This window comes from Coregonus lavaretus, assembly GCF_964263955.1.
Source record: "Coregonus lavaretus genome assembly, chromosome: 12".
Taxonomy (NCBI): Eukaryota; Metazoa; Chordata; class Actinopteri; order Salmoniformes; family Salmonidae; genus Coregonus; species Coregonus lavaretus.
Genome location: NC_139999.1, coordinates 28,204,318 through 28,276,406, shown reverse-complemented (window position 1 = coordinate 28,276,406; position 72,089 = coordinate 28,204,318). Strand labels below are relative to the sequence as shown.

Sequence of the window (72,089 nt, the reverse complement as noted above, 5' to 3'; positions counted from 1 at the left end):
CCCTCGCCAATTCGTTGATATATATGTTGAAGAGTGTGGGGCTTAAACTGCATCCCTGTCTCACCCCACGGCCCTGTGGAAAGAAATGTGTTTGTTTTTTGCCAATTTTAACCGCACACTTGTTGTTTGTGTACATGGATTTTTATAATGTCGTATGTTTTTCCCCCAACCCCACTTTCCATCAATTTTAAGCAGACCCTCATGCCAAATTGAGTCAAAAGCTTTTTTGAAATCAACAAAGTATGAGAAGACTTTGCCTTTGTTTTGGTTTGTTTGTTTGTCAATTAGGTTGTGCAGGGTGAATACGTGGTCGGTCGTACGGTAATTTGGTAAAAAGCCAATTTGACATTTGCTCAGTACATTGTTTTCACTGAGGAAATGAACTAGTCTGCTGTTAATGATAATGCAGAGGATTTTCCCAAGGTTGCTGTTGACACATATCCCACGGTAGTTATTGGGGTCAAATTTGTCTCCACTTTTGTGGATTGGGGTGATCAGTCCTTGGTTCCAAATATTGGGGAAGATGCCAGAGCTAAGGATGATGTTAAAGCGTTTAAGTATAGCCAATTGGAATTTGTGGTCTGTATATTTTATCATTTCATTGAGGATACCATCAACACCACTTGCCTTTTTGGGTTGGAGGGTTTGTATTTTGTCCTGTAGTTCATTCAATGTAATTGGAGAATCCAGTGGGTTCTGGTAGTCTTTAATAGTTGATTCTAAGATTTGCATTTGATGATGTATATTTTTTTGCTTTGTTCTTTGTTATAGGGCCAAAAAGATTGGAGAAGTGGTTTACCCATACATCTCCGTTTTGGATAGATAGCTCTTCGTGTTGTTGTTTGTTTAGTGTTTTCCAATTTTCCCAGAAGTGGATAGAGTCTATGGATTCTTCAAATACATTGAGCTGATTTCTGACATGCTGTTCCTTCTTTTCCGTAGTGTATTTCTGTATTGTTTTAGTGATTCACCATAGTGAAGGCGTAGGCTCAGGTTTTCTGGGTCTCTATGTTTTTGGTTGGATAGGTTTCTCAATTTCTTTCTTAGTTTTTTGAAAGTTTTAACATCTTGAAGAAAAATCTGGCCTTAATGGCCATGTACTAATATAATCGCCACCTGGCACAGCCAGAAGCGGAATGGCCACCCTTCAGAGCCTGCTTCCTGTCTAGGTTTCTTCCTAGGTTCCTGCCTTTCGTGGAGTTTTTCCTAGCCACCATGCTTCTACATCTACATTGCGTACTGTTTGGGGTTTTAGGCTGTGTTTCTGTATTAAGCACTTTGTGACATCTGCTGATGTAAAAATAGCTTTATAAATATATTTGATTGATTGATTGATGACTAAATCGTTATATTTAGGAAGTCAGTGTGCTACAATGGTTTCATAGTAGCCTACCGTGTCGCTCTTCCGCTACTTTGTAATAAGAATTTAGATGATGACGTAATCCTTTGGGAATTTAACTCCACCTCCATCCAGTGAGAGTGAACAGACTAATCTGATTGGCTCAATGACCACTCAGAAGACGTCTTGTCCAATCAGATTCGAAAACGATGAGTAAGACGTTTAATACTGATACAAAGGAAGTCTCGCGGGATTTAACGTACGGAAGCTCACTTACGTCAGTCCCATGATGGCTGAAGATCCTGGAGGAACATTTTTCAATTTCTCTACCACCTTTTTCTTTTTCTCTTTACCTCTGCTTGTCATAGAGACATGGCAGGATACACAGCCTCGATAAGCGGCCACAGACCCTTATTACCGTCATGCCCAAGAAAGGGAACCGAAAACGGCTGAAATTTCGGGCCGGGGACGTCTGCTCGGAGTCAGGTACTGTAGTTAGCTAGCTTGCTAAAGCTAACTTGTTGACCGGACCGGCTAACAGGCCGCCGTACGTTATCATTGCAGTGGTGCGCAGAGTGGGTGGGTCCTCGAGGACGAAAGTCAAACCACCCTATTACCATCATTAATAGTAAATCAATTGCTTGTGAATATTCAGGAGGATTGCAATGTTAGCCATAAAAATAGGACGTTCAGATATAAATATTTAGGCCTATTTTTGGTGGATGTCAGTCAGACATACCCACCAGTTGAGCGTAAAAAAGTTGGTCTTCAAATTAAATGCTAGGTTGGGCGTAGCTACGTCCGACTTTGGGATCAGAATTTACACCTGTTGCACCAACCAAAAATAAAACTAGTCGTAGCTAAATCCGGTGTAAACAATGCGCGTTCATGACAATTTTATGTTTTATAATAATGGTTACTAGGCAGTGCTCCTATGCGTGCACGTTTTCTTAACCATAACTGGATGGATCAATCAATAATTACTGTTGGAATGAATATCACTGAATGACTAAAATATTGGAATAAAGTAGGCGAATGCCATTGAAGGCATTTCTCATATTGTTCCTTACTGAAGCTCCCAAAGTCATCCAACCGTTTTTAAATACTTTAAATCAATAGCCGTGTGTGGTGAACTATAATTTCAGCACTTTATGATTGGGACAGCGTTATCGCGCTGGATTGAGACAAGTGTGGGTAAATCATTCAATGTCAGATTTTTGTTTTCACGTAATCTCCGTTTGGATATTTGGTTGCAATTAGGCTGGGAAAATGTTAGCCAAATTGAGGTGAGTGTTCATGATGATTATCGTAAGTCTAGTTTTCTCGTCTAACAGTGTTATTATAACATTTTGCTAACATGTTAGCCTACTCTAGCATAGTATAAAAGGCGGATTATTTTGCTCTTCACTCGTAAAAGCCCTTGACTTGTCTGATAATCAATCAATGTGATTTTGTTTCACTGAATCTCGGTCTGTATATTTGGTTATTTGATCTCTGTCTGGGCAAATAATAGCGGACTAAACTCAAATTCCATGGTGAAGGATGTCCGCTAGGCAAATAAATGGAGGTGGCAGCTCATCTATTAGTTTGCTAATATCTGATGAGACACATTTAGAAAAGCCTTGGAGGTTGTGAAATATGAACACGAGACTCACATCCTTTTGAAAATATAGATTGCTATTATTTTCTGTGCATATCATGAAAGAAGATCGTCCCAATTGCACCGTACTCCTGCGCCCTACTAGGCGTAGTTCATAGAAGGGCTTACGCCCAGGGGGTGCAACAGGTATAATTTTTAGGTCTGGCATAGAGCACATTTTATGTCGGACGTAGAGTTACAAACAACTGGTGCAACCAGCCCCACTACTAGGGCACATCTCAGTAGTGTAGCTAGACTTATTCTCCTCCTTGTCTTCCTTCCTCTGCAGTGTCCTGAAAAAGGTGCAAGGCTTTGTTCCAGCCGGTTTGAGGGCATTAAATCTGTGATGCATTGTGGGTAAAGTAGTTAATTATGATGTAAAGTGTTTTGTTGATCAGTCAGTAGGCAGTCGCCTACAATGTCAAACAAGCCCAAAGCCAAAAGTGTCTGACAATGCTTTCACCTAACCAGGGCTTTCAGGTCAGTGCAGAAAAAGGAAAAGAGATGAGGGGAGCAAGAAGTTGTAAATTAGGACTATTGAGATGCACCTCATGCCACTCTTTGCTATTGTGAGTGATTGGTAAAACGTATCTTCTCCCCTCTCTTGCAGTGACGGTTGCTGATTTCGCCAATGCCGACCCAGCCGTTGTGAAGTCAGGGAGGGTAAAAAAGGCTGTTGCCAATGCAATTGAGAAAGAAGGTAAGAGCATCATTCAAAAAGTTCAGATTTGTTCTACGCACAGTATTGCACTTACTAACTTCCCACTGTTTGTCCTGCAGTGAAGTTGTTGTGTGGACTTGAGGGGTCGCAGGGTTCCGTACAGGAGGTGTTCTCGTCAGCATCCACCCTCACCGGAGACACCCTAGAGAGTAGCGACGACCTCGACCCCGGGGAAGATGGAGAGAACGAGGCCAAACAGGCCCGCAAGAAGAAAAACAAGAGGAGGAAAGGTACACTTCACCGCCTCTAGTCATGCATTGGAAGAGAGTTGAGGGCTGCGTTTCATTCCAGAGGGTTGCTCCCTTTCCCCTGTACTCGTTCATGCTCCTTCACAGATGTTATACAGTGCAACTGGGTAGGTATTAGCAATAGGCTGTAAACTAGGCCATCTTTGCTTTCACCTATCCAGTCGTCTCAGATCCGTAAGGGGAAGTGAACAGGGACAGATAGGAGTGAACAACAATAATAATAATAACAACTTTCCTGAATATAACAGCCCATCGTTTGATTGACTGTATCTGTTTTTCCAGAGTGTAGTGAGTGCAGTGATGGGGAGGACTACACAGTGGATATCTGGCTGGTGCTGGCTTCCTATATCCGTCCAGAGGATGTGTGTACATTTGCTCTGATCTGCAGAAACGCCTGGACCGTCACCTGCACTGCTGCCTTCTGGACCAGACTATATAGGAGGTAGGGTTAGACCCTCTCATTCCCACAACCTATATTCTAGGTGGGCTCTTGATAAGACTTGAATCCTGGAAAATCAGATTCACATTGCCCTTGAAAGTTGGCACCTGAAGGAGAGGTACCCTAGTTTTCTTATTTACATATGTTGTTTCCCGGCCTCTCCCCCTCTCTCTCAATTTCACCTCCCTTCCTCCTCCTCTCTCTCTCTCACTCCCCCATAGACACTACAGTGTGGATGCTCACCTGCCATTCCGTTTGCAGCCAGACTCAATAGCCAGGAAACGTTGTCTACGGGCTCGCGTGATTCGCTCCCTCTTCCACCTGTATGAGCCATTCAGCTCACGTGTCTCCCTGAACCCTGCCCTCCCGGAGTCCACGCCCACCATGCTACTCAACTCCAAGGTAAAGAACCAAAATGGCGCCAAGCAGGGAAACAGGCTAGCGATTGTGCCAAAGAACTGTATGGTTTGAGATTCTGGTCTTCTAATTTGGATCACTATATCTGTGCAATAACTCATTAATCCTGGTCCATCAAATTCTGGCATTAATGTCCACTTGACACTTGGGCAATCCAATGCTAAGAAATGTTTTACCCATTTTCTCCTCTGCAGTGTCTGCTGTTCTGGGTCAGTAAGGTTGTGGGCACTCGACCTGATCCCATGTGGGAGTTCAACTTCAAGTTTGTGAAGCCGGTATGTATTCATGCCGAACTGTCTGAAGGACACTAGTGAAGCATGTTTACTTTGAATTTAAAGTAAAACATTTAATTGTAATCAGGGGTACCGTAGTTTATATAAGTTTGTCCCTCTCCGCTAGGTGGTGAGGTGTAAGGGTGGCAGTGCCACCCGGGATCTGCTGTTGCCCCGTCAGTATGAGGAGGTCCATGCTAACCCAGATTCAGGCTGCTACCTGCTGCAGGTCACCACCCTGAACTTCATCTTCACCTCTGTCGTCATGGGGATGACCCTCGCCCTGGTCTGTATACTAGTCTTTCTGGCTTTCACACTGAATTGACTCTTTGTTGTCTCCATCCATGAAGTTGCATTGTTAAAGGCCCAGTGCAGTCAAAATTCAGTTTTTCCTATGTTTTGTATCATATTGTACAACAGCTGATGAAATGAAGACTGTAAAAGGGTGAACAAATGTGATCAGTGTTATTTCCTGATAGTTGCTGGTTGAAAATACAATTTACACACCTAATCAGCAGGTTTTGCATGGGTGGAGTTTTGGCTTGCCTGGTGACATCACCAGGCGGTATAAGTTAATAGACCAAGAACAGAGAGTTTCAGGTTACATATCCCTTCCTTTAGGCCCCTCCAGTTAGGTCCCTCACTCGAATTCTTGCTTGAGAAATAGTTATTTGCTAAAAGCGATTTTTGTTTCTTTTTGACCATTTGAATGAAAAGCGACTACAGTCAGATACTCTATTGTTACCCAGAAATGATTTGATATTGAGATAAAAGAACAGCTGCATTGGGCCTTTTTTAAATCATATTATGTGGTTGTAACTCGTAGAGTGGGCCTCTTTTAGGATAGGGGAACCTGTGTCTCCGGTCTGTCTAACCCACTCTGTCTGTCTCTGTTCCCTTCCCAGTTCAACATCAACGTGAGCACAGACATGCGTCACCACCGAGTGCGCCTGGTTTTCCAGGACTCTCCCCCCCAGCGGGGGAGGAGTAGGGGGGAGCAGGGGGGGACACAGGTGGTGCTGGACCCTGTACACAGCGTGAGACTCATGGACTGGTGGCATCCACAGTACCCTTCCTCCCCCTATATCTAAAACCCACCTCTCCTCACGTGTAGAACCCTCTTATTATCCCACATGCTCCACACATTACACCCCTTTACTCTTAAAACCCTTATTGTACCCATCTGCCTGTACACCTAGAACGCCCAATACCCCCTTACACCAAAAACCATCCACATTACCCTGTCTCCCTGGACAGCCAGAACCTTGCTTGATCTCAACCTTCTACAGCCCTGACACCAAAAACCACCTACCTCCTCAGTACCCTAGCTCTCCATAGACAAACCCTCGATACCTTCCAATCCCCCCACATTGCCTATCTTCGGATCACCCTACAAATTTATGTTGAACAGATGCAGAGACAATGTCATTTCTTTTAATATTTCCTCCTTTCTGTAACTGCTAAATCTTAGTTTAAGGCCATTTTTAAATGGGAGACCTTTGATTTTACATTTTGATTTGACTTTAATTCTAGGGTCCAAAATTATGATTTGCTGCTTGTGTAATTGTATTTTATTTGATACCTCTAATCATTGCTTTTTAAAAAACCCTACTCCTGATTCGTCCCCTGTGTATCCTCCTCAGGAAGGAAGGGGAGATCTGAAAGCTTGTAATGGGAGCAGCATTTTATATGCTGCTTATGTCTGTGTTAGAATGTTTCTGATTGGGTTTATGAACACAAGGCCAGTCTTCTATGTAAACAATGATCAGTAGAAGCATGCCAATCATGCTTAATTTCTAACGAGGGGTGGCATTTGAAGAATCAACATGTAATACCCACAGGAGACTGTATGGCAGCTCTGTTTCAGTTCTACTGTTCACTCATCGTCCAATCAAAATGCAGTTAAGAACATTTAGTGTTTGATTTTAGTTTGAATTTAGAAGTTCATTATCGTGTGTGTAGTGGAAAGCAAAGCTTTTTTTGATGATCAGACTTGAAATTGCTTTATTATGAATGAATGTATAGCTGGTTGACCTTGTGAGGGACATATGTATGTTTGACTGTGAGAGCCAACCATAATATCAGTCCCCATGTAAAGCCTGTGGATGCTGTCTGTATGTGATGTGATTGTTTGGTCAACCTCCTGTACTGAAATACAACTGGAAAGAACCCCCTCCATATATATATATTTTTGTAAGATTTTGTTTTTACAGATTGAATTAGACAATAGACATCAACTTAACATTTCCACAGACATAGATCCACAAAACTAGACATGGCATTGGCAAAGACTGAATATAACCTCCTACATGCTGTGTTGTATTTATCAATACAAATGGTGTTTCCTACTATCATAAGTTTGGCATATGGTGATACCTACTTAAAATGTAGATGTTTTCAATTTGAATATGTAAATGTGGATATACAGTACCTAGTCCTGTCATGTGTTTCCTTGATAATAGTGACCTCTTGTGGTAACATGGAAAATGTAAAAACTTTGAAGCACACTGAGAAAGGTTGCTTGTACATTGATTTATTTGATAGATTTTTGGGTAAAACTATTTGTACAGTTTAAACCATAAAAGTACAAAGAAATCCCAGAAGAACACACATGAAATCGCAATGTTGATATTAGATTGTTGAATTACAGAAAATGACACCTGATGCGGCATCCACAAAGACGGTAGGGCGAGACCCGCTAGGGCAGGGTTCCCCAACTGGTGGCCCGTTTTTATTTGGAGCCCTAAGTTTTATGAGAGGGAAAGAAATAAGCATTTATTTAATTTTTTTGACATAGAAGACTAAAAACACCAGAAAATCAGCTTAAATTGATTTTAATTTTGGAAATCTGTTCCAAAGTATTCCCACACATAATGGAGATCTACACTCAGTGGCCAGTTTATTAGGTACACCACCCCATTCACGAAAATGCTTTGCTCCTACAGACAATGAGTCACGTGGCTGTGGCTTGCCATATGTATAAAGCAGGCAGACATCGAGCACAGTACAACAGTGGTGTGCAGAACGGCATCTCGGAATGCACAACTTGTCGGTCCTTGTCACAGATGGGCTATTGCAGCAGACGACCACACCAGGTTCCACGCCTATCAGTTAAAAACAAGAAGTGGCTCCAGTGGGAACGTGATCACCAAAACTGGACAATTGAGGCGTGGAAAAACATTGCCTGCTCCGATGAATCCCAGTTCCTGTTGCGTCATGCTGATGGCAGAGTCAGGATTTGGCATAAGCAGCATGATGTCAACGGTACAGGCTAGTGGCCGTGGTGTAATGGTGTGGGGAATGTTTTCCTGGCACATGTTAGGTCCCTTGATACCAATTGAGCAATGTTTGTTTGACACACCTTGTAGAATCCATAACCTGAAGAATTCAGGCTGTTTTGGAGGCAAACGGGGGAGTCCAACCCTGTACTAGATGGGTGTACATAATAAACTGGCCAGTGAGTATGTGATTGAATACAATTGTAAGCAAGGTTTAAAGTGATTATGTTTTAGTCAAATAATATATCTGTTTGGGCTTATTGTGGTCAAGTTGCAGTCTACAAATTATTTGTAATTATGTTCAGGCCCCCTGACCATGCTCTAGAAAAAAATCGTCCTGCGGCTTAATTTAGTTGATGATCCCTGCCCTAGGGCCTAGGCTACCTGATTCAGGATGATATTGGCCTTGCATCTACGCTGAAACAGAGCCATTCAGTTTTAATACCATACTATAATTGCAACACACAAGCACGCATTAGTGGGAGGGAAGGTGTGCACTATTGTACACCTATGCTTCATTTGAAAAATGGTCAGGCAGTCAGGAATGAGTGACTGTTAAAGGCAATCCTGGCGCTACCATGTGCTGCATGCACTGACAGGCATAACGTCACTCCCCCGAAAATACCCCTGTCCAACAGAACTACATCCCCAAGAATTCCCCTCGCGCTCTGCCATTGGTGGCCGGAGTTGTCACAAGTGCACACAGGTGACCAGGGACGCTCCAAACATCACAGCCAGCGGAACGAAAACAATCAGCAGCTGGAGAGCCACGGGAGAGTAGCAGCCATTCTACTGAAATTATAACAACACACAAAGACGCCCCCCCCCCCCCCCCCCGGTAGTATGTGTGTGAAAGTCCCAGTGGTTCCGCCGAAAGTATCGGAGTGCACTGGTGGAAGAGCCACCTAGTTTCCCGAACCTGACTCCAACTTCGTATCGTCTGACCTTCATAGCGGGTAAGTGATATTCCACGGCTGAACTTCTGCTGCGCACTCACACCGCACCGCAAATCCACCTCAAATGGGCCAACTCTGGAAAACTCACTGGGTTGCATGTATTGTGCGCCATAGTTCATTTTCACTTTGAAAATAGATTTCATGGTCATCTTGAAACAATGAAAGTAATTTAGCTCGAGCGCTCATTGACACTGCTAGATAAAATGGCATGGGTTTTTATAAATAGGACCTATAGTTTTAGTGCATTTAAAACACATTTAATATAACATCATTTGCCTAAAACAGTAGGCTAGGCAACTACATTTATTTGTTGATTTAAAGTTGGTAGTCTAGTCAGCCTATTCAATTGTAAAGTTATTGGTATTTTTCTTAAAATATTGACAGCTACAAACATGGTATGATCAATGTTTATGCTATATTTTAGTGCACTTTCTCCTGAAATGTCAAATTCAATATCCTACACAGATGCCTTTGCCATTTATGACCAACCTCTGGTTTCCGTTCAGAGACACTCTATCCAGAGCTATGCTGCTGCTATGTACAAACCGTGTTTGTGATACTCATCTTATGTAACGAGAACTTTGCTGGAAAGCCTCGCGCAGGGGACCAAACAGAGCCGAGCGCAGTCAAGTCCCCGAGCAATGGTCGCTCCTTCGCGCGAGCTTGCCGCTTTACTTACAAACAGGGTGTATTTGCGCCAACGTGTTTGTTGTATGTATGTATGTGTGTGTGTGTGCGTGCATGTAGGCCATCATGAAGTAGGTTATGTGTGTTTCTGTACAGCAGGAGGATAGTTTTACATGGGTTAAGTTGCGCGATGTGAATATTGGTCACTGGGCTGTATGGTGTTTGCTTTAACTCGAACAACCTACGCGAGTGCCAAAGGCCTCTCATATCGAGTGATGTCACATTATGGGTGGTGGTGGTGGTCTTACAATACTTGACTGCTGCACCCAATGTAATTTGTTTGGTTTTACCTGTTGAATATTTAGGCAAGAGATGCAGTGCTTTAGCAGTCCCCTCTCTCTCTCTTTCTCTCTCAGGGTGGAGTGGTTTCTCTCTCCTCATCCCCTCTTTTTTTCCTACTCCTTATTTTTCCCTCAGTGGGGAGCGATATTGCTCCAACACTCACCACGCTGTAGTCCATACTAGGTCTGTATGCAATATATGTAATACCATGCATTGTAATACCACATTGTAATATGTAATAACACACAATGAGACCCAGAGGACTATTGCCTGACCCACCACTGGTACATTTGATCATTCAGGCCATTTAAGACAATAGTGTTGAAAGGTAATTTGGTCAGGCCTAGTCAACCGGCCTATTGTCCATCTCACTAATATCTGACAATACACAACTGACCCCTTCTGTTTTAGATGAAATCTCCCATTCTCACCCTGACTCAACTACTTTCACTATTAGGCCATTTCTCAGAAATGTCTTCATCAGAGTGACCTCAAAGCAACTTACTCACATGTATTCATATTCATATAGCCAACATCAGCAGGAGACAAGTCAAGTTTCAAGCAGAACCTTCCTTTTTGGAAGTAGTGGCAGACAGTTAAACTGGTATAACTCACAAGTAGGTACTAACTTTCTGTAATTATATATCAAATATGTATTTCTACAGGTAGCAGCACAGGAATGTAATACGGTGAACATGCAGTAGACTAGACCCAAACTCTTTAGATTAGGATATCACTATTTGAGGAATGTGGATAGATGGACCTTTGTTTGGATGTGGAGGGATGCATCTTATAAGCCCTGCCTGCCTGTCTGCCTGTCTGTAACATTCCCATCATCCCCTCTGTACTTTCATACAGGATGACAAACCTAACTTTGCCTTTGACCTGAGGACCTAGGGGTAATTTAAAGGCTTTAGCTTGTGGGGTTAACATGGTCTTGTGTCCTATGGATGAGCGGGGTTCGACACCCGATGAGATGTAAATATACTGTAAATTGAACACAATGTGCAGGTGAATGAGGCTGAGGTGAGATCAGATAGATGTGCTACTGAATACAGGGAGCCTCTTCTCCTCTCTGTGATCACTGTTCAAGATAAACAACAAGTCACAGACCATTCACAGCTACCTACAGCAGTGGCAGAGCAAGCTCCACTCTCTGCTGCGTTAGTGCACACATACACACACTTGAGTGCTAACAGGTTCAGCTGGGGGTCAGAGGACATATGGGTAGTAGAGGAGCGACAGGCCTTGGGTGGCCATGTTTGTTTTGATGTGTCTGAGTGACTCCAGATCAGATACACACTGACAGGACAGACAGGCTTGGAGAGAAGTTTACTCTGACACACACACACACACACACACTGGTGAATCCAAGTGTGTATCAGTTGCTGTAGGTACAATCATGCACTGTATAGGCCTACAGTAGACTCTGACTGAGTGGTTTCTTTCCATTGCATGTGTTTGTTTAACATCAGCCACGTCAAGGTTCGTTCTAAATTTCCATTCTCTCGGCGAGACACAAACCCCGCTTCTGTGTGTGTGTGTCTCAGTGCTGTAGGTCATGAATTAAGACAAATATGAGAGGAGACATTATTATTATTATTGCTAGCCCTTTCTTTGTAATATTGGAATTAAGATATTGAATTACTGTCTCGTATCTGAGGTCGGACATCTTAATATGATTTAGTTTTGAAACCATTGAAGTAAATCCATCTACACAACCACTGACCTGCTTGCACAGAGGCCAGGCAGTTGTGTATGTGTAGTAGATGTTGCCGGTGCCAGTTGGGCCTTTTTCTGTTAATGTGCAACCTGATCTGCACTCTCTCGCACTCACTCACTCATTCACTCACTCACTCACTCAAAGACAGCTGATTGTGAGTGGAGAGAGCTGGAGAGGAGTTTGGGAGGGGGGGCTCAAGGTGAAAGGTCAGAGGCTGTTGAAATCAAACTGATCAGCTAGGCTTTCAAAACAAAATACAACTGCAGTATACAAACTACCCTTGGAACGTGTAAGTCCACAGAACTTCACTGTAGGTTATATTGGGGACATTGTTTGATACCATTCTAGTTTACCTGATGCACGGTTAGATTTCTCAGCAATTCAACATATTTCTAGTAATCGGCTATCAGAAGCACATGTTTACTGTTTACAGCTTCTATTTCCTCAGAAAGGTGTATGTGTGTCAGCTGTGAGACATAACCTGATGGGCTTGTTCCAGTGCTCATGTTATGGCTGTATCCTGTTTGCTGTGTGTGTGAGCTGTATTTTCAGGCTTGTTGGACTGGTGTCCACATGGAAGTGGTGGTGACAGGGTTAATTTACTACAGGTAAACACAGGCATCCAGAGATTGGGTCAGTGGTGCCTGTAATCAGATGAGAAAGAGCAGCAGGTGTGTGTGTAAACACAGCTCCATCTGTTTTCCCCATTCCATGTGGAACTGAGGACCCAGAGCCCTAAAGAGCAGGAGCAACATGTCTCCCATTAAGCCCGGCCCTGGTTCCTAGAAATCTGCTTATTTGAACACTTCAGTGCGGTGCTCTGCTGTCTGATGGGTGTTTACTTTTACTAGAATGCATTCATGGCTGACGCTTCAGTAGTACACGCAAGGTCTGTCATATTGAGTGATATCACTTACATTAGGCAGGTTTCCATTGACCCAGGTTTATGCGACAAAATCCTTGCGACAAATTCCTTGCGACATGTGTAATGGAAACGGCAGATATAGGAGAATGAAATGAAATCGTCAATTTTTATCTGTTCGAGGGGTGGATTTTTCTTTAGTCGAACTTTATTGCGACGAATGATTATGGAAACTGTGTTTTTGAATAAATGATGATTAGCAAATCATTTTGAAGGTATGCGGGGTAAGTGATGTCATCACGTATCTACAAAGCTCCATTTAACATTTAATTCTAAAAACCTAGGCCTACTTCTTGCTAAATAAAAAAATTATACAATCAAAAGTATGTTTCTTTCCAGGACAACGATTGTCCTGACCTTCAAGAAAACCTGAATTGCTTTGTCTTGCTTTTCTGGTTGGCTGGATGGAAGTTTCCCCATCCAATTATTTCAGCTCTACAGGAGTGCAAGTTTTACCATGGCATGGACCGTGGCGATACGTTGGCAAATGAGAATGATTAGAATATGGCAAATATTAGTAAATTCTTGCATTCTCTCCATGCTGGCTTTTGCTGGCTACCTGAGACATGAAACAGATAGGTGGGAGGGCATACATGCGGTAGCCAATTTATTAATGTGCAATTTGCCTAAATTGATAATGGAAACACTTCAACCACTGAATAAGTTTTCGACACTCCAGGTTTTTATGAATGTATTTATTTATTTTGGTCTACCGTCATTACGTCCAGCTGTTTTTATCGACACAAGATAGTTACATGGAAACGCACCCTTGCAGGCAATTGTCACATCTATTTTCTATGCAAACGTTCTAAATGTCAACAAAAAATCACTGGACAAGTTAATGGAAACAGCTACTATGGGAAATAATTATGTTGACCTTCAATGATTTGCAACCGAAGTCACGTAGAGTGCATTCAGGAAGTATTCAGACCCCTTAACTTATTCCACATTTTGTTACATTACAGCCTTATTCTAAAATGGATTAAATAGTTTTTCCCTCATCAATCTACACACAATACCCCATAAGGTTTTTAGAATTTTTTGCAAATGTGTTAAAATAAAAAAACACAGAAATATCACATTTACAAGTATTCAGGCCCTTTACTCAGTACTTTGTTGAATCACCCTTGGCAGCGATTACAGCCTCAAGTCTTCTTGGGTATGATGCAACAAGCTTGGTACACCTGTATTTGGGGAGTTTCTCCCATTTTTCTCTGCAGATCCTCTCAAGCTCTGTCAGGTTGGATGGGGAGCGTCGCTGCACAGCTATTTTCAGGTCTCTCCAGAGATGTTCGATCGGGTTCAAGTCTGGGCTCTGGCTGGGCCACTCAAGGACATTCAGAGACTTGTCCCGAAGCCACTCCTGCGTTGTCTTGGCTGTGTGCTTAGGGTCGTTGTCCTGTTGGAAGGTTAACCTTCGCCCCAGTCTGAGGTCCTGAGCACTCTGGAGCAGATTTTCATCAAGGATCTCTCTGTACTTTGCTCCGTTCATCTTTCCCTCGATCCTGACTAGTCTTAGAGTCCCTGCCGCTGAAAAACATCCCCACAGCATGATGCTGCCACCACCATGCTTCACTGTAGGAATGGTGCCAGGTTTCCTCCAGACGTGACGCTTGGCATTCAGGCCAAAGAGTTAAATCTTGATTTCATCAGACCAGAGAATCTTGTTTCTCATGGTCTGAGAGTCCTTTAGGTGCCTTTTGGCAAACTCCAAGCAGGCTGTCATGTGCATTTTACTGAGGAGTGGCTTTGCCTGGCCACTCTACCATAAAGGCCTGATTGGTGGAGTGCTGCAGAGATGGTTGTCCTTCTGGAATGTTCTCCCATCTCCACAGAGGAACTTTAGAGCTCTGTCAGAGTGACCATCGGGTTCTTGGTCACCACCCTGACCAAGGCCCTTCTCCCCTGATTGGTCAGTTTGGCTGGGCGGCCAGCTCTAGGAAGTGTCTTGGTGGTTCCAAACTTCTTCCATTTAAGAATGATGGAGGCCACTGTGTTCTTGGGGACCTTCAATGCTGCAGACATGTTTTGGTACCCTTCCCCAGATCTGTGCCTCGAAAACAATCCTGTCTCGGAACTCTACGGACAATTCCTTCGACCTCATGGCTTGGTTTTTGCTCTGACATGCACTGTAAACTGTTGGACCTTATATAGACCGGTGTGTGACTTTCCAAATAAATGTCTAATCATTTGAATTTACCACAGGTGGACTCCAATCAAGTTGTAGAAACATCTCAAGGATGATCAATGGAAACAGGATGCACCTGAGCTCAATGTCGAGTCTCATAGCAAAGGGTCTGAATAGTTATGTAAATAAGGTATTTCAGTTGTAAAAAATATTTTACATGTGCAAAATTGTCTAAAAACCTGTTTTCGCTTTGTCATTTATGGGGTATTGTGTGTAGATTGATGAGGGGAAAAAATAATTAAATCCATTTTAGAATAAGGCTGTAACGTAACAAAATTTTTAAAAAGTCAAGGGGTCTGAATACTTTCCGAATGCACTGTATGGTGTCAAATCTAACAACTGTGGGAAAAAAGATTTCCACTTGCTCCATAACATGTACTGACATATTCTGCAAATCACTACTGTGTTCCCCTCTTCCTTTTTGTTTTAAAAACAAAAACACCAGGGACAGACAGACACCTGACCAGGGTGATGTGATGAGATTGGGTGGGTGGGTGGGTTGGTGGGTGGGGGGTTTTGAAGCATGTGCTGGATGTGTGACACTACTTCCTCTTCTAAGCCCCACCCTCAGGGGTCCCACTTCCTCTTTCTGGGTCTGAGAGGCTGTGGTCTGTGTATCACCTCTTCGCTTGGTAGTAGTCATTTCTGGAGCCTGCTGGAGTTTTTCCTGACCACATGACCATAAAACATTTTGGGCCCACATTACAGGCTACAACGAGGGCTAAGAGTTCTTCCTGGCCAGCTCATATGGTCAGTAGAAACTCCTGACCCTATAGACCTTTCATAGCTAGTGCTATCAAGCGTTTCTTCATGAAACTTTTATTTTCTAGGAGAGTCTTTGTCATCCCCCGTTCTACCCAAAATCAGCCTGTCAGACGATTTCACCCCCTCAAAATAGTCTAACGTGGAGGTGAGTCTAGGTCTGTGGCAGTCATTACATTTTGTCAGCCGGTGATTGTCAAGCAAATAACTGCCGGTCTCACGGTATATTGACCGTTAATTAACATAAACACATTTAGCATCTCCTGGCTTCCATGCATAGCCTACAAGCCACTGATGCAGACCTTTTATCTACATTTAAAAAGTATTATAAATCCATGTAATATAGCCTACACCATCACAATAAGTCCATCATTTATTTTAGACAGGTCTAAAGAAACATAATATGAAGAACATGTAGTTTATTTCAGAAGAACAGTATAACATACTCTGAGTTGTCCTTATGTAGCTCAGTTGGTAGAGCATGGCGCTTGCAACGCCAGGGTTGTGGGTTCGATTCCCATGGGAGGCCAGTATGAAAATGTATGCACTCACTAACTGTAAGTCGCTCTGGATAAGAGCGTCTGCTAAATGACAACCGGGAAAAAAATAAATAAAAATTGTTAGGTCCTGATCTGGCTATGCCATATGGCTGTGGGCTACACTAGTTCATTTAGCAGACAAGATTTGCTTAGAATTCCGTGGCATTCTTTTATATTATTTTATAGTATGAAGAATACAATTGAACATAGCTGAATAAAATAGAAAGGATATTTTCTCCAAACAATTTGAGGGAGTGCACACGTGTCTATTCTGTGTTGAGTGGTTAACAAAGAAACAGGTACTCCTATATGCTTAATTTAGTTATTTCTGTAAATTTAGTTGTGATGGCTATATGTTTGGATTTTTTATACATTCTAAGGCTGCATGATGCAACTCTAATGATGATTTGAAAAAAGAGGTATAAGCTCTGCTTTGTTTTTTTGCGGAGGCTGTACACACTTCATCAGTCTCTCATTCACAATTTGACAAGCACTTGATAATGCCTCAAATTTTCCGGCTGCATCCCCTTAGTGTGGCCGTAATGCCCCCTAAAATAATCTGTACCTTTTGTGGCCAATGGCCATTGTGCCCTCGGGCTGAATATAATCATTTTAATTCCCTTCTCCTGGCTGCGTGCCGAAGCACCTCTCACTCACATGGCTCTCCATCACGTGATCGGGTCTTTCTCACAGGCTACAAGTGAAGACGGACACATCGGGGATGCAACTGCGCACGTCCTTATCCAATTCTGAGGTGCATATTGAAGAAATTGGAAGAACTTTTTACTTTTCATCAGCCAACAAGATGAGTAGGCCTAACGAACAGCAAAAGGACTGACCTATGTCAATCTACTACCCCCCATAGTACAACAGTTGACCTATTCTGTGGAATAAATAAATATTCCAAACATAGTCTGGGACAGTTGTGGGATGCGATAGATCCCTAATTAATACAACCACTAGCATAAAAAAAACTGTTTTAAGCAGTGAGCCTGACGCAACAGATGAGAACGTTTAGCTTAAAATGTTGATAAACTATTAGGCTATTTCTTCACATTATATGCGCAGCAATACGCACACGGCAGTAGGCTATAAGCGCGAATGTTCCATTAGCAGGAAAATACCATTCTCAAAAGTGACCACAAATGCGATTATGCTTTTATTATATAGGTGCATTTTTATGGTGAGAATTATCTTCCCCAAACTTGAAACTCACGCGCTGCGTATGTATGCCAGTTAGGCTCTACAGCCGTTGTAAAGCGGATTAATGTGCTTCATTTTAAGAAGTTATTTGGCCACTTTAGTTGTTATGCAAACCTTACCAAAACATATAGGCCTATGGGCTAGGCTTAAGCTGGGCATCATTCACAAGTGATAGGCTAATATTGTCACCCATCACACTATTCTTAATTTAATGTTGTCTTTACATATACAGTGGGGAGAACAAGTATTTGATACACTGCCGACTTTGCAGGTTTTCCTACTTACAAAGCATGTAGAAGTCTGTCATTTTTATCATAGGTACACTTCAACTGTGAGAGACGGAATCTAAAACAAAAATCCAGAAAATCACATTGTATGATTTTTAAGTAATTTATTTGCATTTTTTTGCATGACATAAGTATTTGATACATCAGCAAAGCAGATCGTAATATTTGGTACAGAAACCTTTGTTTGCAATTACAGAGATCATACGTTTCCTGTAGGTCTTGACCAGGTTTTCACACACTGCAGCAGGGATTTTGGCCCACTCCTCCATACAGACCTTCTCCAGATCCTTCAGGTTTCGGGGCTGTCGCTGGGCAATACGTACTTTCAGCTCCCTCCAAAGATTTTCTATTGGGTTCAGGTCTGGAGACTGGCTAGGCCACTCCAGGACCTTGAGATGCTTCTTACGGAGCCACTCCTTAGTTGCCCTGGCTGTGTGTTTCGGGTCGTCGTTATTCTGGAAGAACCAGCCATGACCCATCTTCAATGCTCTTACTGAGGGAAGGAGGTTGTTGGCCAAGATCTCGCAATACATGGCCCCATCCATCCTCCCCTCAATACGGTGCAGTCGTCCTGTCCCCTTTGCAGAAAAGCATCCCCAAAGAATGATGTTTCCACCTCCATGCTTCACAGTTGGGATGGTGTTCTTGAGGTTGTACTCATCCTTCTTCTTCCTCCAAACACGGCGAGTGGAGTTTAGACCAAAAAGCTCAATTTTTGTCTCATCAGACCACATGACCTTCTCCCATTCCTCCTCTGGATCATCCAGATGGTCATTGGCAAACTTCAGATGGGCCTGGACATGCGCTGGCTTAAGCAGGGGGACCTTGCGTGCGCTGCAGGATTTTAATCCATGACGGCGTAGTGTGTTACTAATGGTTTTCTTTGAGACTGTGGTCCCAGCTCTCTTCAGGTCATTGACCAGGTCCTGCCGTGTAGTTCTGGGATGATCCCTCACCTTCCTCATGATCATTGATGCCCCACAAGGTGAGATCTTGCATGGAGCCCCAGACAGAGGGTGATTGACCGTCATCTTGAACTTCTTCCATTTTCTAATAATTGCGCCAACAGTTGTTGCCTTCTCACCAAGCTGCTTGCCTATTGTCCTGTAGCCCATCCCAGCCTTGTGCAGGTCTACAATTGTATCCCTGATGTCCTTACACAGCTCTCTGGTCTTGGCCATTGTGGAGAGGTTGGAGTCTGTTTGATTGAGTGAGTGGACAGGTGTCTTTTATACAGGTAACGAGTTCAAACAGGTGCAGTTAATACAGGTAATGAGTGGAGAACAGGAGGGCTTCTTAAAGAAAAACTAACAGATCTGTGAGAGCCGGAATTCTTACTGGTTGGTAGGTGATCAAATACTTATGTCATGCAATAAAATGCAAATTAATTACTTAAAAATCATACAATGTGATTTTCTGGATTTTTGTTTTAGATTCTGTCTCTCACAGTTGAAGTGTACCTATGATAAAAATTACAGACCTCTACATGCTTTGTAAGTAGGAAAACCTGCAAAATCGGCAGTGTATCAAATACTTGTCTCCCCACTGTACTAAATAATATATGTTTGAAATTTGTTTTGATTTAGAATGGACCATTATGATGCACCTGTCTCAACAGGGGCAATGGGGAAAAATAAATGTCATCTATGCACTTAAATAGCAAATGGAAGACGCTTTTCCTGTGGTTCGCAAGGTAGGCTATACTCCTGTTGTAAAGAGAAGCAATGTGCTTAATATTAGGAAAGTTGAGAAATAAATATAGTAGGCCTAGCCTATAGAAAGCTGATGGGATCCTCCTCTTTTAATAGAGGCCATCACTCTGTTTTCTCACGCAATTGCATAGCTTATAGAAATGTTGCGCAACATGGGCTCTTATGAAGTGTTTGATTAGATTTTCGATTACATTTGCATTGATGTCAGTGATTAGAGGGACAATAGAGTGCTGAGTACCAGGCAGTTAGCAAGTTTGGTAGGCTACTAATGACCATCAGCATCAGAGCTTGGAGAAGCCTAATTACCGTGACTAAACGGTAATCAATTCACGTGGAATTTGACTGCCATCATGACTCGTGACCACCGGTTAGGCGGTAATCCGGTCACCGTAACAACCCGTAGCTGAGTCCATATTTCCCCATCTGTTGCTTAGGTCCTGCTAAATGCATTAGAAGAAATCTGCAGGCCTCAATCCCAAATGAATTGACACGGACACTGTCCAATCCAACACTACTTTATTGGCAGGAAAAACGTGCACAACATTACCAAAGCAGAACGATAGGAATAGATGAGAAAATGAAGATTTGAAATGAAGGTAGCCTACTGTTTAAGGTTTGATGATATAACACACTCACTCAGCCTGTTATGTGAATGGGATGACGTGAAGACAAACTCTACTATATCCTACATACATACACACACACACACATACAGTATTCACACACATTGTTTCCTAGGCCGTTAAGTGAGGGTGAAGACACTGTAAAGACTATCTGTCTGTCCTGTCATCCCTCCAGCTCAGCATTCAGACTTTTTTTTCCCGAAGGTGCTTAAAGCTGTTTGATATCATCACTTCTTCCGTCGGTGTTTAAATCACTCCTTCCCTTAGTGTTGATAGCAGTACCTCAGCTCCCTCTCCTCCCCCTTTTCTAAGCTCAGTCTCAGCAGAACACTTATCTAGCAGGATTAGTAACGCTGGAAACCACAGCTATTTTAATAGGCCCTAAATGACATAGATATGCTTTATTTGATAAAACCTTTTGCTCACAGGGAGTTATTCACAGGCGCTGACACATTTTCTGTGCGATGATGGGCTTAATTGTGCTTGTTTAGTGTGTGTGCGTGTGCAGCATTCCTGTCTGTTGTTAAATGCACCAGAAACCCCTTCATGTTTGGTGATAGTACATTTGTACATTTTAGTCATTAACAGACGCTCTTATCCAAAGCGACTTACAGTTAGTGAGTGCATAAATTTTTTCATACTGGTCCCCCGTGGGAATCGAACCCACAACCCTGGCGTTGCAAGCACCATGCTCTACCAACTGAGCTACACGGGACTAGTAAAGGCGTTGATTTGCTGAGCAGATCCTGAGTTGGCATTTCTGTTAAAGTGACTCCCATGATGATGTCACCAGTATTAGCACGTTGAGATATGATGCACGTACACTGTTTATTATTCTCTCAGCATTTACCGACATGGCCACCATCAGCAACGGCCCTCTACGCTCACTGACTAAGCTCCCAAAACATCTTACCCTTCTCTCTCGCTCTCCCTCAGCCTTCCTCACTTCCTCGTTCTGCTCTCTCTTGTCTATCCCTGCTAGCCCATCTGTCTCTCTGTCTTTCTGTCTCTGTGTCTCTCTGTCTCTCTGTCTCTCTGTCTCTGTCTCTGTCTCTCTGTGTGTCTGTCTCTCTGTCTCTGTGTGTGTGAATGTAGATGCCAGTTAGGTCAAAGGCAGGCATAGTTGTCATTCTTTAAAATGAGTAGCTCCCTGCTAATCCCCCCTGATATGGCGAGAGGGACAGAGAAAGAGATTGGGAGAGAGAGAGAAAGAGAGTTGCAAAGGTAGAGAGCGCGCAACAGCAACACAATTAGACCCAACCAAATCATGAGAAAATATAAATATAATTACTTGACACATTGGAAATAATTAACCAAAAAACAGAGCAAACTGGAATGCTATTTGGCCCTAAACAGAGAGTACACCGTGGCAGAACACCTGACCACTGTGACTGACCCAAAATTAAGGAAAGCTTTGACTTTGTACAGACTGAGCATAGCCTTGCTATTGAGAAAGGCCGCCGTAGGCAGACCTGGCACTCAAGAGAAGACAGGCTATGTGCACACTGCCCACAAAATGAGGTGGAAACTGAGCTGCACTTCCTAACCTCCTGCCAAATGTATGGCCATATTAGAGACACACATTTCCCTCAGATTACACAGACCCACAAAGAATTTGAAAACAAATCCAATTTTGATAAACTCCATTATCTATTGGGAGAAATACCACAGTGTGCCCTGTTGCCAAAAGAAAGTGCAACCAGTGAAGAACAAACACCATTGTAAATATAACCCATATTTATGTTTATTTATTTTCCCTTTTGTACTTTAACTATTTGCACATCGTTATAATAGCCATAATATGACATTTTAAATGTCTATATTCCTTTGAAGCTTTTATGAGTGTAATGTTTACTGTTCATTTTTGATTGTTTATTTCACTTGTGTTTATCTATTTCACTTGCTTTGGCAATGTAAACATATGTTTCCCATGCCAATAAAGCCCTTTGAATTGAATTGAGAGAAAGGAAAGAGAGCGTGAGAGGGAGGTGGAATTTTTAGTAAATGGTTTTAGTAAACTCTCACTGACGTCCGTGACGTCAGTGAGAGTGTGTGACCGCCCAGACGTATCCTAATCTCCAAACTCATCTCCCAAACGCCTGTCTTTCCAACTCTGCCAGCATTCCGACTTTGACCCATGGTTAAAAAAAATATCCAATAAAATTGTATTTGTCAAATGCGCCGAATACAGCTGGTGTAGACTTTACTGTGAAATGCTTGCTTACAAGCCCTTCCCAACGATGCAAAGTTTAAAAATAAAATAGTAACACGAGGTATAAAATAAAATACACAAGAATGGAGCTATATACAGGGAGTACCAGTACCATGTGAAGAGGTACAAGGTATTTGAGGTAGATATGTACAGTGGGGAAAATAAGTATTTAGTCAGCCACCAATTGTGCAAGTTCTCCCACTTAAAAAGATGAGAGAGGCCTGTAATTTTCATCATAGGTACACGTCAACTATGACAGACAAAATGAGAAAAAAATTCCAGAAAATCACATTGTAGGATTTTTTATGAATTTATTTGCAAATGATGGTGGAAAATAAGTATTTGGTCAATAACAAAAGTTTCTCAATACTTTGTTAATATACCCTTTGTTGGCAATGACACAGGTCAAACGTTTTCTGTAAGTCTTCACAAGGTTTTCACACACTGTTGCTGGTATTTTGGCCCATTCCTCCATGCAGATCTCCTCTAGAGCAGTGATGTTTTGGGGCTGTCGCTGGGCAACACGGACTTTCAACTCCCTCCAAAGATTTTCTATGGGGTTGAGATCTGGAGACTGGCTAGGCCACTCCAGGACCTTGAAATGCTTCTTACGAAGCCACTCCTTCATTGCCCGGGCGGTGTGTTTGGGATCATTGTCATGCTGAAAGACCCAGCGACGTTTCATCTTCAATGCCCTTGCTGATGGAAGGAGGTTTTCACTCAAAATCTCACGATACATGGCCCCATTCATTCTTTCCTTTACACGGATCAGTCGTCCTGGTCCCTTTGCAGAAAAACAGCCCCAAAGCATGATGTTTCCACCCCCATGCTTCACAGTAGGTATGGTGTTCTTTGGATGCAACTCAGCATTCTTTGTCCTCCAAACACGACAAGTTGAGTTTTTACCAAAAAGTTATATTTTGGTTCCATCTGACCATATGACATTCTCCCAATCCTCTTCTGGACATCCAAATGCACTCTAGCAAACTTCAGACGGGCCTGAACATGTACTGGCTTAAGCAGGGGGACACGTCTGGCACTGCAGGATTTGAGTCTCTGGCGGCGTAGTGTGTTACTGATGGTAGGCTTTGTTACATTGGTCCCAGCTTTCTGCAGGTCATTCACTAGGTCCCCCCGTGTGTTTCTGGGATTTTTGCTCCACATCGAGGGAGATTATCAGTGGTCTTGTATGTCTTCCATTTCCTAATAATTGCTCCCACAGTTGATTTCTTCAAACCAAGCTGCTTACCTATTGCAGATTCGGTCTTCCCAGCCTGGTGCAGGTCTACAATTTTGTTTCTGGTGTCCTTTGACAGCTCTTTGGTCTTGGCCATAGTGGAGTTTGGAGTGTGACTGTTTGAGGTTGTGGACAGGTGTCTTTTATACTGATAACAAGTTCAAACAGGTGCCATTCATACAGGTAACGAGTGGAGGACAGAGGAGCCTCTTAAAGAAGAAGTTACAGGTCTGTGAGAGCCAGAAATCTTGCTTGTTTGTAGGTGACCAAATACTTATTTTCCACCATAATTTGCAAATAAATTCATTAAAAATCCTACAATGTGATTTTCTGGATTTTTTTCTCTCAATTTGTCTGTCATAGTTGACGTGTACCTATGATGAAAGTTACAGGCCTCTCTCATCTTTTTAAGTGGGAGAACTTGCACAATTGGTGGCTGACTAAATACTTTTTTCCCCCACTGTACATGAAGGCAGGGTAAAGTCACTAGGCATCAGGATAGATAATAAGAGTAAACTAAAGAACAGAGCAGCAGCAGCAAATTATGAGTGTGAAAGTGTGGGTGTGTTAATGTAGTGTGTATATAAAGTCTAGTGAGTGTGCATAGGGTCAGTGCAGATAGTTTGGGTACCATTAAGTTACTATTTAGCAGTCTGGCTATTTAGCAGTCTTACACTTGGGGGTAGACATTTTTTTTGTTGTTGACATTTTAGTAATTTAGCAGACGCTCTTATCCAGAGCGACTTACAGTTAGCACATACATTATTTTTTATCGAACCCACAACCCTGGCGTTGCAAACGCCATGCTCTACCAACTGAGCTACATCCCCTGCCGGCCATTCCCTCCCCTACCCTGGACGACGCTGGGCCAATTGTGCGCCGCCCCATGGGTCTCCCGGTCGCGGCCGGCTACGACAGAGCCTGGATTCGAACCAGGATCTCTAGTGGCACAGCGATGCAGTGCCTTAGACACTGCGCCACTCGGGAGAAGCTGTCTCGGAGCATGTTCTGGTACCGTTTGCCGGATGATAGCAGAGTGACCAGTCTATGGCTTGGGTGGCTGGAGTCTTTGGCAACTTTTCGAGCCTTCCTCTGACACCGCCTGATATAGAGTTCCTGGATGGCAGGGAGCTCAGCCCTAGTGATGTACAGGGCTGTCCGCACCACCCTCTGTAGTGCTTTGCGGTCAAGGGCGGTGCATTTGCCATACCAAGGGTAATACAGCCAGTCAATATGCTCTCGATGGTGCAGCTGTAAAACCTTCTGAGGATCCAAGGGCCATACCAAATATGTTCAGCCTCCTGAGGGGGAAGAGGCGCTACTTCTGTGTGTGTGATGACTAGGGCTGACCCCGACTAAAAATAATCTTGGTCAACAGTGTCGTCTGTTCTATCAACCAATCGATTGGTCAACATTTTGAAACATATTTTTCCATACACTCCAGGTCAAAAGTTTTAGAACACCTACTCATTCAAGGGTTTTTCTTAATATTTACTATTTTCTACATTGTAGAATAATAGTGAAGACATCAACTATGAAATAACACATATGGAATCATGTAGTAAGCAAAAAAGTGTTAAACAAATCAAAATATGTTATATTTTAGATTCTTCAAATAGCCACCCTTTGCCTTGATGACAGCTTTGCACACTCTTGGCATTCTCTCAACCAGCTTCACCTGGAATGCTTTTCCAACAGTCTTGAAGGAGTTCCTACATATGCTGAGCACTTGTTGGCTGCTTTTCCTTCACTCTGCCATTCGTCTCATCCCAAACCATCTCAATTGGGTTTAGGTCGGGGGGTTGTGGAGGCCAGGTCATCTGATGCAGCACTCCATCACTCTCCGTCTTGGTAAAATAGCCCTTACACAGCCTGGAGGTGTGTTGGGTCATTGTCCTGTTGAAAAACAAATGATAGTCCCACTAAGCCCAAACCAGATGGGATGGCGTATCGCTGCAGAATGCTGTGGTAGCCATGCTGGTTAAGTGTGCCTTGAATTCTAAATAAATCACAGACTGTTTCACCAGCAAAACATCCCCACACTATAACACCTCCTCATCCATGCTTTACGGTGGGAACTACACATGCGGAGATCTCACAAAATCTCAAAATGTCTCACAAAGACACAGCGGTTTCCACCAGTCTAATGTCCATTGCTCGTGTTTCTTGGCCCAAGCAGGTCTCTTCTTCTTATTCGTGTCCTTTAGTAGTGGTTTCTTTGCAGCAATTCGACCATGAAGGTCTGAATCACACAGTCCCCTCTGAACAGTTGATGTTGAGATGTGTCTGTTACTTGAACTCTGTGAAGCATTTATTTGGGCTGCAATTTCTGAGGCTGGTAACTGTAATGAACTTATCCTCTGCAGCAGAGGTAACTCTGGGTCTTCCATTCCTGTGGCGGTTCTCATGAGAGCGAGTTTTATCATAGCGCTTGATGGTTTTTGCGACTGCACTTGAAGAAACTTTCAAAGTTCTTGAAGTTTTCCGTATTGACTGACCTTCATGTCTTAAAGTAATGATGGACTGTAATTTCTCTTGCTTATTTGAGCTGTTCTTGCTATAATATGGACTTGGTCTTTTACCAATTAGGGCTATCTTCTGTAAACCCCCCCTACCTTGTCACAACACAACTGATTGGCTCAAACACATTAAGAAGGAAAGAAATTCCACAAATTAACTTTTAACAAGGCACACCTGTTAATTGAAATGCATTCCAGGTGACTATCTCATGAATCTGGTTGAGAGAATGCCAAGAGTGTGCAAAGCTGTCATCAAGGCAAAGGGTGGCTATTTAAATAATCTAAAATATAACATATTTTGATTTATTTAACACTTTTTTGCTTACTACATGATTCCATATGTGTTATTGCATAGTTTTGATGTCTTCACTATTATTCTACAATGTAAAAAAATAGTAAAAGTAAAGAAAAACCCTTGAATGAGTAGGTGTGTCAACTTTTGACTGGTAGTGTATGTGATCGTATACAAATGTAATCAAGGTTTGAAATTAATGTTTTAGTCAAATATTATATCTGTTTGGGCTTCATGCAGTCAACAAATTATTTGTATTTATGTTCCGGCCCCCTGACCATTCACTCAAGAAAGAATCGGCCTGCGGCTGAATCTAGTTGATGATCCCTGGTCTAGGGTGTCTGGGATGATGATGATGGTGGTGATGTGTGTCATGACCAGCCTTTCAAAGCACTTCATAATTACAGATGTGAGTGCTACAGGGCGGTAGTCATTTAGGCAGGTTAACTTGGATCTCTTTGGAACAGGGACAATGGTGGTCAGCTTGAAACATGTTGGGATTACAGACTGGGACAAGGAGATATTGAAAATGTCTGTGAAGACACCTGCCAGCTGGTCTGTGCATGCTTTGAGAACAGAAAATATATATAAAGATAACTTTATCCCATTACTCAATAGTATGAAAGCAGATCTAATTAAATGGAACAATCTTACCATAAATCTTCAGGTTGAATAAACCTCTTCAGAATGGCATGGCTCCCAAAGTTTTTATATTCATTTTCGGCAATACCAATTACCCCACCAAAAACAACTTTTCTTTGTTTTGATTTTTTTTCTCCCCCAATTTCGATCTTGTCTCATCAAACTGCGCTTCTTAACACCCGCCCGCTTAACCCGGAAGCATGCAGCACCAATGTGTCAGAGGAAACACCTTTCAACTGACGACCGAGGTCAGCCTGCAGGCGCCCGGCCCAAGTAAAGTCCCCCCCTGCCAAACCCTCCGCTGGGCCAATTGTGCGCCGCCCTATGGGACTCCCGATCACGGCCGGTTGTGACACAGCCTGGGATTGAAAGAGGTGTGTCCAAACGTTTGAATGGTACTGTGTGTATGTGTATGTATATATGTATGTATGTATGTATGTATGTATGTGTATGTGTATATGTATTGTGACGTCACGAGAGGCTACACAGCTTTCAGCGGGATTGCTCAAGTAGTGCAAGGAGACAAGGTTCAAACAAAACAAGGATTTTATTATAGGTCTTGGGAAATTAACGAAAATATAACAAAATTCTGTTCTCTTGTGGCTCTTTAAGGGTTAACAGTTCAGGGATGTCTCTTCCACATCCAAAATCATAATTCTCACTCGCTCAGATAACTTTTCCCCAGCCTTACTGTAGTCCACGTTGCAGCTAGTGGCCAACCCAGCAAAAAGTCCTTCCAAATGTCTCTCACGTATTTCCACAGGTGCATATATCCAAAGGTGAGTATTTCCCAAAGGTAAGTATCTCCAAATCCTTATATTCCTCATGGAAGTGGACGTGCAGCACCCTTGTCCTCCAGAGAGCCCAGGTTGGAGACTGTGTTTCTTCACCCCCCACACACTCTCTCAGTGTGTCTCTTCCCTTCCCCAACCTTCAGCTCATCAGCTCCTGATTTGTTTCAGCTGCGTGGGAAGATTGGCCATAGAGGGGTGGAGTTCCCGACCATACCAGCAGATGGAGCCATAGCTGTCTGGGTTTGCAGCCATCTCAGGGGGATGTAACGTCCCTCCAGGACACAGCCTCTCGTGACATCACAGTATGTATATATTAGGGGTATAACGATTCGTTTTAACAACGATTCGATTTGTATCACGATTCGTGGTTGTCGATACGATTCAAGGACGATATTGGTTCATTTAGAACGATACGATCCGAAACGATTCAGTGACTTGAAATCGATTCAGTAACCTTTTAGCCAAAAATTCAACCAGTGTGACTGAAATAAATACCTGGATATTGGACAGTGCAGGTGAAGTTTCCTAGATTCCTGTTTCTTGTAAGGACCGCAATGGTGGCTTGATAATTTCTTGCTCGTCGGCTTCTCCTCTGTCGTCCACCATGCTATGTTTTGTTGTCTTGGCGCCTTTGCGCTGCTGCTGGCGCGATGACGTCACGGATAGGCAGACTGAATCGAGTAATGTTTAAAGCCTTTATCATTAAAAGTGCTAAGAAAAAACATCCATATAAACAGGGGTGCACATAACTTTTTCAGTGAGTTACTCAGGTGAGTACCAGCAGATGGTGTTTGGTACTCACCATATATGTAGCGTGGTCTTAATAAGTGCAGTCTTCTTCACTGTCCTCCTCAGTGCCGCCACCACTGTCCTCCTCAGTGCCGCCATCACTGTCCTCCTCAGTGCCGCCACCACTGTCCTCCTCAGTGCCGCCACCACTGTCCTCCTCAGTGCCACCACCACTGTCCTCCTCAGTGCCGCCATCACTGTCCTCCTCAGTGCTGCCACCACTGTCCTCCTCAGTGCCACCACCACTGTCCTCTGCTTCAGCTTCCTGCATGGTAGATGATGAAGATGCTGCAGATGCACCTCCCTGTCCTTGGTTGAGCCTCCGATTAGCTGTCTCCATCCACAGGTCAACAGCAGGCTTTGGGTCAAATGTCTCTGTGGTCTGCTCTACAGGTGAATGTGCATCAGTGCTGAGAGACGAGCATGTGACAGACAAGATCTGTACTTGGTTTTTATAATGTTGAGATGTGAGAATCCCCTCTCACAAGCTGCACTGCTTAAAGGCAGTGTAAGAGACAGCTTAACCACCTTGTTGATGTTGGAATAAGCATCTGGGTTACTTGTACTTACTATTTGGACCAAGTCATACACAGAAGAGGCTCCCAGGCGTTTTCCTGCCTGCTTTAAGCGCATCCATTCTGTCACAGTGGTATCTTTGTCAAGTTGCAAGGTGGCCTCATATTTCTTGAGAATGCTGCAAACTGTTGTGTTTCCAAAACTGTGGAGGTCTTGCATTTCCTGAGGCCATGTTGAAGGATCAAATACTAAGAAATGATCACATGACTTGAGGGAGTCATATCTGATTTCAAACTCTTCAATTAACCCCCTGAGTATTGTCTCTGTCAGCATCAGCATTGGAAACAGTGTGTGCCCTATGGCTTTCACCATCAAGCAGAAGTGTGAACTGTCCAATGGCCACCATGAGTTCATCCTTACATTCTCCAATGGTCAGCTTTTCCTTCTGAAACCTAATGGATGTGGTGTTCAAAATGTTGCAAATGTCAAGCATGTTTGACAGAAAGCACTGAAAATGCTCTGTGCAGATATGCTGCAAGTCACTGTTATCACTCGTAACCAGTTGCATTTTAATGGCTGGCAATAGTCTTGATATTTTTAACAGTGTTTCATGCCTCCATGCAGACCATCTGATATTATGAAACTTACCCAGTTTCACAAAGGACATCCCATTTTCTTCACATAGCTTATTCAGTGCAGCAGTTTTTTTTGCTCCACCTTTTTGTAAATAAAACTGCAGCAGCTTGACCACAGAGCGATTAAATGTCTCACAGTAAGGAACGTTGCGATCAGCTGATTTAGCGCAATTCTCCAGTGTGTGTGCGGTGCACAGAATGTGCACAAGGGAGTCTCCAACCGCAGCAAGTTGCCGGAGTTTTGGCACAACGCCGTTGTAGATACCCACGTTGACAGCAGCAGTCTGTGCACACAGCGACCAACTTTGTTGTCCAGTCATCCAAGCCTGTGTCCTGGAAAAGTCTCACAAGTCCGTCTGTTATGGCCTGTGCGGTTCAGTCAGCACCCAATTCAATCAGTCCAATAAAGTCCGAAGTAAACTCTCCGTTGCTGGACACAGACACACTGTAAACGATTTCCTGCTCAGTTTTTGTGATGTCCTCAGATCCATCAAAAAGCAGCCCCCAAAATTCAGCAGACTGCAACTTGGCTCGTAACTCCCCGCTGATGGTGTGAGCGATGCTCTGCATGATCCGTGTGCCCTCTTCACGTGAATGATATGCACCTCCGACATTTACTTCTAGCCGCTTCAGTAAAGGAACATCCTCAGAATAGGAAGACATGGGACGTGCGTGTTTAGCTTTATGGAAGGCGAGGAGAAAAATATTAAACAGAGCTTGCCGCTGTTCTTCATTCAGCTTGTCTCGCCATCTGGCAAGTGGGCGACTGGACATTTATTCTCGGCTAGCTTGTTTAGCAATGGCTTGCGCTACATTCGTGTGCTCCTTGCTCTTTTCATGTTTGTCAAATAAAGGATGGTTGAAATTCTTTGAGCCTTTATAAAATGCACCTGTTTTGTCTGCTAGATGTGGATTTGAGTGGCAAATCTTGCACCACATTTCAGTGCGCTCATCGTTAGCTTCAAGCCACTGCACATCTTGGAGCCACTTTTCCGAAAAAAGTATTTTCTTCGGCTCTGGCTCCAGTTGGCGTTTCTTTGTAGGTGGCGAAACGCCAAAGAAGCTGCTTAATGTCTGTTGCTTTTTGGACATCCCTGACAGTAGTTGACAAGCAACATGTCATGTGTAAGGTTAGATGAGAAGATCGGTCAAGTACGCAAAGGCGCGTAGTAACACAAGTGGCATTACGCATTCCTGATTTTTGTCGCGCTTGCGTACCTGCGTACCAGTTATGTGCACCCCTGCATATAAAGTCTGACGTGCTTAAATCCAATGGGTTATTTCCTAGTATCGATACAATCGATTTATTACATTTTAAAACGATGTTAGATCGATATATGTTGTCCAAAAGGCCAACTCGCCGAGCACAGATCGATGTAGTTGGATCATAGAAATATAAATCGATACATCGATGTAGTAGATGGATCGTTACACCCCTAGTATATATATATATATCTGACCTGTTATGACAGCGCCGGAAGAAGATGGCTGCCGTTTTACAGCCCTCTAACCAATTGTACTATTATGTGTGTTTTTCCGCGTTATTTGTAATTTATTTTGTACATAATGTTTATGCCATCGTCTCTTATAACCAAAGAGAGCTTCTGGATATCAGGACAGCGACTACTCACCTCGCGTTGGACGAACACTTTTTCTTCAACGAGGCGTTCGCGAAGGATATTCTACAGACACCGGACAAGGCCCAGATCCCCGTCATTCGCGTGAGGAAGAGACGGAGATATCGTGGACGTAGGTCGGGGTGCCTTGTAAAGATCCGACGGCGAACGAGTAAACTGCCTCTCCCATCAATCCTATTAGCCAACGTTCAAGCTTTGGATAATAAAATGGACGATTTAAGATTACGGTTATCCTACCAACGGGACATTAAAAACTGTAATATCTTATGTTTCACGGAGTCGTGGCTGAATGACAACAATGACAACATTCAGCTAGCAGGCTATACGCTACATCGGCAGGACAGAACGGCAGACTCGGGTAAGACGAGGGGTGGCGGTCTCTGTATTTTTGTAAACAACAGCTGGTGCACAAAATCAAATACTAAGGAAGTCTCAAGGTTTTGCTCGCCTGAGGTAGAGTATCTTATGATAAGCTGTAGACCACACTATTTACCAAGAGAGTTTTCATCTATACTTTTCATAGCTGTCTATTTACCACCACAAACCAATGCTGGCATTAAGATTGCACTGAATGAGTTGTACAAGGCCATTAATCAACAGGAAAACGCTCATCCAGATGCAGCGCTCCTAGTAGCAGGGGACTTTAATGCAGGGAAACTTAAATCCGTTCTACCTCATTTCTACCAGCATGTTAAATGTGCAACCAGAGGGGAAAAAACTCTAGACCACCTTTACTCCACACACAGAGACGCATACAAAGCTCTCCCTCGCCCTCCATTTGGCAAATCTGACCATAACTCTATCCTCCTGATTCCTGCTTATAAGCAAAAACTGAAGCAGGAAGCACCAGTGATTCAGCTAATAAAAAAGTGGTCAGATGACGCAGATGCTAAGCTACAGGACTGTTTTGCTAGCACAGACTGGAACATGTTCCGGGATTCTTCAGACAGCATTGAGGAGTACACCACATCAGTCACTGGCTTCATCAATAAGTGCATCGATGATGTCGTCCCCACAGTGACCGTACGTACATACCCCAACCAGAAGCCATGGATTACAGGAAACATCCGCACTGAGCTAAAGGGTAGAGCTGCCGCTTTCAAGGAACGGGACTCTAACCCGGACGCTTATAAGAAATCCCGCTATGACCTCCGACGAACCATCAAACAGGCAAAGAGTCAATACAGGTCTAAGATTGAATCATACTACACTGGCTCTGACGCTCGTCGGATGTGGCAGGGCTTGAAAACTATTACAGACTACAAAGGGAAGCACAGCCGCGAGCTGCCCAGTGACACAAGCCTACCAGACGAGCTAAACCACTTCTATGCTCGCTTCGAGGCAAGCAACACTGAAGCATGCATGAGAGCACCAGCTGTTCCGGACGACTATGTGATCACGCTCTCCGTAGCCGATGTGAGTAAGACTTTTAAGCAGGTCAACATTCACAAGGCCGCAGGGCCAGACGGATTACCAGGACGTGTACTCCGAGCATGTGCTGACCAACTGGCAAGTGTCTTCACTGACATTTTCAACATGTCCCTGACTGAGTCTGTAATACCAACATGTTTCAAGCAGACCACCATAGTCCCTGTGCCCAAGAACTCTAAGATAACCTGCCTAAATGACTACCGACCCGTGGCACTGACGTCTGTAGCCATGAAGTGCTTTGAAAGACTGGTCATGGCTCACATCAACAGCATAATCCCAGAAACCCTAGACCCACTCCAATTTGCATACCGCCCCAACAGATCCACAGATGATGCAATCTCTATCGCACTCCACACTGCCCTTTCCCACCTGGACAAGAGGAACACCTACGTGAGAATGCTATTCATTGACTACAGCTCAGCATTCAACACCATAGTGCCCTCAAAGCTCATCACTAAGCTAAGGATCCTGGGACTAAACACCTCCCTCTGCAACTGGATCCTGGACTTCCTGACGGGCCGCCCCCAGGTGGTAAGGGTAGGTAACAACACATCTGCCACACTGATCCTCAACACGGGGGCCCCTCAGGGGTGCGTGCTCAGTCCCCTCCTGTACTCTCTGTTCACCCATGACTGCATGGCCAGGCACGACTACAACACCATCATTAAGTTTGCCGACGACACAACAGTGGTAGGCCTGATCACCGACAACGATGAGACAGCCTATAGGGAGGAGGTCAGAGATCTGGCCGTGTGGTGCCAGGACAACAACCTCTCCCTCAACGTGACCAAGACAAAGGAGATGATTGTGGACTACAGGAAAAAAAAGAGGACTGAGCACGCCCCCATTCTCATCGACGGGGCTGTAGTGGAACAGGTTGAGAGCTTCAAGTTCCTTGGTGTCCACATCACCAACGAACTATCATGGTCCAAACACACCAAGACAGTCGTGAAGAGGGCACGACAAAGCCTATTCCCCCTCAGGAGACTAAAAAGATTTGGCATGGGTCCTCAGATCCTCAAAAAATTCTACAGCTGCACCATCGAGAGCATCCTGACTGGTTGCATCACCGCCTGGTATGGCAACTGCCTGGCCTCTGACCGCAAGGCACTACAGAGGGTAGTGCGTACGGCCCAGTACATCACTGGGGCAAAGCTCCCTGCCATCCAGGACCTCTATACCAGGCGGTGTCAGAGGAAGGCCCTCAAAATTGTCAAAGACTCCAGTCACCCTAGTCATAGACTGTTCTCTCTGCTACCGCACGGCAAGCGGTACCGGAGTGCCAAGTCTAGGTCCAAAAGACTTCTCAACAGCTTCTACCCCCAAGCCATAAGACTCCTGAACAGCTAATCATGGCTACCCGGACTATTTGCACTGCCCCCCCACCCCATCCTTTTTACGCTGCTGCTACTCTGTTAAGTATTTATGCATAGTCACTTTAACTCTACCCACATGTACATATTACCTCAACTACCTCAACTAGCCGGTGCCCCCGCACATTGACTATGCAACGGTACCCCCCTGTATATATAGCCTCCCTACTGTCACTTTATTCTATTGTATATATAGCCTCCCTACTGTCACTTTATTTTTTACTTCTGCTCTTTTTTCTCAACACTTTTTTGTTGTTGTTTTATTCTTACTTTTTTGTTTAAAATAAATGCACTGTTGGTTAAGGGCTGTAAGTAAGCATTTCACTGTAATGTCTGCACCTGTTGTATTCGGCGCTTGTGACCAATAAAATTTGATTTGATTTGATATATATAATCATACAAAAAAAAGAATGCGCCCTGGTATTCCGTCTGGCCTGACTGCCTTGTGATTTTTAACCTGTTTAAAAGTTTTGCTCACATCGGCCACAGAGAGCGAGATCATTTACATCATTTAGCAGGCGCTCTTATCCAGAGCGACTTACATGAGCAATTGCTCAAGGGCACATCGATAGCTTTTTTACCTAGTTGTCTCTGTGATTCAAACCAGCAACCTTTCGGTTACTGGCCCAACTCTCTTACCCGCTAGGCTACCTGATCACACAGTCATCCGGAAAAATAGGGGCTTTCATGCAAGACATAGTGTTATATTCCTTGAAGCGAGCATAAAAGGCGTTTAGCTCGTTTGGGAGTTCTGCATCGCTGGGCAACTCATGGCTGGGTTTCCTTTTTATAATCCGTTATCGTCTGCAAATCCTGCCACATACAGTGACCTCAAAGTATTGGGACAGTGACTCATTTTGTTATTGTTTTGTCTCTGTACTCCAGCACTTTGAAATAATACAATGACTATGAGGTTAAAGTGAAGACTGTCAGCTTTAATTTGAGGGTATTTTCATCCATTTTGGGTGAACCTATAGAAATTACAGCACTTTTTGTTCATAGTCCCCCCATTTTAGGGGACCAAAAGTATTGGGACAAATTCACTTATGTGTATTAAAGTAGTCAAAAGTTGAGTATTTGGTCCCATATTCCTAGCACGCAATGATTCCATCAAGCTTGTGACTCTACAAACTTGTTGGATGCATTTGCTGTTTGTTTTGGTTGTGTTTCAGATCATTTTGTGCCCAATAGAAATTAATGGTAAATCATGTATTGTGTCATTTTAGAGTCACTTTAGAGTCGCTTTTATTGTAAATAAGAATAGAATATGTTTCTAAACACTTCTACATTGTGGATGCTACCATGATTACAAGACATGCTAACTTCTCGCCATTACAATAACAGGGGAGGTTAGCATTTTTTGGGGGGTATGATACAGTATTTGTGTATCTAACTTTCTCACTCAGCATTTGGTCCCCATGTGGATAGTAAAACAAACTTGTGTGGGCGCGTGCATGTGTGTGGGCCCAGCCTCCTCTCTCCCTAGGCCATTGTCAGGAGCACAAGGCTTTCTTGGTCAGACTTCCCTCCCACACAGGAGCTTAGGCATTGGTCAACAGCAACCGGCATGCAGCTGCTCTAGCCAATCAGCAGGCTGCCTGTCCCAGCCCTGCCCTTGGCCCAAAATAACACTGTAAATACACTGCTGTCTTTATCAGGCTATTAAAGGTGCCCTAGTGTGTTTGCAAACAGGGCCTTGTTAGCACATATGAATGTGAGAACCATGCCTCCCAGTGTTTCAGTGAGCCTATGAGACGAGTGTTCAGTGTGGTTCTGTGTCTCCTCACACCCCTGAAACTGATGTGTTTGAATATATCCAGGGGGTTTGGATGGAAACCATAGGCTGGGGATGGAGAGACCCCAGCAGAGAGGTGAATATGAGTGGAAGAGGGAACACAGTGGGTGTGCTGGCCCTTTAAAGCACAACACGCTTCCCCTTAAAAAATGCCAAACTAAATCAGCCTGCTGAATCTCTCTCTCTTTATGTCTTTCTTTCTCTCTTTCTCAATCTCTCTGTTGTGGTTGTGTCACCCTGTGGCAGATCCTGATTGATTAGTCAAAGGCCACATTCTAAAACACACTGACCAACCAATCAATACGCTCGACACACAGCACTGTCCACAATGCTCCCCAGAGCCATACTGTGGTGTGAGATAGTTTGGCCATCACAATTTCAACCAATAAGCATTAGGATAAACAACTATATTATATAACTAGAAGACATAGCTTGATAATACTCAAGGGCAATATTGAACAATAACAGCCCAGAGAATTTGCAGAATTCTACATCCTGTTTGATTGATGTTCCCTGAAAATGTGTTGTATTGAAGATGTCATGACCTTTCGAGAATGAACCTATGTTCGTTTTTGTTTTGTCTTGATTTGTTTTGTCTGGTCGTTCCTTTGATTGATCACATGAACTGTGGTTTTTGTAAACATGAACCCTGTGACCCAGGCAATCACAGGGTCGCCGTGTGTGAGTCAGTTGTTATGCAACCTGGTTTCTGGTAAAGGGAACCTCACACTTCCTGTAAAATCACTACTACATGAAGAAGGGGCTTTTCTCCTCTGTAGAGGCCCTGAGAGGTTCAGCCTATCAGAGAGGTTAAAGGGGCAGAATGGGAAGTAGGTAGAAGCTGCCCTTAGCCACTGATACAGGGTCAGATGTTAATTAATCCCCCTAATGATTTAGGGTTGTGAGTAGGGTAATCTGATGAAGTTCCGGTCAAATACTACCTAGAGTGCAGAATTGCACCAGCAGATGGGGCTAAACTCTTTTTTTGAACAGATGGGAGAGGAACTCCTACCTGTGTACAGGTGGAATGTGTGTGTGTGTGTGTGGGGGGGGGGGGGGTTTAAAGGACACAGACTGACTGAATTTACTATCCACATATCACATACTTCTTTTGTTAGCTATCATTCAACCAGTATCAACCCCTTTGGACCAACATTTCCTTAAAATAAAAAAAAATAAAAAAATAATCACAAGGAAAAAAAATAATCACAAGGACATGTTTTTAAAATTATTATTATTTAAATTAAAATCTTATGTGATTCAATTTGTTGTGGTTGGTCACCTATTGCATTTTTCTAAATGGTTTGGGCAAAGTTAGGTTCTGCCTCTGGACTCATGCCTTTAGGTCTCAGCAATGTCATTCCTTAGGCTGGTAGCTGATGGAAAATGCCCTCATTCATTTCCAGTTGGTCATTGTTAATAGTGGAGGGAGTTGTTGCTCACATGTTTGAACAGCACTCTGTCATGTAACAGACAACATGATGGTCTGCTACCATTCTGCTGAAGATACCAACCACTATAAACATGTAATACCTGCGTGTGTTATCAGAGAGCCTTATCGCTCAGAGAGCCTTATCGCTCAGAGAGCCTTATCGCTGTGGAAGTGTGTGTGTGTCAGTGGAGTCTGTGCGAGTTGAGGGCGTCAGGCCCCGACTCTCAATCAGACGGAGCTGCCCCCTCTTTCTTGGCATTTGCGTCTGTGTTTTTGTGTGTGTTTCAGCCTTGCTCACAGGGAAGTGGAATGGATTTCCCAGCTTGGGGGCGGAGTTCTGTGGGAGTTCCGTGTGTGTGTTTGACAGGGGGCGTCTGCTGAAGGGTTCCGGACACTGAGTCCCCCTTGTTCCTCCTTCGGACAGCGGCATTCTGGACACTCTGGCATTAATTTAGGAGGAGGAGAGGAAACGTAGTTGGTTTGAGGAGGAAGGCGCTGTGACTAACCCTGTCCCTGTGACTCTTTGAGTGGAGAGGCGCGGTGTCACGAGCAGAGACCACAGAGAGACTGTATAAGAGATCAACCCGGCTAGCATAGGACTCTGAGTGTGTGTGTGTGTGAACGGTGTGTAGTGGTAGAGGTGCCTGGAATACAGTAACAGACCGTATGTTGACCTGAGGATTGTTGGATTGTCATTCTCCCTGGTAAGGATGTAGGATCACCTGTGTTGTGATCTTTCCCCTGTTATGCCGTTGTTTCCATCTGGCTGTGGGATTGTCTCTGTACGACTGGACTCTGGGATTTCCTCATGCTTTGGGTTGTGCTACTGACCGTATCAGCAATTTGCGACTGGACCGTGAGCAAGGAATGGGGTATAATTTGTCACTGGGAAAATAGGTTGTTTGAATACATGCTTTGTGTGGTGGATTGGTGAGTAGACTGGCTTCATTGAGTCACAGATATATCCTTGTATTATGGATAACTTGCCATGCATAATGGAACAATCATGTTTTTTTAAGATTGGAGCGAAATCTCAGTTATGCACATCCAAACTGTTACTGTTACTTGCGTCTTTCGTTGTCCTAGTCAGTGAGACATTTTTATTTTGAAACCTAATGTTGTGTTCTGTAACTTATACCGAAATGGGTAGTGTCCACTGGCTACTGATACTGTTCCTGTATTACATTTTACATTTATATTTTAGTCATTTAGCAGACGCTCTTATCCAGAGCGACTTACAGTTAGTGAATACATATTTTTTTTATACTGGCCCCCCGTGGGAATCGAACCCACATCCCTGGCGTTGCAAACGCCATGCTCTATCAACTGAGCTACATCCCTGCCGGCCATTCCCTCCCCTACCCTGGATGACGCTGGGCCAATTGTGCGCCGCCCATGAGTCTCCCGGTCACGGCCGGCTGCGACAGAGCCTGGATTCGAACCAGGATCTAGTGGCACAGTTAGCACTGCGATGCAGTGCCTTAGACCACTGCACCACTCAGGAGACATATTAGGGCTATTATGTGTGTCTGTTGTATTTCCAAGTGAAATAGCATGGTGGGTCATTTCTATGGTAAATGCCTAAACCTACAGCTTTTCTCTCTCATACTGGCTTAGTGATAAGAATTCAAATGTGGAACCTTAAGGCCAGAGAGTCCACTCACCAGCTGGTCCCAGGTCTGAATCAGTCCCTGATTAGAGGGGCAGGATGAAAACCAGGAGTTCTGTGGACCTGAATGTGTATAGCCTTTGTTTAGGATTTGTGGTTGATATGGATGTTTCCCTGGCCTGGTGTAACAGGAAGTTCTTGCCTCACTCCTGACCTTAGGAGTTGTGAAATCCAAGGCGATGAGGAAGGGAAACATTGTGATGTGGTTGTTTTGATGATGTAGCTCTTTTGTCTTTACCTAAGACTGATTTGGAAATGAAAAGAACTGCACCTTACAGTGTAAAGTGTATTTCTCGCTTCGTCTTTTCCACTGACATAAAGGATGTGGACAGGTGAAAGCAACATCCTGGTAACTTACTTACATACTTAGCTCCTCCTCTTCGCTCCTTGTAGAGCATAAGGCGGCAAAAGTCCTCCGCCTGCCCTCTGCTTTCTGATCAGTGCCAATTAAGGAAATTAAGCTACTTTGGACTCTTGAGATCTATCTTATTAAATAATGTGCTGAGCTCATGGTTTGGGGAGGGTGGGGTGGGATATGGGGGGTTATTTTTAGAGTTCTGTTGACTCCAAACTAACAGAACTGGAGATGAAGGGATGAATGTGTTATTGGTGTCTGTGTGTGTCATTTCTCCATCTGTCCATGTCTGCTAGTTCACTGAAATGGATTTCGAAACCTTACATATTAGGCCATCATTTATGAGCAGCTTCATAAATCACACCCTCCTCAGGGATATTTGTGGTTGTGATAAATGCTTTAGAGAACTATTGAAGCGATATGGAAACTCCTCATCACATCACGCACACACACCCACATGGTCCATTGCATCAATTGTTTTGGAAAGTCATTTCTATTATAAGCCTGAGCATGTGTGCTATCCACCTGTTACCTCACAGTGGCCTATGATGCCAGGCCACCTGACTAGAACAGTTACTTCTACTACTGTAATATCACCATGTACTACCTACTACTACTGTAATATCACCATGTACTACCTTCTACTACAGTAAAATCACCATGTACTACCTTCTACTACAGTAAAATCACCATGTACTACTGTACAACCTGGATGTGTACTGCTTTATCTAATTGGTTTCTCTCTCTCTCTGTCTGTAGTTTGCGGCCCACCCTCTCCAGGGTGTCCAGAGATGTAGAGAGCAGCGAGAGGAGCACAGCCCCATATTTCCCAGCACCACTTTCTCACAAAGAGGTAACATTGTGTGTGTCACTGTGTTTGCTTCTCACTGTATGTTTATATCTCTGTGTGTTCCTGTGTGTTAGATACTGTATTCAGAGAGAAGGGGAGAAGCCAGGGCTCATTTACAAAAGGGATGCAATGTGAATGTGACTTCCCTGGTTAAATAATGGATAAAAAAAGAGAAGGCGAGAGATTGAGATGTTCCTGGTCAGGTCCTGTGGTATGAAGTGCTAGTCGTCAATGTTAAAGGAACTTGTGCCTGGGGTCACCTGGATTCACCTACTCCTGACTCCTAACCTGTCCCTGTAGAGAAGCAGGGAAACCCCTCAACTCTCTGCTCCCTCTCTGGACTCTCTGTGGTTGAGTCTTCTCAAACCACCTCTCCACTTACGGAGTGGATACAGGCCTACTCTGTCTGTGGTATCAGATGGTGGTAGGTGTGTGTCTAAAGTGTATTAGGTGTATCTGCTCTGAGGGTGAGTGGCAGCTACAGTGGGGAAAAAAAGTATTTAGTCAGCCACCAATTGTGCATGTTCTCCCACTTAAAAAGATGAGAGAGGCCTGTAATTTTCATCATAGGTACATGTCAACTATGACAGACAAAATGAGAGAAAAAATCCAGAAAATCACATTTGTAGGATTTTTAATGAATTGATTTGCACATTATGGTGGAAAATAAGTATTTGGTCAATAACTAAAGTTCCTCAATACTTTGTTATATACCCTTTGTTGGCAATGACACAGGTCAAACGTTTTCTGTAAGTCTTTACAAGGTTTTCACACACTGTTGCTGGTATTTTGGCCCATTCCTCCATGCAGATCTCCTCTAGAGCAGTGATGTTTTGGGGCTGTCGCTGGGCAACACGGACTTTCAACTCCCTCCAAAGATTTTCTATGGGGTTGAGATCTGGAGACTGGCTAGGCCACTCCAGGACCTTGAAATGCTTCTTACGAAGCCACTCCTTCGTTGCCCGGGCGGTGTGTTTGGGATCATTGCCATGCTGAAAGACCCAGCCACGTTTCATCTTCAATGCCCTTGCTGATGGAAGGAGGTTTTCACTCAAAATCTCACGATACATGGCCCCATTCATTCTTTCCTTTACACAGATCAGTCGTCCTGGTCCCTTTGCAGAAAAACAGCCCCAAAGCATGATGTTTCCACCCCCATGCTTCACAGTAGGTATGGTGTTCTTTGGATGCAACTCAGCATTCTTTGTCCTCCAAACACGACGAGTTGAGTTTTTACCAAAAAGTTATATTTTGGTTTCATCTGACCATATGACATTCTCCCAATCCTCTTCTGGATCATCCAAATGCACTCTAGCAAACTTCAGACGGGCCTGGACATGTACTGGCTTAAACAGGGGGACATGTCTGGCACTGCAGGATTTGAGTCCCTGGCGGCGTAGTGTGTTACTGATGGTAGGCTTTGTTACTTTGGTCCCAGCTCTCTGCAGGTCATTCACTAGGTCCCCCCGTGTGGTTTTGGGATTTTTGCTCACCGTTCTTGTGATCATTTTGACCCCACGGGGTGAGATCTTGCGTGGAGCCCCAGATCGAGGGAGATTATCAGTGGTCTTGTATGTCTTCCATTTCCTAATAATTGCTCCCACAGTTGATTTCTTCAAACCAAGCTGCTTACCTATTGCAGATTCAGTCTTCCCAGCCTGGTGCAGGTCTACAATTTTGTTTCTGGTGTCCTTTGACAGCTCTTTGGTCTTGGCCATAGTGGAGTTTGGAGTGTGACTGTTTGAGGTTGTGGACAGGTGTCTTTTATACTGATAACAAGTTCAAACAGGTGCCATTAATACAGGTAACGAGTGGAGGACAGAGGAGCCTCTTAAAGAAGTTACAGGTCTGTGAGAGCCAGAAATCTTGCTTGTTTGTAGGTGACCAAATACTTATTTTCCACCATAATTTGCAAATAAATTCATTAAAAATCCTACAATGTGATTTTCTGGATTTTTTTTCCTCAATTTGTCTGTCATAGTTGACGTGTACCTATGATGAAAATTACAGGCCTCTCTCATCTTTTTAAGTGGGAGAACTTGCACAATTGGTGGCTGACTAAATACTTTTTTCCCCCACTGTATATACCATACACTGTCTCTCACAGTAAAGGAGGGAACCACAGAGGAGGAGGTGGTGAGGTGTGTGTGTGTGTGTGTGTGTGTGTGTGTGTGTGTGTGTGTGTGTGTGTGTGTGTGTGTGTGTGTGTGTGTGTGTGTGTGTGTGTGTGTGTGTGTGTGTGTGTGTGTGTGTGTGTGTGTGTGTGTGTGTGTGTGTGTGTGTGTGTGTGTGTGTGTGTGTGTGTGTGTGTGTGTGTGTGTGTGTGTGTGTGTGTGTGTGTTTCTCACTACCTACAGCAGTGTCTTGTGTTGGATGACACTGCATCTGATGTGACCAAAATAAGATTCAGTTAAATTTCCCTAAAAAGGACACCAGACAGCAGCCAAAGCTTCAGACTGAGAAATAATGGTTTTCAAATACCAGCGAATCAGATACAGTCGGTATTCAATTATACTGAATATCTGTGTTTTTGTTTCACCTACAGTATATCAAAACAGACCCTAGATCAGAAAAGTCAGTGGCTGTACAGGAGCAGGGTTAGGGTGTGTGTAGTTGGGGAAGTTTTGGGGGTCTGTGTGTTTGTCATTTAGAAGTATAAGGTTAAGTTGTGTGTGTGTGTGTGTGTGTGTGTGTGTGTGTGTATAGTCAAAATCACGGTTAGGGTGTGTATCCATGGTCGTCGGATGCAGCTGTTTTTGTGCGTGAGACCAAACGAGAAGGAACAGGGGACTCGCACTGTCGCCATGGCAACTCTGACACATGACACCCCACTCCCTCTGAGGTGTGTATGTCTGCCGGTAACAGCTGTGAACCGGCTGTATTCTGGCATACCACGGACACACTAGTGGAAAGGTCTGTGTTCTGTGACAAGTGTCCCACACAAGCCCACGCACGAGAAACAACATACAGAAGTAAGGGAGACTGGCACAGGTTCCAAATCTGACAGAACTCTCCCCCCACCCCTTCCCACTACCACGTACACACACGTTTACACACTCACACACACATACAAACACACACAGGGCTCAGGGGAACAGGGTGTTCCTCAAAAGGGGAACAGAAAGTGAGGAGAGTTATTTTAGGCTTTAGGTCGGGCCGGCAGACATCTCACAGCGGAAAGGCTTGTGTGTGGGTGCATGCGTGTGTTTGTGGTAGTGAGAAGGGGTTGGGGTTGGGGGAGAAGTCTGTAAGATTTTAAACATGTGCCCATCCCTTACTGGAACCCCCTCTCCCAGGAAGGGTCACTCTGTACTGATTGATTGGAACCTGGCTGAGATGACATCAGAGCAGGAGGGCTAATTAGACTCCAGTAAGCTTACTAGACTCTGTACTGGACACACATTTATGGACACACGCTCTACGTAATGCTGAGTGAGGTAAACATGCAGCATTTCATTCATACTTCTGTTTGCTTGTGTTATTCATACAAATATCTTACACAGTATTTGTGAGCATTGAATAAATATCAAAGGATGGGACCGGAAACAGTTGTCATTGATCTAAACACGTTTTGATGCCGTGCACGAAGATGAGTTAGTTGTTGTCACTTTGTCACATCATGAATTGGCACCCACCCAGCCAGCCTATCATATCATATAATGGTTTCCTTTATATGTTCAAATATAAACAGGTGTCTGTGTGTGCTAGCATCTATATCATTTTTCTATTCATGACAGTATTAAACTTCCATGAAGACTGTTGTACCAATGTCACACTGTGTGTGTGTGTGTGTGTGCGCACGTGTGTGTGGTTGTCTCACTGTGTGTGTCCTTCTATTGTCTATATTCATTCTTCCATTCATATGGGTACCTCCAGGAGTGTGTGTGTCCTTCTATCCTCCCATTCTTCCTCCTGCAGTGTTGCTGTGTCCCTGCCATGGAAATAGACAGCTGCCTTTTGATTCTCTGGCACAGATTCCCCACAATCCAGTTATAAGCATGTCCCTTATTTAGCTGCTGCCCTGGGCAGAGACTGTAATAAGGAGTGTGGGTGTGTATGTGAAATCAAGTGTGTGTGTGTGTGTGTGTGTGTGTGTGTGTGCGTGCAGCCCTGATTTAGCTGCTGTGGGATGGCCGTTTATAAGGAGCTTGTGGCTATGGCACCACCAGAACTATAAATACACACATTAACAACCTGACCTGAGCGCTGATGTTCCAGCTTCTGTTCTGTCTGTCTGTGTGTCTGTGTGTGTCTTTGTGTGTCCGTGTGTGTGTACGTCTCTGCACGTGTACAATGTATGTTTAATTCCCATGGTTGTACAATGTAAGGTATTTGTGCCTGTGTGCACATGTATTGATGTTAGTACGTAAGTGTAGCATGAATATGAGCGAGTAAACGTATGTGTGTTTGTGTTTGACTAATCTGTAGTGTAGTTCAGTTCTAACCCCTGACCCTGCCCTCCTCCTGTCTGTCCCCGCCCACTCTCTGATGAGAGAGAGCTTTGAAGCCGAGCCACTGTGACATCACAGCGCCCGGCACACAATGGCTGCTTTGTGCACCAACCGCGTCATAATGTCTGCAAAACCGAGTGTATGCCAGGCAACTGGAGGGCCATGTGGGAGAACCCGCTGCCGGGTAGCGGTTTGTCAGTAAATGAGATGTGGAAGGAAATGAAACCATGTGTACCAGCAACAGGAGAGGGGAAGTAGAGAGTTACCTATGTACAGTATATTAATCTATGTATTACTGCCAAAATAAAGAACACCAACAAGTGTCTTATTGGCCGTTGGCCCACCATGAGCCGCCAGAAAAGCTTCAATGTGCCTTCGTATAGATTCTACAAGTGTCTCTGGAACTCTATTGGAGGGACGTGACACCATTTTTTCCATGAGAAATTCCAGTTGGTGTTTTGTTGAGGGTGGAGGAAAACGCTCTCCAGAATCTCCCATAAGTGTTCAATTGGGTTGATCTGGTGACTGAGACACAAACACTCCCTTTAAACCCCCTATGCTCCTTTGAGATCCCTCTTTCAAAGTCACTGGAATCTCTTCTTCTAGCCATGGTAGGCAAAATAATGGCCAACTGGGAATTTGTATACATCACCCTGAGCATGATGGGATGTTAATGGTTTAATTAACTCAGGAACCACACCTGTGTGGAAGCGCCTGCTTTCAGTATACTTTTTATCCCTCATTAACTATGTCATCATGGTGGGCGTGAACAGAGTGTGTGTGTGTGTGTGTGTGTGTGAGAGTGAGAGAATGCACTGGCAGCACTGAGCTTTGACTGAGGTGGTGTCCAGTGTCCCGTGAGGAAGCTCAACCAGACAGAAGTTTTGCCATTTTCGTATCATATTTCCAATCGTTTACCTTGGGGTAGGAGTAAAGGGTCTATTTGGAACTGAACATGATACAGTATGTGCTGAGAGTGTTAACATGCATTAGCATTAAACTAATATAAACGTAGCCATATCACGCAAAGGTTTGCTTCTGAAAGTCAGCTAGCATGCTGGGAGACTAGCATGTTGAACTAAACCAGCTAGATTACATTAAGATGTGCTGAAATCATTAGCATGCTAACATGTAGCTCAACTAGATCACAAAGATGTGCAGGAAAGAACATCATGCTAAGCTAAACTTTTGGAGTGGACACAGAGGCACTTGTCCCTCTCTGGCTGGCATTCCTAGCCAAGCCAATTTGAGTTTGAAAATGTAATCACCCAATTCGTCAGGGCCTATAAATATAACCAGAGTCATTGTGTCTGTGTCAGTTGGATGTTCAGCGATGTGAGGATTGTCTTATAAGTACTTCAGAGCTATGGGACAGACTAGAGTTGCAGGAGAGAACCTGCATGAGCACAGGGCCCGTCAGTGTGTAGGTAGTGGTAGTAGTAATGGTGGACAGGAGTTTTTCTTGGTCAGTTCATGTTTCTAATATAGTGTATTTGCAGAAGTGAATGTGATAGAATTAGAAGTACATGTAGTGGTATAATAGTGTTTATAGTAGCAGTAGCAGCAGTAGTGGTATAATAGTGTTAATAGTAGCAGTAGTGGTATAATAGTGTTAATAGTAGCAGTAGTGGTATAATAGTGTTAATAGTAGCAGTAGTGGTATAATAGTGTTAATAGTAGCAGTAGTGGTATAATAGTGTTAATAGTAGCATTAGCAGCAGTAGTGGTATAATAGTGTTAATAGTAGCAGCAGTAGTGGTATAATAGTGTTAATAGTAGCAGCAGTAGTGGTATAATAGTGTTAATAGTAGCAGCAGTAGTAGTATAATAGTGTTAATAGTAGCAGCAGTAGAGGTATAATAGTGTTAATAGTAGCAGCAGTAGTGGTATAATAGTGTTAATAGTAGCAGCAGTAGTGGTATAATAGTGTTAATAGTAGCAGCAGTAGTGGTATAATAGTGTTAATAGTAGCAGCAGTAGTGGTATAATAGTGTTTATAGTAGCAGTAGCAGCAGTAGTGGTATAATAGTGTTAATAGTAGCAGTAGTGGTATAATAGTGTTAATAGTAGCAGTAGTGGTATAATAGTGTTAATAGTAGCAGCAGTAGTGGTATAATAGTGTTAATAGTAGCAGTAGTGGTATAATAGTGTTAATAGTAGCAGTAGTGGTATAATAGTGTTAATAGTAGCAGTAGTGGTATAATAGTGTTAATAGTAGCAGCAGTAGTGGTATAATAGTGTTAATAGTAGCAGCAGTAGTGGTATAATAGTGTTAATAGTAGCAGTAGCAGTGGTATAATAGTGTTAATAGTAGCAGCAGTAGTGGTATAATAGTGTTAATAGTAGCAGTAGTAGCAGTAGTGGTATAATAGTGTTAATAGTAGCAGCAGTAGTGGTATAATAGTGTTAATAGTAGCAGCAGTAGTGGTATAATAGTGTTAATAGTAGCAGCAGTAGTGGTATAATAGTGTTATTCTAGCAGTAGCAGCAGTAGTGGTATAATTCATGGGTTGCACCTCCGTCACTCGGTCGCGTCGTTGCCATTGTTATCAACGGTCTAAAGACGCCGCAGCCATATTGATGCTCAAAAGTAGAACGGGGGCTAATGACTGTGTCGTCTAAATGACACTATAGGGCCTTGGGAATGCAATGACATTGCTAAAGTAGGCACATATTTAGTAGGAAACTACTTTGCCGTCATCATCATGTTGTCAAATTTACTTTAGATGGATGGCAATGTTGTCATTAGCTAGCAAAGTTTGTCAAAAATAACTAGCAATGCTAACATTAGTTAGCTAAAATCTAGAGGTTTCCCCTCAATCTTAGCTAGCTAACGTTATACTGCATATAAAGTCAATCTGGCGACATCAAAATGATGGCACAAGGTTTTCCTACTAATTATTGGCCTTCTTTAGAAATGTCATTGTGTTTTCAAGTCACAGTAATATTGTGATGCAATGTGTAACCCATGAATAGTGTTAATAGCAGCAGCAGTAGTGGTATAATATTGTTAATAGTAGCAGTATTAGCAGTAGTGGTATAATAGTAGCAGCAGTAGTGGTATAATAGTAGCAGCAGTAGTGGTATAATAGTAGCAGCTGTAGTGGTATAATAGTAGCAGCAGTAGTGGTATAATAGTAGCAGCAGTAGTGGTATAATAGTAGCAGCAGTAGTGGTATAATAGTAGCAGCAGTAGTGGTATAATAGTAGCAGCTGTAGTGGTATAATAGTAGCAGCTGTAGTGGTATAATAGTAGCAGCAGTAGTGGTATAATAGTAGCAGCTGTAGTGGTATAATAGTAGCAGCAGTAGTGGTATAATAGTAGCAGCTGTAGTGGTATAATAGTAGCAGCTGTAGTGGTATAATAGTAGCAGCTGTAGTGGTATAATAGTAGCAGCAGTAGTGGTATAATAGTAGCAGCTGTAGTGGTATAATAGTAGCAGCAGTAGTGGTATAATAGTAGCAGCAGTAGTGGTATAATAGTAGCAGCAGTAGTGGTATAATAGTAGCAGCTGTAGTGGTATAATAGTAGCAGCAGTAGTGGTATAATAGTAGCAGCAGTAGTGGTATAATAGTAGCAGCAGTAGTGGTATAATAGTAGCAGCAGTAGTGGTATAATAGTAGCAGCTGTAGTGGTATAATAGTAGCAGCTGTAGTGGTATAATAGTAGCAGCTGTAGTGGTATAATAGTAGCAGCAGTAGTGGTATAATAGTAGCAGCTGTAGTGGTATAATAGTAGCAGCAGTAGTGGTATAATAGTAGCAGCAGTAGTGGTATAATAGTAGCAGCAGTAGTGGTATAATAGTAGCAGCTGTAGTGGTATAATAGTAGCAGCAGTAGTGGTATAATAGTAGCAGCAGTAGTGGTGTAATAGTAGCAGCTGTAGTGGTATAATAGTAGCAGCAGTAGTGGTATAATAGTAGCAGCAGTAGTGGTATAATAGTAGCAGCTGTAGTGGTATAATAGTAGCAGCTGTAGTGGTATAATAGTAGCAGCTGTAGTGGTATAATAGTAGCAGCAGTAGTGGTATAATAGTAGCAGCTGTAGTGGTATAATAGTAGCAGCAGTAGTGGTATAATAGTAGCAGCAGTAGTGGTATAATAGTAGCAGCTGTAGTGGTATAATAGTAGCAGCAGTAGTGGTATAATAGTAGCAGCTGTAGTGGTATAATAGTAGCAGCTGTAGTGGTATAATAGTAGCAGCTGTAGTGGTATAATAGTAGCAGCTGTAGTGGTATAATAGTAGCAGCTGTAGTGGTATAATAGTAGCAGCTGTAGTGGTATAATAGTAGCAGCTGTAGTGGTATAATAGTAGCAGCAGTAGTGGTATAATAGTAGCAGCTGTAGTGGTATAATAGTAGCAGCAGTAGTGGTAATAGTGTTAATAGTAGCAGTAATGTTATAATAGTGTTAATAGTAGCAGCAGTAGTGGCAGTTGATGTAGTAGTAGTTTGTGTTTGGCTGTTCCTGGTTAAGTGTTGGTTCTCTGTGTGTAGTTTGAGGCTTTGCTGCCATGCTGTAGTAGAGATGGCTCTTGGAGTCAAAACGCTGTGTGTACGTGCGTGCGGACCAGCCAGTGGGCACAAAGCGGGCAGTGTGTGCCCTTCGGGCACTGAAATGTACACGGCGGACAACAGGCGGCCTCAGTCCTTCTCAATAGGAGCTGCCATTCTTATTGTACCTCACACACAATGAGCTTCTCTCTCTCTCTTTCCCTTCTCTCTCTCCATGCCCATATATGGCCTGTGTATCTGATGAAGGTTGAGAAGTCTGCTCTGATTGGTTGATGTCTCTCTGGCATGGCTTCTTATTCTGCATCTGGAAAAACCGGTAGAAACAGACTCTCAGGCCACGGCTGCACTTTTATTCACATTGACTTACATTTCATTTGGCTGAAAGGAACAGTCCCAGAGAGTAGAATAACACCATATCGGGAGTAGTTTTAACACTGCTGAAAGGTGTGAAAGTGAGAGAAGTGTAGGTTGGAGGTGGGGGAGGAAGGGTGTGGAGGTGGGCGATGGTGAGGGTGTTCCCCCTCAAAGGCTGCTCACATGACCTCCACACAACAACCGGACCACATGACTCCCACATGACTTCCCCAATGGTAACCATGGGTATGCTCCTCGGCCCAGGGCTTGGGCCTGGAGGGGGTTGGTCTGATGTGCCCACACCTCCACCCTACCCCTCCCTTCTCCCCAAACCTCCCCCCACCCAGCCTCCACTGCCTCCTAATACACAGTGTTATTCAATCTAAACCACAGTGAGGAAAAGGCATTAAAAGTAACATGCGCTTGAGATTCCTTTTAGTTTCAAAATGTAAATATGATTATGTTTTTGTCTTATCCTGCAGACCAGGTATCTATGATTTAATAGGGCCCTTACCTACTCGAAAGACACCTAAAGACTTACTGTATTATCATGCTGAAAGACTTGCTACTGTGCTAGTCATACACCGAAGGGACAAGGTAGTTCATCATAGTGACATTGGTTTAATTAAAGTCACTTGATTATGTTTTCACATGTTTTAACGTTACATGATGTGAACACATAGACAGTACTGATAGTGAGTGACCTGGGATCCAGTTGTCCTCTCGTCCCCCCTGCTAGTTAACAGACAGTGAATATATTTGGCATTGTCTGTGTCTGATATGAAAACATTTTGTCAGGGCGACGTGTATGAAGAATGCGAAGTCAAGCGCAGGACACCGAGCTACTGGCAGACAAACTTTACTATGCACAGTAAATCCAAAGATACAACACAAAACCTCCATAACAGGGAGGAACAATACGCATACACCCGAGCAACAACAAACGTGAGACAGGGGTTTAAAAAGGGAATACAATGTAACATAATGGGAAACAGGTGCAAACAATTAGGACACACTAGACAAACGTCGAAACATCGATCGGTGCCAGCTAGTAGTCCGGGGACGACGAACGCCGAAGCCTGCCCGAGCAAGGAGGAGGAGCAGCCTCGGCTGATTCAGTGACACATTTAGTGATGTTATTCATTAGATCGTTTATGTACTGGCCAGACATCATATGACCTGCTAATACAGCATAAACAGACTGATGTATTGTAGTCTACTGTATTGTACATTTACTTTATGTTCCACGTGTCCTGAGAGGGGTGCAGACAGACCTGGAGGGATGTGGTTGTGGATTATATCCTTGTTGATTCGCTAATTGATCAGTTGGTAATACATGTGCTTGAATGTCTAGTTTTCCAGGTCTGACTGAGATGATTAGAAGGTAAAAGGACATGGTTGGGTTGGTGACGTCGGGGACCACAGTGGCATGACACATGAGGCCTTACAGCTGATGCACCTGTGTGACTTTCTAACATAGTATTCTAACACCACCTTTTCTCTCCCTCTTCCCTCAGCTTCCTCACTCTCTCGGGCTGGACTGCAGTGCGTCTGCGTCGGCTCGCCCCCCCCTCCCCCCTCGCCCCCCAGCCATGGCCTCACGAATAGGGCTGCGGCTGCAGGTAAACACATTTTGGACTGATTTGATTTATTGGTTAATTGATTGGTTAACAGACAGATGTACAATATTACTGTATACAGTAGATGTATTAATTGACTGATTGATTGATGTATTTATTGACTGACTGACTGACTGAATGACTGATGTATTGACTGACTGTCTCATTCATGTATTGACTGACTGATTGATGTATTTGACTGACTGACTGATTGATTGATGTACTGACTGACTGATTGATTTGATGTATTGACTGACTTACTGATTGGTTGATGTACTGACTGACTAACTGATTGATGTATTGACTGACTGAATGACTGATGTATTTACTGACTGTCTCATTCATGTATTGACTGACTGATTGATGTATTTGACTGACTGACTGATTGATTGATTGATGTACTGACTGACTGATTTGATGTATTGACTGACTGACTAACTGATTTATGTATTGACTGACTGATTGATGTATTGACTGACTTACTGATTGGTTGATGTACTGACTGACTAACTGATTGATGTATTGACTGACTGAATGACTGATGTATTTACTGACTGTCTCATTCATGTATTGACTGACTGATTGATGTATTTGACTGACTGACTGATTGATTGGTGTACTGACTGACTGATTTGATGTATTGACTGACTGACTAACTGATTTATGTATTGACTGACTGATTGATGTATTGACTGACTGATGTATTGACTGACTAACTGATTGATGTATTGACTGACTAACTGATTGATGTATTGACTGACTGACTGATTGATGTATTGACTGACTGATTGAAGTATGTATTGTCAGCTGATGCGAGACCAGCTGCAGCAGGAGGAGCAGCGGGAGCGGCAACTGCAGCAGAATGCGGCGCTGCAGTACATGCAACAGCAGCGCATGTCTGCCCCTGCACCCAGCCCTGCCATCAACGCTCCACAACACTACCAGAGCATGCAGGTGCCTGTTGAGGTCCTCAAGGTAAGACTGAGAGATAGAGAGTAGGTGTGTGTGTGTGTGTGCGCGCATGCGTGTTTGTGTCCTCAGGGATTGCGCACATTCACTCAACACCCACATCAGTCAACACCCACATCAGAGGGAGGCGGGGTTGACGGGAGGGAAAGATTCAGGCGGAAAAACTTAAAAGGGAACTTTAGTTTGATCTGCAGCAGCAGCACAAACTTAAATTCATTAGAAGTGCAGCGTGCCAAGAGGGGAGATGAAGAGAGGCTATAGAGAAGGGAAAAGCAAAAATGGAAATTATTCACACCCCTTAACTTTTGCATGGACTCACTCTGTGTGCAATAATGATGTTTAAGATGGTTTTTTAATGACTACCTCATCCCTGTACTCCACACACACAGTTATTTGTAAGGTCCCTCAGTCGAGCAGTGAATTTCAAACAGATTCAACCACAAAGACCAGAGAGGTTTTCCAATACCTCGCAAAGAAGGGCACCTATTGGTAGATGGGTAAAAATTTAAGAAGACGACACTGAATATCCCTTTGAGCATGGTGAAGTTATTAATTACACTTTGGATGGTGTATCAATACACCCAGTCACTACGAAGATACAGGCATCCTTCCTAACTCAGTTTCCGGAGAAGAAGGAAACCACTTAGGGATTTCACCATGAGGCCAATGGTGACTTTAAAACAGTGGCTGTGATAGGAGAAAACTGAGGATGGATCAACAACATTGTAGTTACTCCACAACACTAACCTAATTGACAGAGTGAAAAGAAGGAAACCTGTACAGAATAAAAATAGTCCATAACATGCATCCTGTTTGCAACAAGGCACTAAAGTAATGCTGCAAAAAATGTGGCAAAGCAATTTCACTTTTTGTCCTAAATACATAGTGTTATGTTTGGGGCAAATCCAATAAAACACATTACTGAGTACCACTCTCCATATTTCAAGCATAGTGGTTGCTGCATCATGTTATGGGTATGCTTGTAATTGGTTTTTCAGGATAGAAAATAAACACAATGGTGCTAAGCACTGGCAAAATCCTAGAGGAAAACCTGGTTCAGTCTACTTTCCGACAGACACTGGGAGATTAATTCACCTTTTCGCAAGAAAATAACCTAAGACACAAGGCCAAATCTACACTGGAGTTGCTTACCAAGAAGGCAGTGAATGTTCCTGAGTGGCTGAGTTACAGTTTTGACTTAAATCTGCTTGTAATTCTATGGCAAGACCTGAAAATTGTTGTCTAGCAATGATCAACAACCAATTTGACAGAGCTTGAAGAATTTTGAAAAGAATAATGTGCAAATGTTGCACAATCCAGGTGTGGAAAGCTCTTAGAGACTTACCCAGAAAGACTCACAGCTGTAATCGCTGCAAAGGTGATTGTAACATGTATTGACTCAGGGGGTTGAATACTTATCTAATCAAGATATATTACTGTTTTACTTTACTCCAATTATTCTTCCACTTTGACAGTACAGAGTATTTTCTGTAGATCACTGACAAAAAATGACAATTCAGTCAATTTTAATCCCACTTTGTAACACAACAAAATGTGGAAAAAGCAAGGGGTGTGAATACTTTCTGAAGGCACTGTAGGTGAAAAAGAGAATGCATACTGGAGATGATAGAGAAAGGGGAGAGGTTCAGGCAGAGAAAGAGAGGGGGATTTAGGAGAAGGGGTAATCCACTCACGTGTTGCTGAGGGTCAGCCAGCCAGCCAGCCTCACTGAGCTCCTCCTGGGTGCAGTGGAGGTGGTCAGAGCTGGATCAGTTCTGCTAGGTGGACTGGACTGGATAGAGGTGGATACAGCAAAGACTGAGAGAAAGAAACAGAGAGGGAAAGAAATACAGAGATAAAGACAGACCTGAGAATAAAATGCGGTGGAACAGCAACAAGGTAGGGTGACGGAGAATCAGTCTTCATCATGACATGGCACGCTATGTGTGTGTGTGTGGAGAGATATGACAGACAGAATTAAGATACTGTACTGACAGCAGGAGATAAAGGTTATCTGGCATTTTGCCTGATTCCACAGATGACAGTGAATGTTCTTATCAGTGTGTGTGAGTGGAGTGTACATTTTGTCTCTTTGTCAGTGTCTTTCTGTCAGTGTCTTTCTGTTTCTGTCTGTGTGGTGGGTTCATACTGTGTGTGTGTGTACATTTTGGGGGAGGCGAAGGTAGGTGTTTAGAATTATGCATACATGTAGAAATGAACTTCCTCCAAGTAGTGAGGAAGTCTCTGCTCTATATCTTCACCTCTACTGTTGACAACTGTTGGTCGAAGACTATATCAGTCTTCCTGTCATTCCTTTCACTTAGTGCATGTGGAGTTTATTTGTTCTGACAGAGCGAGACATGAGGTATGACAAATAGCTCTGACTGCTGTTACTGTTTTGTCCCTGTGGGCCCATATCAACATGTCACTGACAGTTTTTCAACTGTAAATAAACAGACCCACACTTACTCACAGGCATGCACACACAAAGTAAGTGTGTACCATACTCTACTCTACCCTACTCTACCATACTCTATACTACTCTACCCTACTCTACTCTACCCTACTCCACTCTACCCTACTCTACCATACTATACTCTACCCTACTCTACCATAATCTACCCTGCTCTACCCTACTCTACTATACCCTATTCTACTCTACCCTACTCTACTATACTCTACTATACTCTACTCTACCCTATTCTACTATACCCTACCCTACCCTACTCTACTCTACCATAATCTACCCTATTCTACTCTACTCTACCCTACTCTACCCCCTATTACTACCCCTACCTCCCTGGTCAGGCCTGGGGACTATAGGCTTTACTACAGCTCTACTGTAGGATTACAGTAACAATGTTGGGGTTCCATGAACAACATACTGTTGTGGCATTGTGGCTCATACCAATGGACAACCAGCACACAATGGTACATCAAGCGGTTGACATAGTTCAGAGATAATTCAGTAATATGTGTCTGATATGATGAGCAGTTTGTCTGATTATGATGTGAACTGTGTGTTTATCTCTTGGTGTGGTGTGTTACTTGTGTGTGTGTGTTCAGGTGCAGACTCACCTGGAGAACCCTACAGACTACCACATCCGCCAGTCCCAGAGACAACAGGTGAAGGAGTACCTCTCCACCACCTATGCCACCAAGCAGGTACCTCGCATTCTGGGTCTTTCTGTCTGTCTCGCTCTCTTCCTCCCTCTCTTTCTTCAACACATACACACTCTCTCTCTCATACTCACCTCTCTGTGCAGACGGTGCATGCAGTAACAGGAGTGGTGCAGCCGTCCCCTCCCCCCACCCTGGCCCCCCCGGGGGCCTCTTCCTCGGCCCCCCCTCCTCTCCACTCCCCCCGGCTCCGTACAGAGCAGCTCATCACAGGAAACAGCGCCCCCAACAGCCCCATGGCCATGCTCAACATCGGCTCCAGCCACGAGAACGAGGTACACGAGGTACTTACACACACACTTGCACACATACAATCCATACACACTCACACACACTCACAATCCATACACACAGTACATACACACAGGGATCTCCAACGATTCTGGAGAGCTACTGGGTTGGAGACAGCTGGAATACATACAGTTCATGAACACACCGATGCAAACGCGAAACGACTTATGCACACAATCACAACACAGATATACTCTCTCACACTCAACACAAACACACACACTTGCACACGCTCTTGTACTAAAGCTCATGTCTAGACAAACATAAAAGCCTGTCTCAGCTGTGATAATCTGTGAGAAAGTGTTGTTCTGTATTTCTGAGGGGGTTTGACCCGATCTCAACAAGACATGTCATAAAGCATGGACACATTCCCTTGGTCCATAAAGCCTAGAACGGTGTGGGATTGAACATATAACCCTGCAATATCTCCTATACAACTTGATTACCAGCCTGTATAAAGAGAGGGCTTAGGGATTACATTATATTCTCTTTACAGTTTATGAAGGCATCATAATGACAGCATTGCACCTCATTATGATGGATTGCACCCTACCATCTCTGCTGTGTTTGTGTGTGTGTGTGTGCAAAGACTGGCTATTGATCTCGATGTCATCCACAGACTCCGGACCAGCTCTATAAAGGTGTTGTACAGCAGTGTGCACCCAAAGGTCGCTGTGTTAGCTAACTGAGGCTAACTAGCTCTGATTGTCATTGCACTTTAAATGCTCCATTATGGCCTTGCTAAAGTAATTACAGCTTAACGCATGACAGGGGGATAGCACACACTGCAACGCCCTTTGAACCCCACAGATTTTGGTCCACACACACACACTGGCGTAGCAACGCATGTAACTTCACTTATATAATAATAATAATAATATAATATGCCATTTAGCAGACGCTTTTATCCAAAGCGACTTACAGTCATGTGTGCATACATTTTTACGTATGGGTGGTCCCTCACCAGCATCTTCTACAGACCTGAGCAGACCAGCAACTGTAGAGTTCAGAAGTGCATCCCTCAACTACAACGGGCAAACAGAACAGTTAGTTAACCTCAACTAGCCTCAACCTCAACTCAGTTACCAGAACAGTTAACCAACACTACTCAGCTGAGAGGCTCTGGTCCTGTTAGAGAGAAACATAGACCTTTCCGTATGTTGCAGTCCGACCAAGGTGCATACTGTGGATTGAAGAAGCTTACTGTGCAAGGTGCAAGAGATGGTCAATAAAAAGTTAATGATAACTGTTCACGTACAAGTCATAATTCATTTTAACAACCTTTTTTCATAGAGCTGGTTCACACTTCAGTGTTAATGCATTGCATATTAAATAGGGAACTTCATTCACCACCAATGTGTAGTACTTATCTGGAAGAAATGTCTCACGTGATAATGAAGTTGATCAACTCAGTTTGCACAACATGGCTGCCTTGGTCTGTCTGTATATTATTTGGCATCACTGGTCTAAGTGTACATGAATGTAAGATAAGTACTACACAAGTATTTAAACAGTTTTTCCCTCCTTAAGAATAATGTATGCACTAACTGTAAGTCGCTCTGGATAAGAGCGTCTGCTAAATGACGTAAATGTAAAATGTAAATGTTGTTCCTGGCACAGATGGATGAGGTCATCGATGACATCATCAGCATGCAGTCGAGCTATGATGACATCCAGCAGTATATCGACCCTGTTCAGATGTCCAACACAGTAAGTATTATACCATACAGTCACTATGTACCTATAGACCGTTTTTGCACCTTAGGGCTAACATGTTAGCATTTTCACATTTGTCATTTTCAACCTGGGTGGGATTGTCAAGGATTGAACACTTTTGAACTGGGTTGAAATGCATATTCAAGAGATTAGGTGGATTAGGTGAAGGGGTGTTGAGATGGATAGATAGGACTAATATACTGAACAAAAATATAAACGCAACATGCAACCATTTCAACGATTTGAGTTACAGTTCATATAAGGAAATCAGTCAATTGAAATTAATTAATTGGGCCGTAATCTATGGATTTCACATGACTGGGCAGGGGTGCAGCCATGAGTGGGCCTGGGAGGGCATAGGCCCACCCAGTTGGGAGCCAGGTAGGCCCAGCCAATCAGAATGAGTTACTCCCCACAAAATAGCTTTATTACAGACAGAAATACTCCTTAGTTTCCTCAGCTGTCTGGGTGGCTGGTCTCAGACAATCCCTGGGCTGCCGTGGTCCTGGGGGTCGTGGACCACGGCAGCCCAGGGATTGTCTGAGACCAGCCACCTGGTCCTGGGCTGCCGTGGTTACACATGGTCTGTGGTTGTGAGGCCAGTTGGACGTACTGCCAAATTCTCTAAAACGACGTTGGAGGTGGCTTATGATAGAGAAATGAACATTCAATTCTCTGGTAACAGCTCTGGTGGACATTCCTGCAGTCAGCATGCCAATTGCACGCTCCCTCAAAACTTGAGACATCTGTGGCATTGTGTTGTGTGACAAAACTGCACATTTTAGAGTGGCCTTTTATTGTCCCCAGCGCAAGGTGCACCTGTGTAAGGATCATACTGTTTAATCATCTTCTTGATACGTCACACCTGTATATTTTATTTCAGCTCATGGAACATGGGACCAACACTTTACATGTTGCGTTTATATTTTGGTTCAGTATAGTTTATGATCAGTCTTCCAGTGGGCTATTTTAGGTCTGTACCCTCTCTGCACTTTTCTTACTCCTCTTTACCTTCCTCTACTCATCTCTCACCACTTTCTGCCTCTCCCTGTTCCTCTCTACCCCTCTCTCACCCCTCTCTGTCCCTATCTACCTCTCTAAAAAGTCTCTCACCTCTCACCCCTGTCTTACCCCTCTCTGTTCTATTTTGGTCCCTGTCTTCCCCTCCCTGTGTGAGTCAATGGGGTGATTATGCCGACTCATCAGTACTGAGGCTGTGACTGGGCTCTGAGGGGAGAAAGAGACTCCTTGTTCCGTTTATCAGAATCTCTCCATCTTTAGCTACAGACTCCTCTGTATGTTTGTGTCCTATCTGATAACTACTGTTGCTGTTTTGCTACTGTTGTTGTTGCTGTTGCATGAAGCTTACCAAACTTCAAAATGGCTGATATTTGATGTTGGCCGGGAGGCAGTGGGCCTGTGGCTGTTTTGTTCCTCAATGTTTAATGAATAACTGCTGATCTATATTAGCTTCAATCAGCTGTCTGGTGCTGCTGCCTTCCCACCCCAGGGGAAACCTTCAGTTGTCTTAAAGGATGTGAAGTGCTGCGGTTTCGAAAGAGTGGCATTCCTAGCCCTAAAAAAGTCAGTGGTCCGAGAGCGTCTTTCTTCAAGCAGAAGCGCAGAGCTCTGTGTTTAATGGAATGGCTTCAAATTAACAATTAAACCACCGCCAGTTAGAGTACAACTTGTTTACAAGGCATTTGGAAAGGGAGGAAGAGGGAAGGAGGAGAGGTGGAGGAGAAGGAGGAGGGGAATGGGGGATGAGGGTAATTTGTGAGAGGGAAAAACAGGCTGAAAGTCCAGTTAGGGGAAAGTTCACTGTATAGCGGAGAGGTAGAAGAGAGAGGGATTTGGTGAGATTGGTTAGTCTCTGAGGAGGGCTGGAGCGAGTCAGTGAGTAAGTGTGAGAGAGGGAGAGGGAGAGTGCACAGGCCCAGAGAAGGAGGAAAGGATGAAGGAGATGAATAAGACGTATGCCGTCGTGGAGGTGATAGATGGGGAACAGATCCAACTGGTAAGAGGTCTGCACTCTGGTTTGTGTGTGTGGCTGGGAAATATGAGGTTTGTGTATTTGTTCCCCCATCTTGGTCAGTAGTGAGTTATGCCCCCCTCCCCCATGCCCCCTCTCTGGAGGGCTGGGGCTGGGCGGGTCAGCTCTAACTCCCAGCCTCGGGTCTCTGATTAGGGGATGAGTCTTGCCCTCGGGCCAATGGGGCTGGTGCTGCAGGCTGGAGGCTGGGAGGAAGCAGCACGTTGATATGGGAGCGGTTGAGCTGAGCCCTATCGCTGTGGGCAAACTTCCAGTGAGGGAGACGCTCGGCCGTTAGAGAGAAGACTGCATGGGACATTAACTGCCTGGCGTGACAGAGTGAAGGTCACTGCTGGCTTCTCCCCTGTCTCTCTGCTCTATCCCAGCTGTGTCTGTGTGTGTGTGTGTGTGTGTGTGTGTGTGTGTGTGTGTGTGTATTTGTGTGTGTTTCAGCACAATGTGTCTGAGTGGAATAGTATGGCATTCTCTGGGTTTATCTCTTGGTGATCCTGGTTCAGTTGATTGGCTCTTGATCACTCAGTACTGTGTGTATTGTGTTGTGTTTTGTTGTGTGTGTGTGTGTTGACTGTGTGTGTGATTACATAATATTCAATATCATAGCCATTGATTAGATTTAGCTATTTGGCTATTGACTGGCCCTCAAGGAGCTAAACTGAGCGGTGTGATTTGAATGCCAGGACAGTGGTATAATGTGTGTGTGTATCATAGAGTGGCTCTGTGCATGGATTCAGCTCTCTGTATGGAGGATTGATGGTGAGGGTGATAAGGTATTCCCATCGCATTGCTACAATTTTGCACCAGATGTGCAACAAATCAGCGAAGAAAGATGTGCTTGTTTTTTTTTGTTCTGTAGAGTCTGACTTAATATACAGGCCTCTAAACAGTTATGCTGTTCTCCTCTCTCTCTGTATATCTCTCTCTGTATCTCTCTCTCTCTGTATCTCTCTCTCTCTGTATCTCTCTCTCTCTGTATCTCTCTCTCTCTCTGTATCTCTCTCTGTATCTTTCTCTCTCTGTATCTCTCTCTCTCTGTATCTCTCTCTCTATATATCTCTCTCTCTCTGTGTATCTCTCTCTGTATCTCCTCTCTCTCTCTCTCTCTCTCTCTCTCTCTCTCTCTCTCTCTCTCTCTCTCTCTCTCTCTCTCTCTCTCTCTCTCTCTCTCTCTCTCTCTCTCTCTCTCTCTCTCTCTCTCTCTCTGGTCAAGGTCCCTGTGCTCTGCTGAGATGTGTATAATGAGATCCCTCAGGACTAATGTTAGTTACTTTACAAATCTCCTCTCTGCTTTGGGAGGTTATTTCCTCGATAACTTTCCTTAAACACTGAGTTTTCCCCCTAATGAATTAAACTCATCTGCTAATCCGTGAGCAGGATTATCACGGTAAACTCCCTGGAATCTGTGGAATCTGGGAGTTTAAGGAAAGCTTGGGAACGCCGCCGAGAGAATACCAGGCATGACTGACCTGAGAGTGTGTATGAGAGTTTGTTAAAAATGGATAGTTCCAGGTCATGCTGTATGATAGGAGACAGTCAGAGGGGTTCGAGACTAAAGCATCCGGGGTGAGAGGAAGGGTGTGGAAGTTTGAAACGGGGTGGGAGGAGGAAGGGACAAGGTGAGGAGAGGGTTACACCTAACTCTTAACTTTAATGTCCTGGGTTTAAGATAAAGGAGTGGAAGACTCTATTGAAGATGTAATTTCCTTTTGATCAGGTGTAGATCTGTTTGCTTGATGAGTGATCGGAGGTCTCAGTCCACATAGCGGTCTGTTTTTGAGCCTGTAGTTTAACTGTGTGCATGTGTGTGTGTGAGACCTGGCTGCTCTTCAGTAGTCTGTGATAAGGTATCTACCTCTCTTATCTGTCAAGCCTCATTAGTATTGCAAAGGAGATATTCAGCCACATCCTCTTGTGTGAAATTCCAGTGTTTCTTTATTATTGGACGTTTCATCATCAAATCCCTTAACAGGGTGCTTGACTAGTAGTAACCCATAGGGCCTGCTACGTAACAGCTAAACAACCTCTACACAAGCTCTACAGAGGAGACCGCTAGTCTTCCAAACAGAGGCTGGGTTAGAGATATGGTGAGAGAATAAAGCTATAGAGATGATAAGAGAGATGGACCGATAGTCAATGATTGTGTGTCTGTCAGAGCAGAGGTAGTTAGAGGCAGTAGTTTCCAGGTGTGATATTGGCCTGTTATCTTCTGCTATCTGCTCTTTACAGCCATCCACTAAACATGTAAAACACTGTGTGTTTATAAAGTTCCCTCAGGCTCAGAGGGATAACCAGGGTTACGCACAATATGACGCCAATAAACTCCCAGGAGACACCGACTTCACCATTCTGTCTTCTATTCTCTCTGTCTCTCTTTCTCATTTTAATTCAAAGGGCTTTATTGGCATGGGAAACATGTTTACATTGCCAAAGCAAGTGAAATAGATAATAAGCGAAAGTGTAATAAAAAATGAACAGTAAACATTACACACTATATACAGTGTTGTAACAATGTGCAAATAGTTAAAGTACAAAAGGGAAACTAATTCAACATAAATATGAGTTGTATTTACAACGGTGTTTGTTCTTCACTGGTTGCCCTTTTCTTGTGGCAACAGGTCACAAATCTTGCTGCTATGATGGCACACTGTGATATTTCACCCAATAGATTTCGGAGTTTATAAAAATTGGATTTGTTTTCGAATTCTTTGTGGGTCTGTGTAATCTGAGGGACATATGTATTTCTCTCTGTCTCTTTCTCTGTCTCTGTCTCTCGCTCAGTCTCGCGCTGTCAATCTCAGGAAACAGTGTTTATGGAGAAAAAAGGTTGTGTTTCATGCATGGTTTCCTGAATTATGTTGTGTATCAGGCTATCAAACAACCACAAGGGGTTAAAGTGGGGTCTAAACTGCCCTGAAAATAAGATGGCTTGTAAGGATAGTGTATCTAACTATAATTTCCCCATCTGAAGGATGTGCTTGGTGTCATTGTTGGAACCCATTCTTCATTGAACTTGATAGGAGAGTAAGTGACTAGTCATTTGTAAGAGATTTACTGAATATACTTCATCTGAAGTATTAGCATGCATAACCCCTGCTTAACCCTTCAATTTCTTCTGGGAAACATCTATTGATTCTCTTATTTCCCATGTATTCCAATCTCACAAAGAGAGTGACCCTAGTGACAAATCCTCTGTGTTATTGATATTATAGAGTGGAATGTAGGTTATGCGGTGCTCATTCTGATGTGTGTGTGTTCTCCCCAGCTCCCTCTGTCCAGCAGTCACCTGGACGTGTACACGGGCCCTGGGATGACCGGTCAAACCATCGCCATGACCAGCAACTCCTGCCCTGCCAACCTGGCCATCAAACGAGAGCTGACGGGTAGGACCAATCACAGCCGCACGCACAGCCATGGCAACCAATCAGAGACAAGCTTAGACACACAGCAACCACACAGCTCTCAGACATTTACAACTTTCAGAGAAATGGCAACCAATCAAAGAGAACTGCAGGCCAAAATGGTTTACTACAAGTTTTCCCACCTGGTTTCCCAGGTCTCAATCAGATGCTGAGGAAAGGAAGGAAACCAGCAGTTCCAAATCCATGGTTACCAGGGTATCAGAGGAGGCTGGTGGGAGGAGCTATAGGAGGACGGGCTCATTGTAATGGCTGGAATGGAATTAATGGAACGGTATCAAACATGGAAACCACGTTTCACTCCGTTCCATTATTCCATTCTAGCCATTACAATGAGCCCGTCCTCCTACAGCACATCCTACCAGCCTCCTCTGCAGGGTATATTTTTCTCAAAACTACGGGTTCATTGAATTTAGTTTCTGCTGCGATGGAATTCAATTAAGTAAATTAGCTCCTCATTGACAGTTAGGGGGAAATACTGTATCCCAGGCATGAACTGAATCTCAATTAATTTCCTAAATTGAGTGAGTTAAAGTGAGCCTCCACCATGATCTTCAAACTCTCTATGACCCCAAACTGTAAACAGAAGTCACACTCACTATACATTCTTTCACACATGCACATCCAAATGCACATTTCACAAACACACCAAAATAAATATGCATGCTTCACACTCGGCAGAGGAGATCGCACCACATAAATATCCCAGTGTGTTCATGGCATGACTGTTAAGATGTTATGGAACAGAGTTTTACACACATTTGTACTGTAATGTGTCATTTCACACCCGTTTGCGCTGGCGTGTGTGTTTGTGAGGGCCAGCCTGTGAGTTGCATCAATCAGCTCAGGTTTCCTTTAGTAATGTTTCACAGGACATACCGTCTCATAGGGAAAAGCAGATGTATTAGAAGTGTGGATTAACACCTACACTCTCTCCAGACACATGCCTCTCTGGTCCACAAGAACACGGATCTCATTCTATACTTCAGTTATTCGTTGTTTTTTTTGACAGACGATAGTTTTTAGTGTTGATGTGTTGGGTGGGGACAGTGTTAGTTCATTGCTTGTTGTTTTTGTCAAGATGCAGAAGCCCGTGCGATGGCCAAGGAGAGACAGAAGAAAGACAACCACAACCTGAGTGAGTTTATTCTGACCCCTCCCCCTCTCTCTCTCTCTCTGCCTCTCTCTCTCTCTCCCTCCCTATCTTTCTCCCTTGCAAAAACACAATATGAATGAGTTTGCACTTTTTCAACATCCCTCTCCTTTTTACTATCTCTCTGTTTAAAGTACACCTCTCTCTCTATCTCTTTCTGTCTTTCTCTCAATCACACACACACACACACACACACACACACACACACACACACACACACACACACACACACACACACACACACACACAGTGGTAATTCAGCTGATACAGGACAACCCACAAGGTGGATGGTTAACCCACAGCTTTCTGCTGCTCTGGCACTAAAGTCTAATTGCCTGTCACACTTGTTTTTTAGGGTGTAAATGTGTAGTGTGTGTGTGTGTGTGTGTGTGTGTGAGTAGTAGTAGTTTGCGGGACACAATAAGCTGCAGGAATGCTACTGTCCTTTCCTCCCTCTAGTCGCCTGGCTGTCACCCAGGATCATTACATTTCAAATGTCATATTATGTATATATACAGTGTTGTAACAATGTGCAAATAGTTCATGTACAAATGGGAAAATAAATAAACATAAATATGGGTGTATTTACAATGGTGTTTGTTCTTCACTGGTTGCCCTTTTCTTGTGGCAACAGGTCACACATCTTTCTGCTGTGATGGCACACTGTGGTATTTCACCTACAGTGGGGAGAACAAGTATTTGATACACTGCCGATTTTGCAGGTTTGCCTACTTACAAAGCATGTAGAGGTCGGTAATATTTATCATAGGTACACTTCAACTGTGAAATCCAGAAAATCACATTGTATGATTTTTAAGTAATTAATTTGCATTTTATTGCATGACATAAGTATTTAATAAATCAGAAAAGCAGAACTTAATATTTGGTACAGAAATATTTGTTTGCAATTACAGAGATCATACGTTTCCTGTAGGTCTTGACCAGGTTTTCACACACTGCAGCAGGGATTTTGTCCCACTCCTCCATACAGACCTTCTCCAGATCCTTCAGGTTTCGGGGCTGTCGCTGGGCAATACAGACTTTCAGCTCCCTCCAAAGATGTTCTATTGGGTTCAGGTCTGGAGACTGGCTAGGCCACTCCAGGACCTTGAGATGCTTCTTACGGAGCCACTCCTTAGTTGCCCTGGCTGTGTGTTTCGGGTCGTTGTCATGCTGGAAGACCCAGCCACGACCCATCTCAATGCTCTTACTGAGGGAAGGAGGTTGTTGGGCCAGATCTCGCGATACATGGCCCCATCCATCCTCCCCTCAATACGGTGCAGTCGTCCTGTCCCCTTTGCAGAAAAGCATCCCCAAAGAATGATGTTTCCACCTCCATGCTTCACGGTTGGGATGGTGTTCTTGGGGTTGTACTCATCCTTCTTTTTCCTCCAAACACGGCGAGTGGAGTTTAGACCAAAAAGCTATATTTTTGTCTCATCAGACCACATGACCTTCTCCCATTCCTCCTCTGGATCATCCAGATAGTCATTGGCAAACTTCAGACGGGCCTGGACATGCGCTGGCTTGAGCAGGGGGACCTTGCGTGCGCTGCAGGATTTTAATCCATGACGGCGTAGTGTGTTACTAATGGTTTTCTTTGAGACTGTGGTCCCAGCTCTCTTCAGGTCATTGAACCAGGTCCTGCCGTGTAGTTCTGGCCTGATCCCTCACCTTCCTCATGATCATTGATGCCCCACGAGGTGAGATCTTGCATGGAGCCCCAGACAGAGGGTGATTGACCGTCTCTTGAACTTCTTCCATTTTCCTAATAATTGCGCCAACAGTTGTTGCCTTCTCACCAAGCTGCTTGCTTATTGTCCTATAGCCCATCCCAGCCTTGTGCAGGTCTACAACTTTATCCCTGATGTCCTTACACAGCTCTCTGGTCTTGGCCATTGTGGAGAGGTTGGAGTCTGTTTGATTGAGTGTGTGGACAGGTGTCTTTTATACAGGTAATGAGTTCAAACAGGTGCAGTTAATACAGGTAATGAGTGGAGAACAGAGGGCTTCTTAAAGAAAAACTAACAGGTCTGTGAGAGCTGGAATTCTTACTGGTTGGTAGGTGATCAAATACTTATGTCATGCAATAAAAATGCCAACTAATTACTTAAAAATCATACAATGTGATTTTCTGGATTTTTGTTTTAGATTCCGTCTCTCACAGTTGAAGTGTACCTATGATAAAAATGACAGACCTCTATATGCTTTGTAAGTAGGAAAACTGCAAAAATCGGCAGTGTATCAAATACTTGTTTTCTCCCCACTGTAATAGATATGGGAGTTTATCAAAATTGGGGTTCGTTTTCAAATTCTTTGGATCTGTGTAATCTGAGGGAAATATGTATCTCTAATATGGTCATACATTTGGCAGGAGGTTAGGAAGTGCAGCTCAGTTTCCACTTCATTTTGTGGGCAGTGTGCATATAGCCTGTCTTCTCTTGAGAGCCAGGTCTGCCTACGGTGGCCTTTCTCAATAGCAAGGCTATGCTCACTGAGCCTGTACATAGTCAAAGATTTCCTTACGTTTGGGTCAGTCACAGTGGTCAAGTATTCTGCCACTGTGTACTCTCTGTTTAGGGCCAAATAGCATTCTAGTTTGCACAGTTTTTTTGTTAATTCTTTCCAATGTGTCAAGTAATTCTCTTTTGTTTTCTCATGATTTGGTTGGGTCTAATTGTGTAGTTGTCCTGGGGCTCTGTGGGGTCTGTTTGTGTTTGTGATCAGAGCCCCAGGACCAGCTTGCTTAGGGGACTCTTCTCCAAGATCATCTCTCTGTAGGTGATGCTTTGTTATGGAAGGTTTGGGAATCGCTTCCTTTTAAGTGGTTATAGAATTTAACGGCTCTTTTCTGGATTTTGATAATTAGTGGGTATCGGCCTAATTCTGCTCTGCATGCATTATTTGTCGTTTTTCGTTGTACACTGATGATATTTTGCAGAATTCTGCATGCAGAGTCTCAATTTGGTGTTTGTCCCATTTTGTGAATTCTTGGTTGGTGAGCGGACCCCAGACCTCACTCTGTCTCTCTCTTTCTCTTTTCTCTCTCTCTCTCCTCTCTCTCTCTCTTCTCTCTCTCTCTCTCTCTGCTCTCTCTCTCTCTCTCTCTCTCTCTCTCTCTCTCTCTCTCTCTCTCCTCTCTCTCTCTCTCTCTCTCTCTCTCTCTCTCTCTCTCTCCTCTCTCTCTCTCCTCTCTCTCTCTTCTCTCTCTCTCTTGCTCTCTATCTCTATCTCTGTATCGCTCTCTATCTCTGTATCTCTCTCTGTATCTTGATTTCAATGTTTACGTTGCCAAAGCAAGTGAAATAGATAATAAATAAAAGTAAAATAAACAACAATGATCGCTCTCTCTCGCTCTCTCTCTCGCTCTCTCTCTCGCTCTCTTTCTCGCTCTCTCTTTCTCGCTCTCTCTCTGTATCTCTCTCTCTGTATCTCTCTCTCTGTATCTCTGTATCTCTTCTCTCTGTATCTCTCGCTCTCTCTCTGCATCTCTCGCTCGCTCTCTGTATCTCTCTCTCTCTCTCTCTTGCTCTCTGTATCTCTCTCTCTTTCTCTCTGTGTCTCTCTCCCTTGCTCTCTGTATCTCTCTCTCTCACACTCGCTCTCTGTATCTCTCTCTCTGTCTGTATCTCTCTGTATCTCGCTGTACATCTCTCTCTCTGTATCTCTCTCTGTCTGTATCTCTCTCTGTCTGTATCTCTCTCTGTCTGTATCTCTCTCTCTCTCTCTCTCTCTCTCTCTCTCTCTCTCTCTCTCTCTCTCTCTCTCTCTCTCTCTCTCTCTCTCTCTCTCTCTCTCTCTCTCTCTCTCTCCTCTCTCTCTCTCTCTCTCTCTCTCTCTGTATCTGTCTGTTTATAACCTCCAATCTGACAAACACTCATCTACTCATTTACACTATAACTCTTTATTATGGCTATGCTGCACAAAGCCAGCAATAACAGCCAGAGTATAAAGTCACCTCAGTGTGTGCCTGCGTACGTGCATGCATTTGTGTTCATGTTCTTGGGTTGTCGAAGGTGGACTGCCTCACATGAAATTCCGAATGCCATTGTTGCAACACATTTTCCCATGTTCTCCTCTCCTCTCATTGTTGCCTCTTTTCCTATGGTTTAGTTGAGAGAAGGAGGAGGTTCAACATCAACGACCGGATTAAAGAGCTGGGCGGTATGATCCCCAAAACCAATGACCTGTAAGTCACCTCGCTTCACTGTGTGTTGTTATTTGTTCTTCTATGTCTAAGTGGTATGTTGCTTTTTGTATCTGTGTTAGCAGAAGATGTATACTTACGTGGGCTTCTTCTTGCCTATGTGCAACTAAACTATGGTCATCAGAAACAAATGAGATACTTCTAAAGGTGTTCTTCTGTAATGTTCTATAGGGACGTGCGCTGGAATAAGGGCACTATTCTGAGGGCATCAGTAGAGTACATCAAGCGGATGCAGAAGGACATGCAGAGGACCAGAGAGGTGGAGAACAACTTCAAGAGGATGGAGATGGCCAACAAACAGCTGTGGCTGCGCATCCAGGTAACGCACACACACATTCATTTGTGCAACACACACTCTGTCACACACGCATACAGTACACACATTAAAGAGCATGTATGAGCTTTAGAATGCTGTGCCATACAGTTCATCATCTCTCTCGCTTTCTCCCTGCTCTGTCTGTGTGTAGGAGTTAGAGATGCAGGCTCGTCTGCACGGCCTCCCCAGCTCCTCTCCCTCTGGGATGGGTTCTGGTGACCTGATGGGTTCCTACGTCAAACAGGAAACCAGCCCTGAGGAGAAGCTCCACCAGCAGCAGGCACAGCACCAGCACCAGGCTCAGGCCCAGGGCCAGCAACACCTCCCCCACCCCCAGTCCCACCATCTCCAGCCCCAGCAGGGCCAGCCCATGCAGCTGCCCCCTCTCCCCCCTCACCTCCAGCCACAGCTTCCCCTCCAGTACCCAGCCGTGGGCAGTTCCCAGCCCTTTGACTTTGCCCAGTCGCTGGACTTGTGTGACGGGGTGCCTGGCTTCCCAGAGGGCCTGTCGGGGCTAGGGGAGCTGGGCGGCCTGGGTACCCAGGGAAGGAGAGGCGAGCTGGGCTTCTTGATGATGGACGAGCCCCTGTCTCCTCTGGGTGGAGACCCCCTGCTCTCTGCCATGTCCCCTGAGGCCTCGGTCGACTCCAGCCGCAGATCCAGCTTCAGCATAGAGGATGCAGATATACTGTAGATGGAGTATACACACACACACATACACACTGTAGAACCACACACATAATATACACACACACATATGGTACGCAAAGTACACACACTGGACATACACCCAGAGCAGTGATATACCGTGATATGCTTATGCTCTGTTCAACAACCCTGCCAGCATACATTTGCACTCCAAACTCCCTCACACACACACAGATACTGTACTCACACTTACACACACACACTCGACATTCTCATAGATGCACACCCTTTCTTAGCACTCGCATAGATACACATTCAACAGCAATATGAGAAATGAAATCCACGTTTCGGATTGAAATAATTGTGTCCTACCACTGTAAATATCAGAGCACCTCTGAATGATAAACAATCTATTACACACACACACACACACACAGCACAGACAGCTTCTAGTTCACTCTAACACAGAAGGGCCCCTGTTATTTGAAGGGAAATATGTGAGGCACTGATAAAGGTTTGAGACACAGTGTGACACACAGTCCTAGACCCCTTACTTTGTAAAACACACTGCCATGACCTTTAGTCTGCAAGCTACTGCCATCTCCTGTGTGACCTATGACCTTTAGCCTTTAGGGTACTGCCAAGTCTACTCCATGACCTCTGGCCCCAGTGTGAACTCTGAACGTTGAGGAGAGATGGTTTGGCCCTGTTTGTGAGGTGTTGTAGCGATGCAAGGGGTTCTGTAGCAACTTAGGGTGAAATGTAGCTCCACAGGGTTATAAGTAGTGCCACTATGTAGCAACTCAGGATCTTCTGTAGCCCTGACCCAAACCTGCCAATGTGCCTTGTGTTAGCCACCTGAAGCCCCACTCTCTCTGGCTGAGATGGAGATGGAGAGTGTGGAGTGGGGAGAGGGAAGGAGAGGGTTGTGTTTTAGTATGTTGTACTGTATGGTTAGGAGAGGGAGGAGCAGTCATAGAGATTGGCTCAGATAACCCAGTAATGTCGTAGTCTCCACTGTAACACACACACAGCAGTGTGCCTTGAGGCTGTGTTCAAATCAAGACTTTGATCAAGACTTCAGTACCTCACCCAGTCTGTGCTTGTAGAACTGCCAGCTTTGGGTCAACCAGGTTAAAATACACACACTCACCAGGTATAAACCAAATCAACTCTGTAGAAACCAAACTACGGCCGTACAATACATAAATAAACTACAGGTAAACAAATGACTTCCAGATTTGGGTGAGGGACTGGGGGCAGTTCTTGGATTTGATATGGCTTATGATCAGTGCAGAAAAAAAGGAAGACATGGTGATGATTTAAAAGGTATTGGTTTGTATTCTTTATTATAGTATGTTGTTTTATTTTATCTCCCAAAGCACTGGAACCTATATTATTTCATTGACTTTGTACATGAACGAATTTTCAGTTTTATGCCACTAAGCCACTTAAAATGTATTTTATTTGTATTTGTCCTTTTTATTTTATTCCTAAAGTACCTTTTTCTCTAAGAGCCATTTAAAAGTGACAGTATTTAAGCCACTTGCGTGACAGTGTACGACCAGTGGGGAGACATATTCTATACTTCTCTTTGTGTAAAGAATTATTCAAATTTCACCAGGCTTTGAAGAAATGAGAAGATCATGTACATTTACAGTAAGATGTCATTTTTATATTGATTGGGATTGTTTCTATTTTTTAACCTATAGAAATTGGAGCCAGAGACTAAGTTGAGAGGTGATTTATTTGATTGTATTAAGTTTTAATTGCGATTTTTGTGAATGTGAAGATGGCCTGTACTGGTACCAAGCCAAACCCAGGCATCACAAGAGCGGGGTATTTTCATTCATGGTGCCTCTTTTGACCCCAACTTTGGTTTCCATTTAGACTACTTCCTTCTGATGGACTCAGAACCACCAACGAGGAGTTCTGTTGCCATAGCGTTGGCATAGCCTTGAACAAACCTGACCTCCTCTCTGTCTGCCAGAGTTCGCCTTTACCCTGCTCCAATGTTTGTAATAGATTGTTTTACTTTTGTGTATATTGTCCAGCCAACATTTTAAAGAGCTTGTCTGCAGATAATGTGGTGTGTTGTCCCCTCTGTGGCTGTCCCCCTCCCCATGTCACTGTATTCCACTGATTCTGGCCGACTGGTCAGGGGAAACTGGCATTCTGGTTTTGCTTTGGATATAAAATGTTTTACCAAAATCCACCCGCGCTCTCTGAATGTTTCTTTAGTGTTTGTGTGATGTTTCTGTGAGATGCATACAGATGAAGAGTGGTGTGTGTGTATCACAGAGTGTGGTCAGTGTCTTGGAACAACTTCATCATACTGTTAGTCCTGACACCAACACTGCGGTTCCTATTTTATTCCACCAGGGAGTGTCAGAGACCCACCTGACAGCCCAGTCTCTCTCTCTCTCTCTCTCTCTCTCTCTCTCAATTCAATTTAAGAGCTTTATTGGCATGGGAAACGTGTGTTAACATTGCCAAAGCAAGTGAAGTAGATAGTAAACAAAAGTGAAATAAACAATAAATATTAATAGTAAACATTACACTCAGAAGTTTCAAAAGAATAAAGACATTTCAAATGTCATATTATGTATATATACAGTGTTGTAACAATGTGCAAATAGTTAAAGTACAAATGGGAAATAAATAAACATAAATATGGGTTGTATTTACAATGGTGTTTGTTCTTCACTGGTTGCCCTTTTCTTGTGGCAACAGGTCACAAATCTTGCAGCTGTGATGGCACACTGTGGTTTTTCACCCAGTAGATAAGGGA

At 43.8% G+C, this 72,089-nt stretch overlaps 2 protein-coding genes across 4 annotated transcripts; both read left to right on the top strand.

The window, feature by feature from the left end:
* The first annotated feature begins 1,619 nt into the window (after positions 1-1,619).
* LOC311138704 (transmembrane protein 183A-like) lies at positions 1,620-7,505 on the top strand. Its single transcript, XM_084173493.1, has 8 exons — positions 1,620-1,825; positions 3,589-3,678; positions 3,759-3,929; positions 4,230-4,389; positions 4,608-4,788; positions 4,998-5,078; positions 5,203-5,361; positions 5,981-7,505. Exons 1-8 carry the CDS (start codon positions 1,762-1,764, stop codon positions 6,164-6,166), a joined length of 1,092 nt encoding a protein of 363 aa, XP_084029619.1. The 5' UTR covers positions 1,620-1,761; the 3' UTR covers positions 6,167-7,505.
* Positions 7,506-43,770: 36,265 nt separating this feature from the next.
* tfeb (transcription factor EB) lies at positions 43,771-71,506 on the top strand. 3 transcript variants are annotated; one of them, XM_084173309.1, is made up of 11 exons: positions 43,771-43,852; positions 51,251-51,355; positions 52,160-52,327; positions 55,388-55,486; positions 55,588-55,776; positions 57,413-57,502; positions 62,821-62,938; positions 64,062-64,112; positions 68,241-68,316; positions 68,506-68,653; positions 68,802-71,506. In XM_084173309.1, the coding sequence occupies exons 1-11, from the start codon at positions 43,841-43,843 to the stop codon at positions 69,342-69,344; spliced, it is 1,599 nt and encodes a 532-aa protein (XP_084029435.1). In that variant the 5' UTR covers positions 43,771-43,840; the 3' UTR covers positions 69,345-71,506. The 3 variants fall into 3 exon arrangements, with proteins under 3 accessions (XP_084029435.1, XP_084029434.1, XP_084029433.1); XM_084173308.1 differs by having other exon boundaries at positions 55,588-55,785; XM_084173307.1 differs by having other exon boundaries at positions 55,588-55,785; positions 64,056-64,112.
* The last annotated feature ends 583 nt before the right edge of the window (positions 71,507-72,089 follow it).

Bases quoted from the DNA above. Each gene is read 5' to 3' on its own strand.
- LOC311138704 (XM_084173493.1), top strand. From the start codon at position 1,762: ATGCCCAAGAAAGGGAACCGAAAACGGCTGAAATTTCGGGCCGGGGAC. The intron at 3,679-3,758 runs GTAAGAGCATCA...TTTGTCCTGCAG, and splicing joins CAATGCAATTGAGAAAGAAG to TGAAGTTGTTGTGTGGACTT. The intron at 5,362-5,980 runs GTCTGTATACTA...TTCCCTTCCCAG, and splicing joins TGGGGATGACCCTCGCCCTG to TTCAACATCAACGTGAGCAC.
- tfeb (XM_084173307.1), top strand. The intron at 68,317-68,505 runs GTAAGTCACCTC...AATGTTCTATAG, and splicing joins ATCCCCAAAACCAATGACCT to GGACGTGCGCTGGAATAAGG. The intron at 68,654-68,801 runs GTAACGCACACA...GTCTGTGTGTAG, and splicing joins AGCTGTGGCTGCGCATCCAG to GAGTTAGAGATGCAGGCTCG.